Source organism: Marmota marmota, unplaced genomic scaffold, assembly GCF_001458135.2.
Source record: "Marmota marmota marmota unplaced genomic scaffold, marMar, whole genome shotgun sequence".
In the NCBI taxonomy this organism is placed as follows: domain Eukaryota; kingdom Metazoa; phylum Chordata; class Mammalia; order Rodentia; family Sciuridae; genus Marmota; species Marmota marmota.
The window spans coordinates 36,465,666-36,536,624 of NW_026000229.1; the positions used below are offsets into that span (position 1 = coordinate 36,465,666).

Genomic DNA, 70,959 nt, shown 5'->3' on the forward strand with positions numbered 1-70,959 from the left:
GGTGTATTCGATTTGTATTTTATTTGGATGTGTTGTATAACCACATTTTAGTTTTTGTCATGCATTTGATCGTTTCCACAGTCTCCCTTTTCCTCTCAACACTGAGTTGTCCAGATCCATTCATGCCAGTATGTGTACATCTAATTTGTTGCTTTGAACCACTGTGTCATACTCCAGCCTGTGTACCCGTCACCTCGTCCTCTGATGGACACACAATTTACTTTCAAATTTCTGAAATCACAGGTGATGTGGAGTAAATACTCTCATGCACACCTTTCTATGAACTTTAGGAGACTTCCCCTGGGATTTATGTACCTGAACCAGAAGCAGCCTGTGAGCATTCTTACTTTAACTAAGTGATGACAAATTGACTGTGATGTCAGCTCTTCCACAGAGGAGCATGATGGTGCCTCTGTCCCCACACCCCACCAACACTTGTCATTATCCAACTTTCTCATTATTTTCCAGTTAACAGCTATAGTGAAATCTCAGTGTTTTAATGTGTTTCCTTGGGTTTTGCCTGTGTTGGTCCTTTTTATAGCTTTTGAGGGGCACTATAAATGGAACCCAGGGGCACTTTTACCACTGAGCTACATCCTCAGCCCTTATTTTATTTTTTTTTTAATTTTGAGATAGGGTCTTGCTAAGTTACTGAGACAGGCCTTGAACTTGTGATCCTCCTGCTTCAGCTTCCCTAGTCACTGGGATTAAATGTGTGTGCCACTGCAACCTGCTAACTGATCTTTTTAAATGTCATTAAATGAAGATACTGACTTATTTTACTCCACAGAGAAAGTCCCTTTTGCCCATGCTGGCAGTTAAGCAATCTATTCTTTTCCTCTTGATTTGTAGTGCAGAGCCCCGTGATTCTGAGCATTTCCTGCAATGCCCATTAGCTTTTTAAAAATTTTTAAAAATTGGTTTTAATTAGTTATAGATGACAGTAGAATGTATTTATACACTTTGATATGTCATACATAGAAGGCATATAATTTCTCATTTTTCTAAGTGTACATGTTACAGAATAATATTGGTCATGTAGTCACAAATATACATACAGTAATAATGTCTGTTTCATTCTACTATCTTTCCTATCTCCACATCTCCTCCCCCCTCTCCCATCACTTCCCTTTACCTAATCTAAGGTAACACTATTCTTCCCTAATGCCCCCCGACCTTATTGTGAATTAGCATCCGCATATTAGAGAAAACATTCAGCCTTTGGTTTTGTGAGATTGGCTTATTTTGCTTAGCAAGATGTTCTCCACTTCAACCATTTATTGGCAAATGCCATAATTTTACTCTTCTTTAAAGCTGAGTAATATTCCATTTAGTATATATACCATTTTTATGCATCCATTCAACTATTGAGGGACCCTGAGATTGGTTTCATGGTCTAGCTATTATGAATTAAGCTGCTATAAACATTGATGTGGCTGCATCACTCTAATATGCTGATTTTAAGTCCTTTGGGTATAGATAGAGGTATGAGGTATCTGTGTCAAATGGTGGTTCCATTCCAAGTTTTCTGAGGAATCTCCATACTGCTTTCCATAGTGGTTGCACCAATTTGCAGTCCCACAGCAATGTATGAATGTGCCTTTTTCACCGCATCCTCACCAATATTTATTGTTGCCTGTATTCTTGATGATTGCCATTCTGACAGGAGTGAGATAAAATCTAGAGTAGTTTTGATTTGCATTCCTCTAATTGCTAGAGTTGTTGAACACTTTTTCATATGTTTGTTGATCAATTTTATTTCTTCTTCTATGAAGTGTCTGTTCAGTTTCTTAGCCCTTCCCTCCTGTAAATTGCAGAAACAAATCTTTGATCCATCATTTCTTGTGAATTCTCTAAGAATCCTTTGTATGCACTGAATTTTAAACCTTTCGTGGCTTGCAAATGCATTGCAAATATATTCTGTCAGTTATCTATTAACTTTACAGTGTTTCAATGGACAGAAATTCTTAATTCTTATGTAATCAAATTTAGAAATTTTTTGCCTTATGATTCATGATTTCAAAATGTTATTTAGGAAATTCTCTCAGAGCTGGAAGTGTAGCTCAGTGGCTGAATGTGTGTTTAGTACACATGAGACCCTGTATTCAATTCCCAGCACCAAACCAAACAAAGCCACATCCACCTCTATTCACAGATCATAAACATATCCTCTTACATTATTATTATCTTCTACCAACTTTTTAGTTCTAATTTTCATGTGTAAATGCCACTGATAGCCCATCTTTTTAGATGACATTAAGTGGGGATACATCATCTGTTAAACAGTTTGTTCTTTTCCCATTGATTTGTGTCAACTTTATCACATATTAAAGTTTCTTTAAATGGCAGGGTCTTTCCCAGATCCCTGAGGCCTCTTGAGGAAGAAAGGTGAGGATCATCCTCACTGGCACAGAGGGGAGTGGTGTCAGCTGTCACCCAAGGCCTAGAAGCTGCTGAAGAAAGACAACTCCCTGGTGACCCCAAGAGTGGGAGCTGGGCAACAGTCCCTGGGGACACAGTTGGAGACCATGGCCTCAGTTTAGCCCCTGCTCATCAGGGAGGAGGGGTATGGGATGGAAAAGAGCTCAAGCCCTTCATCTGTTTGCAGAGTGGCATCAGAATTTCCACATAGAAGTCACTCTGGGGAAGGGGCAGCAGGGGGACCTGACTTGGAACAGCCATTGCATACTCAGGGTACTAGGTCAGCCTCCACCTTTTGCTCATCTGGAGACATGCTGGATAGGAGCAGGGGTTTGTGCAGCCCTCACTGTCACTCTGTGTGGTGACATTCCCTCTTTTCCTGGTGCTCCTTACACATGTCCTCAAGCCACTTCCACCTTTCCCAGAGTCTTTAGCTTCCCCCTGTGCCACTGGAGTCCACGCTGGACAATCGATCATTTAATTCAGCCCCTGCCTCTCTCCTCCCTAGAGGATAACCTCCTCCTCGTTGCCTTCCAGAGCCTTCCTGAGCAGTCAGCACAGAGGTAGGCAGGCAGCGAACGCTAACTGGTAGATTGGTCCATTCAGTGAGAGGTTGCATGGGCTCCACCTCAGTTGGAGGCACCAGGAAGGGTGTGGAGGAAGAACTTTCCACCCCATCTCCCCTTAGCCTTCTATTCAATTTGATTTAATCCCCATAAAATGAGTAAATGAAACCATGCTGTTGAGATGGACAGGGAGAACATACAGGGTTGGAGACCTAGGTTTCTATGCAGTGACTAGACTGGATGGGGTGGGATTGATGGCTTTGCCTGGGCTCCTTCCATGAGAAGAGGAAAGTTTTAGAGTTTAGGGCTTGGCCTGGACCTGACTAGAGGAAAGGTTGGAGGAGTGGAGTGAATGGGGGGCCAGTGGGACCCCATCATTTGCAGGACAGTGTAGTGCTGTGGGTCAGGCTGCCAAACAATTCCAGGGTTCATCTCCTATTGTTCTGGCCTCCATCTCCCACTTCATTTCCTAGCCTCCCACCCTATTTCCCCTACATGGTTGCCACCTCACCTCCTAACTGAGCCCCTGTCTCAACATCAATCAGCCTTTTCTTCTTAAAATTGAGCTTTGATCATAACACTCTCCTGCTCAGAAACCATCAGTGACTCTCCATGGCCTAGAGAATAGGTTCAAATTTAAAGCATGGCCTTGGAGAGTTGTGACTAGATAGATTATTCTATCTTTCCAGATTTATTCCTTCACAAACCCTGCTTTCTCTCTGCCCAACTTCCACTACTCCATGTCTCACTCTCTACCCCACATATCTCCTCCCACACAACTCACTACTCAGACACTGGGTCATTTGCATATCCTGCTTTCTGGCCTCCTTGCCCTTGCTCATGCTATTCCTTCCTCCTGGGATGCCTTTCCCCCCTATCATTAGTTGAAATCATACCCATCCTCTAGGGCCCAGTTCAGATGTCACCTCCTTTAGGAAAGCTTCTTGGATTCACTCTTTCCCTCCCCAACTGGAATCCATTTTCTATCTTCTGTGCTCTCCAGACAGTGAGAGAATTCTGTAAACTACAAATCTTTACAGATTCTGTAAACTACAATGAAGAAATTATATTGATCCTCCTATAATACCTCCTATTATCACAGGGAGCCCAAGACCTCAGACCCTCTGAGGGATTGGATGCATCTCACTCCTCAGCTGGACCTCAGCAACTTGAAGGCTGAGTTTTCCTCTCTTAGTAGCACATATGCAGTAAGTGCTCATTATGTGCACAAATGAGGGTGAATTTGTGGAATCTGCTGAGGAACGTGCGTGCTGTACTTGTGTACTTGGCAGTGAGTAAATGGCAGGACAGGAGGGAAGCTTCCAGGTCAGCAGGCCCAAGGCCCCATCCTCTCTCTGGAGGGCCAGGCACATGAAAAGTCTTCCAGATACCACTGACTGGGTCCCATCCTGGCATTTGGACCCATTCTTCCCTGTGTTCAGATCTCACCCTGAGTTCCTTAAAATCATTCCTATCTGTGGGCCAGAAAAGCCGGTTGTGGGACCTCAGGCAAGAGTTCGGACAGAAACTCCCATTTACACAGCCAGCAGTTGAGCAGGTGAAGCCGCCCTTGTCAGGCCAGAGTGAGCCAATCACCAGGCCAGAGATAAGAATCATCCGGGTGGGGCAGGTGCATCCTCCAAGTTGCCTGAGACCAACAGGGGCTGGGCACGCCCTCTGCACCTGACCCCCCAGGAGGTAGGGAAGGGGCACTGCCTCTGATCCTCTATTCAACAAGTCTTCAGGCAACTATCTTCTTTCTTTACCCTCTAATCTAGGGACCCTGATCTGGTCCCTGCCTTTCATGAGGTCCCTGCCCACAGTTCCTGGGGCACCAAGCTCTGGAACTGAAGTGGAGTTAGAAGGGAGGATGCCATTCCCCCAGAGGGGTATTTTTGAGCCAAGACCACCATGAGCTGGAGAGATAAGGATTGCCCAAGTCATGGCTGGACCAATCCTAAAGTCAAGAGGGTCCAGCCACCTCCTTTTTGCATTGCCTGTACCTTAGACAGACTGGTCATTCTAAGTAGCTTTGGCTGCCAACAGCTGAGCCCAACATCCAAAACCCCTGATGGTCCCTAAATTTCTGAGATCTAAAAACTGTGGTTTCTTTAGCACTGAGGGACCCAGGACCAGGCAGGCACCCTATCTGTCTATCCCCACCCCCCACCACCCTGCCTCTTAACCACTCCTCAGCCAATCCTAGCCACTGCCAAGAGGCATCTGGTGGGGTGGAGCTCTGAGTCAGAATATAAGTTCCTGATCATGCCATCCAGCTGGAGAGCCATCGAGATGCCACAGAGGCAGGTACCTGCCTGGGTCTCCCACTCTCTGCCAGACCCGTGCCAAGCAGAAGATGACAGGCACTTGGCCCCCTGTGCCTTAAAGGTGAGGGTGCAGTGCTAAGGGGCTGGGGCTGGAGGCTGAGGGCCAGGGAGGCATGGCCATGGAATGAGGGGCTGGGGCTGGGGGCTGAGAAGAGGAGACAGGCCCCAGGGAGGAGTAGGGGCCATTATACTCTTTAGAGACCTTGACTTAGAGCCTCTCTCTAGCCCCTGAAGGAAAAGGTTTGGCCCAGTTGGGCTTCTAGATGGATGGCCCAGGCAAGAGTATCCACAAGCCCTACAAGGCTACATGCAGTGGCTCGGGGCCATCCTCAGGGGCCAGGTCAGCACCAGGGTAGACAGTATTGCCAGGTAGAATCCACATTTGGCCTGTCCTGGTAGCAAGTGGATATTAACCCAGTGGACATCCTAAACTTTGCAGTGTGTGTGTGTGGTGTGGTGTCATTGTGGTAAGAGTTTGTGGCATCACCAGTCTGTTGCCGTCAGTCATAAAGTTGCCCGCCTGGTTTACAGTCAGGGCTTCTGAGTCCAGCCAAATCCACAGTCTCCCAGAAAGACCTCTGGGCAAATGGATCAGGTTGCTAGCACCTGAGACCAACTCTGTACTGGATTTCCTGTCTAGGCAACAAGGAGATGACTTCAGTTTTCCAAGGTTACCACAGGCACCCCATGGGCAGGATTATTAGCTAACTCCTCAAAGCAGCAGCAGCTTCTTCACTCTCCCAAAGCCCCTCGCCCTGCCCACACTGAATCATTGAAGATGAATGATGCTCTGAAAAGGTTTTTGTTCCTTTGGGGTGGGAGATGGAGACTCTGTTCAGTCTCCAAGGAGCCCGAGGAGGGGAGCTCCATGCTGCATGGTGACTGGAGCTACTGCCCTGACCAGGATGGACATTCCCTCCAGGGGTGTGCCCAGAGTTCCCCAGAGGAGACATTTTCCCCAGAGGGGGCAAAACAGCCATCTGGCTTCTCTGGGGTGACCTCTAGTCTAAAATGTTGCTCAGACTGTCTACAATCTGTTCTGAGGTCCCAAAGGTACCCATCCTATTGGGGAGGGCCCATGTATCCTAGAAATTATCCCCAGGTTGGGCTGAGCTCTGGCCCAGTGTTACAGGGAAACAATGGCTACACCCAGCTGTCCAGGGAGGAGGAGGTGGCATCATCTGCCAAGCCTGCCCTGAGACATCCTAGGGAGAGTAGCTGTCTTCCCTTCTCCAGGCACCCAGACTGTATAGGATGGTCTGTGAGGAGATGCCTTGCCTGATGGGCCTCACACCCACCACATCTGAAACCTGGTGATCAGACCCTCCCTCATCCTCACCTCTACCTAGAAGACCATCTGTAACTAAATATTCTTTTGACTGATTTGTGGTAACAGCTGGACCCTTGGGTATAGAGAGAGCTCCAATTTAAGGCTGAGGTTTTATTCCAGCCTCTGCCAATCACTAGCCCAATATATGACCTGGCACAGGTTCTTGGCCAGTGTTGCTCATGCATCGTGAGACCCAACCTCCAGGTAAATGGAAAGTGTACCAGAAAGGCAGATAGACGTGCACTTGGGTTCTGGGTCCTGGCTCTACCACCTGTAGACAGTGTGAGTCTGTGTGAGATATAATCTCTCTAACCTCAGGCTTTTCCCTCCATGAAACAGGGATAATAACACCATCTTAGGAGGCTAGCTAGAGGGTTGGGCCTCCAGGGGAGGGTAGTACATTTTGTTCTCCACCCCCACCAAAAGTCATATCTATAAAATTAGGGCGGGAAGGGGCTGTGTTGGAATGTAATAACCAATCCTGAGATTCAGCTCCTTTCCGTATGAGCTAGCAAGGTCCCCCGTCCTGACTAGGTCTCAAGGGGAAGTAGAGTCCTGGCAAGATCAACCCTAGAGGTCAAGACCAGGAATAAGGCTGGGGTTGGATGTATCTATAGTCTGAGAAGTGGGGTTCTCTCTCCCATGTGGCCTCCAGAAACTAAGGCCTGTCTTTCCTGGCACAGTGTACCAGTTCAAGTGGCTGAATACAACCTCTCTGCTGCTTGCTAAATAGTCCCTGCCTTGACCTACAAGCCCCTGGTGTTCCCTGATCCTCATCCCAGGGTCTTTCCCATGCCCCGTGTACTGAGGATTTTGTCCATCCCTAACCCAAAGCTGCAGCTCAGTAGCCTGGTGCCTGACCATGCTTATTATTAAAAAGTTTTACTTTCACCTTGATACCCAATTCTCTTTCTGGGATGGACTTATCCAAATCCCTAAAGTTTTACTACACCACAAATGACTCCATAACCTTGTTTTCCACTGGTTTCTGGTTTCCATCTGCATATTCGTAGACACCAGGCTGTATTCTTTTGCATCTTACTACTATAGATCAATTACTTCTGGGGCCATGAATTTTTGGTCACCTCAAACACCAATCCTGTTGAGTTGTTTTATCAGGAACAAACTATGTACATTCTTTTCAATCCAAGGTCATTTTACATAGGCCCAGTTCCTGGAATTCACTTGGACCCAGACTCAAGTCCCATAGTCCTTGCATACATACTACCATGGTCCCTCTGCAGTGTTTCTCAAACTCCTTGTAGGCTCTATCTGTAGCTGGCGAAAAGTAAGGGCACTTTTTGGAGTATTTTAAAATTGGGTCTCTCCTGAAAATTCCTGAACTAGAAGGTGTGATCCGAGGGACAAGGAGACCACTGAGGAGTCCTCTGTACCTACTAAAAAATGGTAACTTCTCTAAGGACTCTGATAGTTGTGATGTGCTTTAGATGTTCACCAAAAGGGAATGTTCATGGAACACGTCAATAGAAATGTTAGTTAAAACACAGCCAGTGGATGGACTTCCAAGTTTGGGGGTTATTTGGGGGCTTTGGGGAGGATTCATGGTAAATAGTAGTCTGTTAGAAAAATTGGTTCTGAGAGAAGAAGACCAAGGAGAGGAGATGAACACAAGCAGCATCTGCTTTATGATCACCAAGGACCACTTTCAGTAAGGTGAGAGTATAGCAGTGGTCCTGAATACAGCCTTGAGGGTTGGAGTTGTATTCGAAGTCGAAGTTCCTCTGATTCTAGCTCTATGTCAAAGGGCTTAGTCCCAGATTCTCCATCTGTAAAGTGAGGCTAGTCAGAACTGCTCCACAGGGTGATTGTAAGGATTAGGCAAGATTGTCTATACAGAATAAGTGCACGGCATGTGGCATGTGGTAGACCCTCAACAGATGGCCACTCACATCGCTATTATTGTTGCAGAGTTAGAGTAGGACGAAATGGTTGACTTCATTGGCAGATAATAGGCAAGAATGTTTCCTAGAAGGCAGGAGACTTTGGGTGAGGTCCCTAGAGAAGCGGTAGATTCTCTTTCTCCCCTAGAACAGGCAAGGAGCCAGGTTGGGCCACCAGCAGCCCCTCCTGGCAGCAGGAGAAGGGCTGTTATGGTTGAAAGGGCTGTGGGCCTTGTGTTCAGAGTCCTGCAATGTCAAGGACTGACCCTGCTGGGGTGAGACCTTCGCAGCTTCCCACCGGGACTCCAGGTGCCCTCTGAAAAAGCAGCCGATGGGACCAGACTTGCCAGGACCACACTCCTGCTGCAAGTCAACTCCTGCCTCCTCACCAAGCCAGACCAGGACCCACTCTGCCCAGGAGGGAGTGAGAAATGAGGAGCCCACAGTACTCAGAGAGCTCATGTGTTTCCAGAACAAGAAGAGAGGCAGTGTGATTGAGTTTTGGCTCAAGTCAGGATGCTCATAACAGAAAGCTGATAGAGCAGGTTATTCTTCATGAATAGACAATATTTCAGAGTTAATTCACAAGAGGAATCCTTGGACTTATGTGTGACTGTCAATTTGACTTTTTGTTTTGAAGCAGCTGTTGGGGAGAGGCGAGGAGAGGAAGAGACCCTGAAATTACATGTCTACGTCAGGATCTAAATAACTTGGCTTTCCCAGAATCATCATTCTCTTGTTGCTGGTTAGAATTAAGCACCAGAGGTCTGGGGATGTGGCGCAGAGCAGAGCACTTGCTTAGCATGTGTAAGGCCCTGGGTTCAATCTCCAGCACTGAAACCTAAGAATTAAGTCCCAGAAAAGTTTGGAAGGACAGACAGCAAAGTAATACTGCTGATGGAAGGACAGACAGCAAAGTAATACTGCTGATTGTCTCTGAGTGGTATGACTATGGGAACTCTGCATGTGTGCGTATCGAGGAGTACTGGGGACTGACCCATGGGCACTTTACCACTGAGCTACATCCCTAGCCCCTTTTATTTTTTTATTTAAGTCAGGGTCTCAGTAATTTGCCTAGGTTGGACTTGAATTTGCAATCCTCCTGCAAGTGGCCTCCTGAGTAGCTGGGATTATAGGTGTGCACTACCATACCTGGCTGGGAACACTTGTTTTCTTCAAACTTTGTTTTTCCCACAAACCTCAATACTATTTAAGGAGAGAGAATTGCATCCTCTAAAACAGGCACAATGTGGTTCTAGCTGCACAGAAGAGTATATGCTGGGCGATAAGCCCTGGGTTCTATTACAGGGCCCTCTACAAGCAGACATTGGTAGGCTGGAGGAGTCAGGATTCAGGGGTGTTTGCTGTGGGCTCTGAAGTGGGGAGTAGGAGACACTGGTCTTAGCCTGGATAAAACTCTCAGGAAAATTCAAGTCTGAGGTTCAAGCAGGAAATGCATGAACTGCAAAGAACTGGGACCTGAGGGAACAAGCAGGAAGCTTCCTTGGTATGCTGGTTCAGAGCCGGGTGAGGAAGAAAACATCTCGCCTTAGCAGCCTCAGGCCTTGGGAGACCAGAAGAGTCTTCCCAAGTCCAGGAACGTGATGGACTGTGGGGAGGCTTCTGGAACCAAGAAGATCACAAGCCTTGGCAGCAGGAGCCTATGGCCAGCTTGACCTGCTCAAGCACCTGCTGTCCTTGCCCTTCACTCTCAGCCTCTCAGCCTCTAACGCAGGGCCTGACCCACAGTGGGTACTCAAAAATAATACCTGGAAGTCAAAGATTGAGAAAATGATTCGTTCTTGCAGAGAAACAATTGGAGGGGACACCCCAAGTGCAACAGAGGCAGGGAATTGTGTCAGTGAGAGCATGTGGCCCTGAGATCTGGAAGCTCCCCATTACAGAAGCTTAATAAACACGGCTTTGAAACCTGGGGCAGGGAGTCATAGGCAGAGGAGGACTGAAGGGAGAGGACAACTGTGGTTTTGTAGGCAGAAAAAATGATTCAAGGACACTTTGCAGTTACAGGATAAAGAGAAACTAGTGAAGCTGGCAGAGGTGGTTTCAGGGCATCTAAGAAGCAGAAAGTAACAGAGCCTGAGGACAAAAGTGGACCTGGGGCTGTTGTGTCATTCACAGAGGGCAAAGACAGCTGGGGATGGAGGTGGGCAGGACTAGGGAGCCACACCCTTTGCCACCATTACTGGCTTATGGCTTGAGATGATGGCAGAACTCCCTGAAAATGATCAGGAAAAGAGAAGTGGAATAGGAGACACATCAACTCCAAATGAGCAGGGCTCAGGGTGTGTCTACACTCCCAGCCATTGGTCTGAAGCAGGCCCCTGGGGTTAGTGATACCTACAGAGGCATCTGGCAGACATCTGTCATCAAATCAAGGATTACTTGAACTTTTGCCATATCAAAGACAGTTTTGCCATAACAAAATCAGCCAAAACACAAGTGTTAATGGTAAGACACGGCAAAGAAGAAAGAGACAGTTATTTACTGGGAGGAAGAGATACAATGACCAGAAAGATTTGTGGGAAGATGCTCTGAGTGGTGGTGGGGGGCTGAGGGGAAAGGGAGATGCAAATACTCTGGACTAGAGTGAAGCATCAGGATGGTGGTGGGCACCTAGCCTGGGGATTCCCAGGAGGTGTCTGGAAGTGGCCAGTCTATCATCCCTCCCAGTTACACCGTGCATCCTCCTAACTAAGCTTTGTCCTAAGCAAGGGAAATTTTTCTCTGTGTGGGGTGGGAATAAGAAGTTATTCAATGAAGGAGCATGGAAACACATCAGGACTTCCTTGCTATACTGTTCCTTGTGTGTTTGGGGCCAGAATATTCGTTCATTCATTCACCCATCTAACAAACATTTATTGAGCACCTTCGATATATCAACATATTGCAAGTACTGGAGCCACAAAGATGAAAACCCAGACAGGGTTCTAGGATCTAGGAGCTTTCAGAACCTGAGAAAAGACAGATACTAATCAAACATCGACAAAACAGCATGGAGGCTATTGTAATGCAAGTGGGCTGGGGGACAGGAAGGCATGGTGGGAAAGTCACCCAGGGGCACTGGACATTGGGTGACGCTTGAATAATGAGGCCACTGTCCTCTCAATCTGTAGGACGGGCTGTCTCCATGCCACCTGTTGACAGTGAGGGTCATCCGGATGAAAAATGTCCGGCGGGCTGATTTGGGTGAGTATCCTTCTCTCCCCCACTACTTCTCTGCTTGTGGGACTGTTCTGGATATGATCTAACTTACCAGGGATGGTAGTGTTTCCTGGAAGCTTCACTTCCCCTTCATCCTGGTTCTTACTGCATCCCAGGCCATGAGCTCCCAGGGAGTCCTCTGTCTCAGGAAGATACAAAGGCATCTGAGAGGGCAGGATACTTCCTGCACCCATTTTGGGGGGGGGGGGGCTTTTCAGGAGACCAGCCCCTTCCCATGTTGCTCTCACCTTGTCTCATCCAGAGAGGAAGCTTGCCCCACTCACTCACCCTAGGAGAGAAAGCTCTGAGACTGGAAGCGTCATGAAAGGGCCTAGATGTAAGCATCCAGAGACGTAGGAGCCTGGCAGGTGGAGAGGCTGCCCTGAGGGAGGGTCCTGTTTCCTGAGCATCTGCCAGGATGCCCATACACCATTTGATCCTCCCAACAACCTGAGTAGTAGTCCTGGGATGCCATTTTGCCAGTGAGAATTAATGATAGCTTAAGGTAGAAATGGCATTTGATCCTAGGGCTGGAGAGCTGGGGAGGAAATGAGAGGGAGGCTGGAGGCCCAGAAGCCAGGCAGAAGATGTGATGAGGTGCCTGAGTTTTGCAGAAGAGATTGCATGACTCCCTGAGAGATCATATGCAGATGATGCTGGAGTACAGGTAGGAGAGGTTGAGAACCTGAAATGCAGGGATGTGGGTGGAGGAGGGAGGAGGGAGACACCTGCAGCCCCAGAGATAGCAAAGAGGATTCAGACTAAGCCTCTGGAGGGTGCAGTGTCAGCAGGAGCAGTTCCAGCTAGGCTCAAGCGTAGGCCCGAGTCTGCCAAGTGGCCTGCCAGAAGGCCAGGGACCTCTCCTAGGGCTTCTTGGGGCTTTCCCAGCCCACCAGTGGGTAATCTATGGAGCCAGAAAGTGTCCCCTGGCCCATGCCATTAAAGTGGATCGTTCACTTACTTTACTCCTTCTTGGGCAGAGGTCACCCTCCCTCAGGGATAGCCCCATTTCCACATACCCACAGCAGTGACTTGCCTTCCTGTGGCTTCTCCTGAGGTGTGTCTGTCCCAGCCCCTCCAGTCACCCTGGCTGCACAGTCTCATTCTGCATGCCTGCATCTGTGTGCTAGACCTTCCCATTCCCAGGGCCCTATTTTCTGTCTTATCCCAGTGGGGCAGGCTGTGGTTCGGTTCTGCCAGCCTCCTCTTCCCCTTTTTCACACACCCCTCTGGCACACAGGCTGCCTTTGGAGGTCTTCTTTGGGATCCCCTTTGTTGTTTATATTATCCTAAGGAACTGGAGGGCATATGTGGCATCTGAGTACCCAGCCTAGGCTTGTCAGGTCTGTATTCTATGGTTGTTATGACTGAACCATGTCACTACCTTTCTCTGGTTAGGTTGGAGACTATCCCAATGACTTTCAAGTCCTAAGTCACTCTTGCTTGAAATTGTTCCCTTCTAGCTTTCATCAAAAATGAACAGCTCTCTGATTTAGGCCTCTAACCATGTTTGCCATGTTTCCCAAGATTCCAGAAAGGGTAATGGCTGGGAATACACACAGCTTCAGAGACCTGGAAGAGCACTGGGACTGGGAGACAGCCAGGCCTAGAAACTTCCCCGCCATCAGGAGTTTTTATTCCTCTTGGGAAAGCAAATTAAAACCCAAATCAGCACTCCAAGGGCCATCGGGTAGATGTCTCCAAAGGTCCTGGGGAGACAATGTTCTGAACGTCTGTGAAGATAACTGAGTCATCTCTGCCACCCACAAGCCAGGAAAGGAGACAAGTCATTCATATGACCAAGCCCTCTATCACCCCACCTGAAGCAAGAATTGGAATCTGCCTTTGCCTGGGAAGTCCCCTGAAGTCCCTGAAATTCTCAGATTGCATCACCACTGCTTTACCATTCCTTTTGGCCAACACAATTGCCACTGTCCTTAGAGTCAGCTAATGGTGCCTGCTCAATTGTCACCCGCGCCCAGCTGATCTTCCCCTCCATCACCCTCTCTCCAGGATTACCTTATCCTCACACTGTACTCTCTTTATTTCCAACCATTGGTATATTTGGCAGGAGAAAAAACTTTCTGCAAAAGAACCAAAAACCAAATTAATGTTTAAAGGGTGGATATCTGATCAATCTATTCTCTTCAAGGAGTATTTTTGTCTTAACTAGAGATTTAAGCCTTAGGCCAAAATACTGAGATTTTATTTAATGGATTTAAGGGGATAATTTTAGGCATGGACTCAACTGTAGGCATAAGAAGGAAGCAACTGTAGAGGGAGGAAGGCCCTCAAGTCATGAATGCTCAGCAGACCAGGTACAGCACTGGTCAGTCACTGCCTGCTGGCTCCCACCATACAGGAAGCAGACCTGAAGATTATTTCCAGGCCCAAGAGGAAGGGCCAATGTCTAGGAAAAGCCAGAGGGGCCCAAGAGGGCCAAGCAGGTCCCTGGTGAGTCTCCCTATGGGCAGAGCAATTAGACATGTTGACCTGCTTACCTGGATCTGCAGTGACTCAGCACAGAATTTCTCAGATACTGATACAACAGGAAGTTGAGCTGTTTCATTCATTCATTTATTCTAGCCTTATTCCAAAGGGTGGAGACACACAACCTCCCAGCCCTCATGGAACTCACAATGTGATGGAGACAAATGAGTGGATCTGCTGTCACAGCACCGTGTCGCGATGCTCTGCCAGAAGAGGAACAGACTTGGATGCTCAGGGAAGGTTTCCAGAGGAGGTTCCTTCTGAAACCTGAAGCAGCTAGCAAGGAGAAGGCTGGGTGAAAGTAGAAGAGAAGGGTGTTCCAGGAAGAAGCAAGGTCATTTGCAAAGGCTGGAAGATGGCACAGAACCATACATTTAGATACTTAAAAGTGATTGAGTTTGGCTGAAGCCTAGAGTATGAAAGTGCGTGTGTGCACAGACAGGTCTGGGATGTTAGGGTGGAAACATGAGGCCGAGGCTGGGGAAATGAACAAGGAAGTGGAGCTTCTTCCTGAGGACAAATAGGAGCCATTAAAAAAACTTAACTGGGGAGTGGCTTGGTCATGTTTAAGAAGCTTCTTCTGACTTCTCTTGGAAGAAAATATTAGCATAGGATATGTCTGGAAATAGGGAGCCCAGTTGGAAAGTGGCCCCAGAAACAATGGTGGCCTGCACCAAGACAGTGGCAGTGCAGATGAGGGGAAGGGTAGAGCTTGATAGATGTGAAGAGTTAAATGGATTTAGCGTGAGAGTTGAGGAGCACACTTGGTTTCTGGCTGGGGTACCTGAGTTGATGATGAGAGGAACAGGTTGGCCATGGGGTGACTGGAATGATGAGGTCACCATTTTCTTCTGATTCTGTTGGGGGTTTGGTCATTCTTTCTGCCTGAATTAAAGGATTATGATGACATCTAGAGGAGAGTATCATCTCACCTTTATTCAATTGAAGGATGGCTGTGAATTCCTATTCACTGACCAGTGAGCTCTCAAGATGAACCAGACATCAGGAGTAAATCAGAAGCCAGGAATGCTTGTGATGCAAAATGTGGCTACTGACACTGATAAAGCTTTCAAATATAGTGATAATGTGGGACCAAATCAGCCCCGAGAGACAGCACCGATCCTGCTCTCATTAGCAATTAATAACAATATCGTGGGGCTGGGGATGTGGCTCAAGCGGTAGCACGCTCGCCTGGCATGTGTGCCGTCCAGGTTCAATCCTCAACACCACATACAAACAAAGATGTTGTGTCTGCCGAAAACTAAAAAATAAATATTAATTAAAAATATATATATATTAAAAAAAATAACAATATCGTGAACTAGTTTGGATTAGTTCTACCACATAGGACTCCCATAGTAACCAGCTTTACCATCCAGAGGCCTCCTGACACTGGAAACTGATTGGCTTTCACCATTTTCTATGTATCTGGTGTGTTCCCTGAGACTTGTCAGGTGAATGACAAAAGCAATCACAACACTCTTCCTCCCTTCTCCCAGACAAATGGAGCAAGGGAAGCAGGCTAGGCTGCTATTCTTTGATCTATCCCTTCTACTACTCCAACCAGAAGATATAGAAGGCCTTCTTCCATTTTGAAGGCCTATTGGAGCGAGTCAAAGCCTTTTTCTCTTCTCCAGGGCTATCTAGAGAATTAAAAAAAAAAAAAATAGAGACTGAGAAGAAAAAAAAAATACTTGTCCATAAATAAGAAGGCTTTTTGGGTCATAAACCTTATGCTGGGAGACTAGGTTAAGTATGAAGAGCCTGACTAGGTGCAGTTGAGGTATTAAGCCATATGGAAATGGTGGTCCTGGCTCCAAAATCCTGCTGAATAGCTCATTCTGACCAAGTCCACCAGGGCTCCTATTGGCCAACTTCTCATCCTACCTTTTCTCCCCAGGTCAGAGAAAAGCTCAGCTCTACTTTGGTTTTCCTTGTGCTAAGGCAAAAAGGAAACCAGACATTTGGGGGATTGATCTTCCAGATTTTTCCCTGACAGAGGGAAAATTGTGCAGCCATAACTTGTCTCAAACCAACAAACATTTGCTCAGAGACTAGGTGCTTCTGCCTCAGGCCATCTGTGTCCATGTGAATGGTCAATGGGACCTGGCCTCCTCTGTAAGACCTATAGCCTGCAGTCTATGACCTTCTTTGGGTTCTAGGACAACTGTCTCTGGAGAGTTAGACCCTGAGTCAGGAGAGAACCTGAAGCTGAGAGGAGACCTTGCTCCAAAAGAGACTTGACTCCACAATCTCACCTCTCTGAACTTGGGTTGGTTTCTCTCCCTTCTCTCCCACCCTTGTTTTTGTTGGACAGTGAGCCAGACAGACTGCTTTGTAAGCCTCTGGCTGCCTACCGCCTCTCAGGAAAAGCTGAGGACGAGGACCATATCCAACTGCCCAAACCCAGAGTGGAATGAAACCTTCAACTTCCAGATCCAGACCCAAGTGAAGGTGAGATATGGAGGACTGACTGTACCTTCTGCCCTGCCTGCATTTTTGTCCTATCTGTCCTCCTCTTTTCTTACATGTCCTTCTTAAGCATTTTTATTTCTACCTATTCTTGTCCTTCTCCACTCACCCACTAACTACTTCCTTCTGCCTACCTCACATTTCCCTCTCTCTTAGTCTATTTATCCTTCTACATTTTTCTGGTTTCTCTTGTCCTTCTATCTAAATATTGCTGATACTAAGTGTCTCTCGCTCCGAAACAGATTGCCTTTCCAAGACCTTCCAGAACGTGCTGGAAGCAGGAGAATTCACAGAAGGAAAGAGACATTCTATTAAATAGGTCAAGGCTAATCCAGTCAAAGCATTTTTCTCTCTCTTAAATCCTTTTCTGATTGCTTTACTATTTCTATTTCCTTTGGTAGGTATTCCTTTATTTGTTGAGTTTTTTTTTTTCATAGTGGTGGTCTTCAGATATGTGGTGACTGTAAGTCAAGTTCACATCTCCTGTAGAATCCTCCCTTGAGCTCTCCAAGTTGTGACAGCCTTAACAGAGAGTTCTAAAGACAAATTTGACCTCATCATAGAGGCATCAGCCCCAGTCTTGAGGTAGCTCCAGATTATTACTTGCATTTTTCAAAGATGCTTCTCCATTTCTAGTTCACAAGGAGTTCTTTTGATTTTCAGGAAGATCTTTTTAAAAAAATTTTTTTTTAGTTGTAGGTGGACACAGTATCTTTATTTATTTCTATGTGGTGCTGAGGATCAAACTCAGTGCCTCACACATGCGAGGCAAGTACTCTATCACTGAGCTACAACTCCAGCCCTTCAGGAAGTTCTTTATAGTCATTATTTTGAAAATATTTTTCTATCATATATATTATTATGGTGAGGGAAGAGGATTTCCACGTGGGCTTAGTTTGCATCTTAAAATCAGAAGTTAGGCTTCCTTTGATTTAAGGAGTATGGGGCTGGGGTTGGTTCTGAATATGCTTATTTTTCTAGTAATTGCAAGGTCAACATATCTCATCTAGTTGAGAATCCCCAGAATCAACTTATGTCTACCAGATAGGAACATAAACTCAGTCCACATCTCACAGGATGCTAGGAACAAGATCCTAGTCACTCAGAGACTAGTTAGGTCCCCTGAGACCATTAAGTTCAGTTGCTTGACAGGGTAGCTGCTTGACTCTTAACCTGCTGCTTTGGGACCATCCATGGGCTGATGTGCCAAAGAATGGAGTTCATGAATCTCATTCCAACTCTGCCAATCATCAGAACCCCTATAATTCTTGTTCCACCACTCCTCTAAGTGTTAAAATGTTACTTTCCTAGTATGACTTTTCTAGCACAGAAGGGGCTGGCTATCTTTGCTCCCAGGGCTCAATGCTTGGGAGCATTCTCTATCTTGGCAGAGATCTTGCTTGCTCTGCTCCCTCCACCCTTCCTAGCTTTCTGCTAAGCTTGTACAAGGGCAAAATTATCAAGGAGTCAGAGCGGAAAAGTAGCAAGGCTTCAGAGTTGGAAAGCAGTTAATAGATATTTTCCTTCCTTAATTCATTTTCTTCCAATGTCTCTCACACCTGAAAAGGGACCTGTGTGTGTCCTCCTTCCCTCAGACCTACTTCCATGCTAGGAATGAGGTCAGGCTTCTTGTCCTGGGAGTGGGTCAATGCAAACAGGGTGACCAGACTTGCACCCTCTCTTTTCTAGAATGTGCTAGAGCTGAGCGTCTGTGATGAAGATACAGTGACACCAGATGACCATCTCTTGACAGTTCTCTATGACCTTGCCAAGCTCTGCTTCCGCAAGAAAACCCATGTGAAGTTCCCACTCAACCCGGAGGTGGGTACATGGGCCAAGGCCCTCAGCTCCTGCCTGGGGAAGCTATTTATTCCCATGATGCCATTGCATTGGCTCCACAGCCAAGTCAGGAGAAGAGGGCACTTTGGTTCAAATCTCAGCACTATCACTTACTAGTCATGTGGTTGTGTGAAAATCGGTTAACTCTTCTGTGTTTCTATTTCCTCATGTATAAAATTATTGTGCAGGGTTGTTGTAAGACTTCAACAAAAAAACATAATCAAGACACCCAGCAGTCAGTGTTTATGTTACAAAATGAAGATATAAGTGTTTGTTTCCCTCTACCTTTTTCTTGCATTAGAAACCTCTTTCTGGAATGTCAAAGGGACAAGAGTACAGGTGAGGGAGAGTAAAGGAGGACAAATCTGAAAATCAGAGAAGGTCAGAGCTGGAGAGAACCAGGTTGTTCTAGATTCAGTTACTCAGCAAATGCCTCAGTGCCTACTGAGGGCCAAGCTCTGTGCCAGTCCCTGGGTACGCATCAGGGAGCACGCATCCGTGTCCCCAGCCTGTGTGCATTCCAGTGGGGGAAACTGAGGTCCAATGAGGTCATGACTTGCCTCAAGTTACACAAGAAGCATGAAGGAATAGGTGAGGGAAGGGCCTCCCTGTCAGAGTTGGGCTTTCCAGAGGTGCTATTTCAGGGTTCCCTCACCCCAGCCCCAAGCCTCCCTGTGAAGGCTGGAGAGCAGTGGGAGCTGGGGGTAGAGATGAAAAGGAGATGTTCTGCGGCATGAGGGTCCATTCCATACCCTGAGCCTCTCATGGGTTGTCATTCAAAGACTTGGTGTCAGAGAAAGTTAGAAGGGTCAACAAGAGCTGGGAGCAGCTGCCCTCCCTCCATGGTGGCAGGGCAGTGTGTGGGGAGAACAGGGCAGGTCTGCAGGGGCCAGCAGAGGGTCCTAGCCAGCAGAGATGTGCAGACACAGTTCACAGCTGCCTTCCTCCCTCCCCCACCAGGGCATGGAAGAGCTGGAGGTGGAGTTCCTGCTGGCAGAGAGGTGAGTAGACCCCTGTCCCCCATCCCAACCCACAGAATCAACCAAGGTCCTGAACTTCAAGTGTTTTTCAGAGCTGGGTCTGCCTTTTTGCCACCTTCCCTCTTCCAGTCTCACTCCTGGCCCTCACCTGGGTCTCCTCAGTAAGCCTCAGGTCCCTTGGTGCAGGTGCCTGGGCCCTGGCCCTCCTCCAGTGTCACTGATGTCCGAATTGCCTGAAAGAGTCTCCGCCTCAATCCCCCACATTCCTGAGGGTGCCTTCTAGGAAGAATTCCTGGATTCTTCCTGGACTTCAAGGACCATATATGAGGTCCTGAGAAAGTGGTCAGGACCAAGGGGTCTCCTCCTTGACCCAGACTATTAGAACAAACACCCCCAAACCCTGGCCTTAAAGTTAAGGCTGTCCCCCTCAGAGCCAACCTTGGAACCAAGTCAGGCAGGAGGCTCAGGTCTGACATGTAGGATTATGTCTAGTCATTTTCAATTAGGGAAATGATCCAGGACCCTGGAGGTATGTCCATGCTGGGGCCATATAGGGCTGGAGTTTAGGAAGGAGAAGAGGACAAAGGAAAAGAGGAAGGCAGAGAGCAGGGGCCATAGCCCAGAGAGGACAAAGCCCCAACCCAGGAGAACAGTGTTCCTTGTGTTGGTGTAACCCACTCCTACCCTCTCCTGACCCTAGATGGCCTGATCCTTTATTCTTGTGATCAGCCTGAGGACAAAAAGAGGATGAGAGAGATGAGATGGGATAAGAGGGCTTGTCAAGTCCCCCTCTCAAAGAATCCTCTGCCTTGGAACTGAGGGACTTTATTTCCCATCGACAGATGACTGCCAAACTAAAATCAGCTTTATTTCACACTGAAGAAAATCTAATCTTTCTCCTCCAGTTCTTGGTGTGACAGCACTTTTGGGGGTAGGAATCTTCGGCTGAACTGAAAGGTGACTTTCAAAATGAAATATGTTAAACAGAGTTGGACTGAAGACACAGTCATCTGGTTCTGCCCACATCTTGCGTGGCGAGTGAGTGGGTAACTGTTGAAAATGTGGGCTGGCTGCAAAATAAAAGCTAGAAAACTAATGTATTAAAAAATAAAGTCAGGGGCTGGGATTGTAGCTCAGTGGTAGAGTGCTTGCCTAGCATGCATGAGGCACTAGGTTCGGTCCCCAGCACCACAGAAACAAATAAGCAAAATAAAGGTATTATGTCCATCTACAACTAAAAAAAAAAATTTTTTTTTAAAAGACAAAAGGCAAGATATGTGTGTGTATGTGTGTGTGTGTGTATGTATTTTTTTCTCCAAAGCAGAGGTGTGATGGATTGAGCAGACTAGATGGGTCTGACTCTAACAAAGAAAAAAATCATGCTTGCTTTATTTATAGAAGTACAGACCAAAAGGGGATGAATAGAGAGTTCCTTCAGGGGGAACAGGATAAGAGTGGGGATAAACAGGTTGTTTGTGCTTGGCAGGTTACACCCTCTGGACAGCAAGCATGATCTGGGCTTTCTCAAACCAGGGGATTTCACCCAGGAGTTCTCAGAAAAGCAGCTTCCCTGCCTTAATGGCTCAAACAATTTGTTGGCTTCATATATGGCTTCCAAAAATTTGGGGCTTAATTTTGCCAAGGGAGGCTGTGGACTCCAATAGGCTAAATGCGGCCTTGGAAGCTTATATTATCAACTTCATAAAACAAGGACATTTTAATATTCACTAAGCTTCTGGCTGGCTGGGTCAGCCCCTGTCTGTTAAATGCCTACATTAAAGCACAAAATGGAGAATAATTTTTGTTACCAAAATTGTTTCCATCTTCTCTAGTTGGTAGCTGCAACCATATCTTGCAAACTATAAATCCTATAGCTCCACGCAGTCACATCTGGTTGGACATAAAGAACAGTTCTACTCTTTCTAACCTATAAATCTGTATTTTTTCCTGGACAGTCTATGTAAAATATCTGCCAGTTTCCTCCCTGACATCCCATAGATCTAAGGTTTCTTAAATCAATATTTGGAATGAGAATCAAGGAGGCTCTGCTATTGATCCTACTTATATTCTCGTCAGCTTCATGAGAAATCAGGAAGGAAGGAAATGACCAGGCGTTCTCATTTTGTTTTTCAGCCTTTCTCCACCTGAGACCCTCATCACCAATGGCGTGCTAGTGGTAATTGTCCTTCAGAGTTCCTATAGCTCTAGAGACCATATCTGGCTACTGCTCTCCGGGTAGAGGACTGAGGCCAGCTTTGGTCTTTGTCCCATCCTGAGCCCTGGAGGGGTCAGACTAAATGAGCCAGCCAAATGGGGTACAGGGAGGGGTGGGATTTGTTTGGGCTCCTGCATCCAGAGAGGAGTAGATGGGGTATCACCTTGGCCCTTCATCTTACATCTCAAAGAGAAAACCCTAATTGGGATCTCCCCCAAAAGAGAGCCCAGTAAAGGCAGCCTCCTTCCAGATTCAGTCCTGTCCTTTCCCCCACCATCCCCAAACCTCTGCAAGTATAATCTCAATATCAATTTTTTTTCATAATTTGGCTGCTTGTACAAATATTTTAATTAAATGTATCCAATACCCCCAGGGTTCAAGAAGACTTCTCCCTCAAAAAAGAGAGTCTTTGGGAATTTTTAGTAAAAAGAATTCAGTCTGACTCTACTTCTTACAAAAGCTGATTCATTTGAAGTTCTCACTTTCAAAGCCCGGAGCTAAACATTGCCTCAGATGAGACACTGACCTGCCCTCAGAACATGGCCCCTAGTAAACTGTGACCAAGTATCCTAGAGTTTTAGGACAACTTCATTTCAAATATCTTCAGTGAGAAGGCTTGACTTGACTGGTTCAAAAATGTGGGTAGCATCTGGTTGCAGTGGTTCATGCCTGTGATTGTAGCAACTCAGGTGTCTGAGACAGGAGGATGGCAAGTTCCAGTCCAGCCTCAGCAACTAAGCAAGATTCTATCTCAAAATAAAAAATACAGATTGATGGGGATATGGCTCAGGACCACTAAAAAAAAAAAAAAAAATGTGGTCAGCACACCCAGCATTCCCAGTGAGAGCCTGAGGTCAACCAATACAACTTTTATCCTCTTGGTCTTTATCTCCTTCTTTCTACCTGAGAGAGCCAGGAGGTGGCTTATGCTCAGAGTCCCAGTGACTTTCTTTGCTTTGTTTCAGTGTCGGCAAGTCTCCTGCCTGGAGGTTCATGCAGAATCTAGGAGGAGGAGGAAGAGTAAGAAAAGTGAGTGTTTCAGCTGCCCTGCCTGCTGGGGGGAGAAGGAGGGCTGCTTTTAAGCCTGGTCAACGACAACTGGCCTGGTTTAGGGTTCCCCTGAGTTTGAGCCAGTTTGGCCAACACACCTCAGAATCATTTCAACCTCACCCTCAAAGCCATGAACCTCTACCTTCCGCAGCCTGCTCTATAAAGGGTGCCCCCATCATCCTGGGAGTCCCCAGACCTGCCAAATGTCCTGGGCCTGAGTCACAGTGCTGCCTTCTGTGTCTAGGTCTGTACAGTGACCAGCACCTGGGGTGGGCAGCCATTGACAACTCTGAGGGTTCCTCTAGCTATACCGCCTCTTTTAGCCAAGTCATAGTTCACAGCATTTTATAGCTGCAAGGGATCTGAGGGATCCACCAGTATGGTTCTCCATCCCACCCCCATCCTGCCCTTGCAAGTCTTCCATCCTGTCCCAGAAGACAGCAGCCCACAGATGGAGAGAGAGAGAGAGAGAGAGAGAGAGAGAGAGAGAGAAAGAGAGAGAGAGAGAGAGAAAGAGAGAGAGATATGCATGGGGGGTGGGGGTAGTGGTAGTGAGCCTCTGCACCCAAGTGACAATGTGGTGAGGGCCTGCATTCTCAGCAGTGGGCTGGTGTCACTGGGAGATCTTCTGGCAAAGCAGAAACAAAGCGTACTAGTCCTAAGGACTCTCTCCGCACCTCGAAGGGTTTTCTGGAGGCCACATTAGTCATCATCACTCAAGAGCCTTTCTAAAATGCAATTCCAGCTCCTGCTCCACCGACAGAATGGAGCATTCCAGATAATGCCCCAGAGGCATTATAACCAGTTTCCTGGGTATCTCTATAGGCTTTTGGATGGGTCAAGAGGAGGGTGATAGGAAGCTTCCCTCATAAGGGTCTCACCTCTATGCTCTCTCCTGGTGAAAGGCCTCCTGGTGAAGGTGACGGAATCCTTCGAGAACACCCAGCGCATTTCGTCCTGCCAGGAGCCTAACTGCCCAAACCCTGCCTGCTTTCACTACCCCAAGTATTTCCAGCCCCAGTTGCACGTGGAGGTGCCCAAGAGTCACTGGAATTGTGGGGTATAAGGCAGCCCCAATGGGGGTGAGGGAGGAGCCTGGGGCAGGTGGGGGCTGCCAGAGGAGCCCCTGCCCACTTCACAGAGCCTGTCTATCCTTCCAGCTTTGCTGCTGCTGCACACACAAGAATGGTCCTGTCTGCCAGCCCCTTGATTGCTTTTCCGATGGCCAAGCGGTGACCCTGCCTTTGGTGAGGGCTTAGATCTGGGAAGGAGCCCCTGGATGGCTCAGCCTGGAGCTCCTGTGGCAGGGAAATGGAGAGATCCTAGGGCACAGTGGGGGAAGGTGGCGTGTGGGGTCTCAGAGGAGTCTTATGGAGTGTTGATAAGCTACAGTGGGAGCCAGAGAACGTGTTAAGTTGGTGGGGAGGCTCATGTCCAAAAGAGGGGAGTGGGGACAGAATGCACATACACATGAATGCACATACACACTGTGTGTACCTGTGTATATGTGCATTCATGTCACATGCATGCAGGCTGAGTCAAACCAAGGGATGGGCAATGTGAGGCTCCTTCTCTTTGGCCGGGATCACTGGGCTCCGCATCATCTTCACTGACAAGCTTTTCATCTTTTGCTCCTCAGGGCGAGAACTGTGAATTACACATGAAGTCCACACCTTGGTAGAGTACCCTCTTTCTGTTCTTCCCTCTAACTTATTCATAATAGTAGGTATAGGATGCTATTTCATTTGCATTTCCCTGAAAGCTAATAATATTGAACATCTTTTATGGGTTTATTATCTCTTCTTTGGAGACCCATCTATTCTAATCTTTTATCCACTTTTTAGGGGGACTATTTGTCTTGTTATTGTTAAGTTGTGAAAGTTCTTTGAATATTCTGTGGGTTATCTTTTCACATTCTTTTTTTCTTTTGTGGTAATGAAGATTGAACCCAGGGCTTTGTATATGCTAGGTAAGCACTCCACTACTATATCCCTATATAGTATATGAGCTATATCCCTAGCCACCACCCTCCCCGCCCGCCCCCCCCCCATACCTTTTAATTTTTATTTTGAGAAGGAGTCTCACTGAGTTGCCAAGGATAACCTTGAACTTGTAATCCTCCTGTCTCAGCCTCCTGAGTAACTGGGATTACAGGCATACACCATCATGCCTAACTCTTTTCACAATCTTGATGATGTCTTTGAAAAACAATGTTGTTAATTTTTTTAAGCATAGATTTTTTAAAACCTTTATTTTATTTATTATTTTTTATGTGGTACTGAGGATCAAACCCAGTGCCTCATGCATGCTAGGCAAGCACCTCTGAGCCACAACCCCAGCCCAATGTTGTGAATTTTGATGAAGTCATTTATTTTCTCTTTTGTTTCTTGTGTCTTTGATGTCATATATAAGAATTGTTACCTAATCAAGGTCACAAGGATTTACTTCTGTTTTCTTTTAAGACTTTTAAGACTTTCATAGTTTTAGTTCTCATATCTAGGTCTATGCTCTATTTTTAGTTAATTTTTGAATATAGAGTAAGGGAGTCCAATTCCATTCTTTTGTATGCAAGTATCCAGTTGTCCCAGAACCATTTGTTGAAAATATTATCTTTCCCCCACTGAATTGCCTTGTCAACCTTGTTGAAAATCAAGTGACCAGCTGGTCACAGTAGTTCATGCCTATAATCCCAGCTACTCAGGAGGTTGAAACAAAAGTGTCACAAGTTCAAGGCCAGGCTGGGCAACTTAGCAAGATCCTGTCTCAAAAATAAAAATAAAAGGGGGCTAGGGGTATAGCTCAGCAGTAGAGCACTTACCTAGTGTAAGCAAAGCCCTGATTTTAAACCCTAGCACTGCAAGAAAATAAAAATTAAAAAAGCAACTGACCATAATTTTTATCTATAGTTTGATTAGCTATTTGTTCTTGCACAGGTTATTTGACCTCCCTAAGTTTTCTTCACCTGTAAATCTGACCACTTTGTGTATCCCATGAAGTAGGACATGTGAAGTATTCTGTAATCTATCTGCTGAGTGGGATGCTAGAAAATATCAACCAATGTTATTGTTGCTATTATCATCATTAGATTATCAGTATTCCTTGTGAGCCCAGTGAAAGAGTTATTTTCTTGAAGCTGTGTCTGCAGGCCTATGCTAGGAGATGTGATCAGAGAGTTCTCAAGCCCTGGCTTCAAGGAGATGTGGCTTTGTTAGAGAAAGAACCTTATTTGTTCTGGATTGTAAACTGCCAAAGTCCATTCACCTTGAGTCCCTGGGACATTAGTCCTCAGGGGGTGAAGGTGGGCAAAGGGAGGATGCTTCTGGTGAGGGTGAAGGCCTAGAAGTTAGACTGTTTGAGCCTCTGAGAGCCTGATGGGCCCTTTCCAGCAGGGAGCTTAAGTTGAGCTTGGACAGGTCAGGTTGGGTCTTGGATGCCAGAAAAAGGGCCTGGACTTGTTCTGGGCAGGGATGTCACTGACACAGAGGGCAAGTGTTGAGCATGTCATGGCAGCTCCTCCCCACCTGCCTGGAGGACCTGTGGGAAAGACCTGCTGAGGTCAGGGATGTGAAGAGTTTTTGTCAGCTACACAAAGGCACAGGAAATGTCAGTGAGCAGGAAAGGCTTAGTGAAGAATGTGAGCTCTGTAGGAAGAGGGAGCTTGTTTATGGAGCTCAGACTCCACACTAGAGAGCCTTGTCCAGGGGTATTTGCCAAAAGGATCTCAGGGCCCCCTGTCACCCATGTATGGTCTTTGACTATAGAAGGCACCTGAAAGAAGCCTTTCTGAACTTTCCAGACCCTGCTGATGAGGCAGAGCGTTCAGAGTTCCTAATACAAGTACCAACATTTATCTTTTGTCAAGTATCAGCTCAAAGCATGCCAGCGTTACATTTGTTAGCTCATTAAATGCTAAAGGCAGTGCTGGGAGTTAAGGCCCATTTTATAGGTTGTGGGGGCAAGATCACAAAAGTGGTAGATGACAGGCTGGGCTTCAAGCCTGAGTCCACTGACCCTAAAGTCCCTTGAAGATAAGGCTACAGGCCCACTCAGCCAGGATCCTCTCTCCCTCAGCCCTGACACACTGGATGTGCGGCTGGGCTTCAACCTGTGCCAGGAAGAGTTGGAGTTTCTGCAAAAGCGGAAGGTGGTTGTGGCCAAGGCACTGAAGCAGGTGCTGCAGCTAGAGGAGGACCTGCTGGAGGACGAGGTGGGTAAGCAGAGGCTGCTGGCCTGGGCTCAGGGCCACTCCAGGCTAAGCCGGTCCTTCCAACCTCATATCCCACCAGCCATCTCAGCTCTTCCCTGCTCCAGGATGGCTAAGACACTGCTTTCCCTTCACCATTGTCCTCGTGGCTGAGGTCTGGTGCCCAGGGAGTGCATGCTGGATGTTCGCCAGTTGTGTGTTCACTTGGGGAGGGGAGGGCAGACTAGAGAGAGAAGGAAAGGGCTCCAGCGGCTCTGCTCCTCCCATGCACTGGATCCTGAGGTGGCAGAAGTGTGCCTTACTAACTCAACCACAAAATGACTTCCTTGCCCCAGCCAGAAAACATTTAAAGCTCCACCACCTTATGCATGCCATGTCCCCCACCCAAAAGGCCGTGGGTGCTTGTCCTTCAGTTCTCTCTCTTCTCAAATGTGCACACGTAGACACCTCCCAGAAATAATAGCTGTAGCAAGCTGGAAACAAGCAATGTTACTCCCAGGGCCAGTCGATTCCTTCCATGGAGGCAGACAGTAGTGCCTTTGTCAGAGTCCTCTGTCACCTCCCCTGTGTGGTCTGGGGCTCACACTGTCCTGGGCAGCTGGTTAGTACTCCAAAATGCCTGACTTCTGAGTCTGACCATGGTGTACATGGAGACCACATGGGGCCCAGGGAGGGCTTGTGTTTGGGCTTCAGGTGACTGAAGGGTTTTTTTAGTCCCCACCCAAATGAAAACAGAGATTGGGTTCAGAGCCCCTTCTTCATCCCACCCTTAGGGAAAACACACCAAAGGCATCTCAAAGCCAGGTCAAACCACAGGTGGCCACCCTGCTGCTTCTGACATTAGAAATGTATTCTTCTTGCTCTTATAAACACTGTATAGACTGAACATGTGCCATGTACCAAGCCAGGGCCTGCTGCCCTAAGATCATATCCACCTTCCAAAGATCTCAATTTGTCACCATTAAGGAATCATATCACCACCCTGGACCCCAGTTTTATCATCTGTTAACTGAAGGCTGGATTAAGAGTGCTAAGGCCTCTTCCAGACGCGGCTTTCTACGATTTAGGTTTCAGAGCCTTTACTGGCATCACTGGGTTTGGAACTAAGTTCTAATTCTAGACCTACTGCGTGGCCCACCTGGGAAAGGCAGTTTTCAGGCTTCTCACTGCTGTCCCAGCCCTGCTCTGGCTTTCTGCCCCCAGACCCCTCCTCCACCATTCTTTCAAGCTGCCATCTGTCATTCCAACTCCTCTCCCACCAGCTTTGTCCCTGGAGCCCTCCCCAGCTGTCTGCCTCTATGCCCCCAGGTACCAGTGATAGCCATCATGGCCACTGGGGGTGGAGCCAGATCCATGACCTCCATGTATGGCCACCTGCTGGGACTGCAGAAGTTGAACCTCCTGAACTGTGCCAGTTACATCACCGGCCTGTCTGGGGCCACCTGGTAAGATGCTGGGAGCCACTGTCTAGTGGACCCCAGAGCAAGCAGCAAACAGGCTGGCCTGGGATTTCTGGTGAAGTTCTACCCGGTCCCAACCCAAGTAAAAGTGACTCAAGACACCAGGGACTCTCTGCCTCCTGCAGTTGTGTGACTTTGGGCATGCAGATTAACTCCTCAGAGGCTCAATTTCTGTATCTGTAAAGTGGGGATAACAATAGCACTGACCTCATGGCTGTGACGAGAGGCTCTCCCAGTACTAAGTACACAGAGCCACTGTACATGTTGGCCATTACTGGCAGTTCTATTTTCTGGGGGCTGTGGCAGGAGCCCAGGAACATAGGAACCAAGGATGAGTTAATCCCTGGTACCACTCTTTTCCTGATGGGAGACTGTGCCAAGTCTCCTAGGGTGAGTGGAGATGGCCCCGCTGCTATGGCTTCCTACCCTCTAGGCCCTCTCAGCCCACCCCAGTCCATTCCTCTGCCCTGCTTAGAGGGCAGGACAGGGCCCTGCCACAGACTCCCACCTCCCCATCTCTGCTGGAGAGTAAGGTGACTGAGCACTGGGCTCCCCAGTAGGAGGCAGGTCAGGCTGACTAACTTAGATACACTGTGCCTGGGGCATACAGAACTGTCAGGAACCCACAACAATATGTTGTTATTATTATTTTTTTAATAAGAAGGAAAATATGAGCTTCTAGGTTAAATAAAATGTTTTGGTAAATAACATTAATATATTTGTCTTTAAACAACACAGTCATAACATTTGCTTTTTAAATATTTTTTTATAGTGGGCCCACCAAAGTCATTGTGTGGCCCTGGCTCAGGATGGCCCTGGTTCAGGGGACTGTGACTACCCAAGGCTTCTCCGCCAGGGCTGCATCTTATTTTGTGGGTGACCGGGGAACTTGGGAACCCACGAGATCCCTTTCTGTGCCTTTTATCCTGGAGGAGCTCCAGGTAACTCTCATGTGAGCAAGTGGATGTGAACTGGCCCTGAAAAAAAATCAAGGACTCTCCTGGCATTGGATCCTCTCATCAGGGGCTCAAGGCTTCAACCCAGTTGGAATAAGAAGCATAGCTAATAGTTATTGATATTGGCTTATGTTCCAAGCACAGTAGTCCCTCAGTATCCCAGAAGGATTGGTTCCAGGACCCATCTCTCTAGAATTCCTCTACAGATTCCAGGAAGAACTGATGTTCAATTCCCTTATATAAAATGGCATAGTATTTGCATATAAACTACACAATCCTCTCTGTATTTTAAAAACAATCTCTAGATTGTTTATAAAGTACCTAATTCAGTATAAATAGTTGTTATCTTATTTAGGGAATAATGACAATGGGGGGAAAGTCCATATAGGTTCAGTACAGAGGCATTTTCCCCCAAATATTTTTGATCCACAGTTTGTTAAGTCTGCAGATGAGGAACCTATGGATAAGGAGGACCAACCATAATTTTTCCAGCATTATTTTACAGCATAAGAAACAAAGCAATTTGCCTGAGGTCACTTGGCTAATAAATTGTAGACCTAGAATTTGAACCCCATCCAGGGCCCACATTCTTAATCCCCATGTTAAACAGCTGCTCCTGGCTAGTGAGCTAAAAAGATAACTTGCTTCCAGTAGGGTTAAGGGACACCTGTATGACCCTGGACTATTGTGGGACAGGCTGGTAATGGGGAAAACCTCAGACCCAGCCAGGGTGAGGGTGGGAGGGTAGAAAATGTCCCGAATGTGGGGAAACATGAGAAATATTCTTTTAAAAATGACCATTGGCAATGGCTTTCAGAAGCTTTTTGAAAGTATAAAAGTAACAAAGCAAACTTTACAGAGAGCAGAGTGATTTTTATCATTCTGGCCAACGTGGCCAACTTCCACGCCCCCTGTAACAAGTTCTGTGAGGGAAGAGGACACAATTCCCATATCCATGCAGCCACAGACAAGGTCCACCTCAAGCAGGAAAGTTCTCAGGTGCAGAATAAGCAGGGGCCCTTTCCTGTCCTGACATAGAAACACTGAATCAAGGCCAAGAGGGGCAGACAGGGCCAGACCCAGACTACATTAGTTTTGTTGCCCCCTAGGAACCACATATAGATTAAGAAGAAGGGGAACTACTTTAGCCAGAATCATCATTGTGGAAATGAATGCAGCAGGGAAGAAAGAACCTGGGATCTGGAATCGGCCAAACCTGCGTTCAAATGTTATTCCCAGCGCTTGCTTTGTGTCAGCCACTGTTCCAGTTTACACTGTTAGCTCATACAATCTTCCCAAGAACTCTATGAGCTGGATACAGCTATCACAATTCTCCCCATTCCACAACTAGGGGAACTGAGGTGGAAAGTGGTTAAGTAGCTTGTCTAAGATCACACAGCAAACGAATGGCAGAGCCTGGTTTTGAACCCAGGAAGATCTGGGTCCAAATCCTCATCTCAACCAATATGCTATACCCAGCACACAGTAGGCATGGGGAGATAGGAGTAACAGTGATTATGAGTAATGATTGTTACCCTCCCTCCCTCGCGCCCTCCATCCACCAGGCCCCGACTCACACCTTTCCTCCAGGCTCCTCTCCTGGCAGGTTTGGGATTCTCAGTGGCCTGCCCATTTCCCCTCCTGCCTGCATCCAGGGTTGATCAGACCAGGGCCAGGTCAACTCTCTCAGCCATTCCTGTCTCTCTCCAGGACAATGGCTACTTTGTACCGTGACGCTGAGTGGTCCTCCAAAAATCTGGAGCCTGCTGTCTTCGAAGCCCGGAGACATGCAGTCAAAGACAAGATGCCTTCCCTGTTCCCAGACCAGCTCTGCAGATTCCAGGAGGAACTCCGGCAGCGCAGCCAGGAAGGCTACAGGGTCACTTTTACAGACTTCTGGGGCCTGCTGATTGAGGCCTGTCTTGGGGACGAGGTAGGCATTCAGCTTTCACTACGCCCCACCCTGCCCTGGCTAATGTGCGGTTCTCTTTCTTCATCAGGGGGTCTGGACTTTCACCTCTGCTCTGGTTAGGTCAGACCTGAAGGTTTGTTCCTAGAACATAAGAACCACCAAGTGCTGAAAAGCATGATGGAAGGTGGTGGGATCATCATCCCACATCCCCTTTAGAGAATGATTGAGACCCTTGTGTTGGGAACAGGTCAGGTGCACCCTACATGGAAGCAATATGAACTTTGAAAGCCACACCAAGATACCTGTGGCAGAAAATGGGGAGGGAGCTGGGCAGGACTAGAGAGATGCCAACCATTATGGAAGTTTGACCCTAAGTGGAGGAGAGAGGGGGAAAGGTCAAATGGAAGCTTCCCAGACTACCAGGTGGTCTAGAAATGTTCAGCAAATCCCATAGAAGACCTTTTAGTCAAAGTTGGCTGTGTGTGGTATCCTGTGTTTCTGAGAATGGGCCTGCCTCAATATCCCTACTGCATTTGGTCAGAGAAAGCATGGTCTCAGCACAGACTCTGCCTTGGCTTTCCAGGCACAGCAACTGGAGCCATTCACCAATAACACTGTCAGCAGTTGGAAGTTTGCAGGTCTCATTTTCATGGCCACCACATAGGGAAGACCTAACCAGATTGCTTTCTGCTCTGGGATACAATGATCTGAGCAATACATACTCAACAATAGAACCAGCTTGGGATGCAACTGCTGCAAGAATCATGTGAGAAATGGTAGAGCAGGCAGATCCCCAGGGGATGTTGTGATCCTGGCCTTCAGGGTGAGCTCCACTCATACTTGGACGCTTCATGCTGCACTGACCACAGGGAGGAACCACCTTTGGTCTGTTGATTGGACCTAAGGCAGAGCTTCCCACTTAACCTCTGTCCAGGACCTCAGCTCTTAATTCCACCTTAAATAAGAATTCAATTATTAATAAATCTGAATTTTCCAGAGGGAGGAAAAGCAGCAAATAATTTTATAATAGGTCCCCTCTGCTAGAAAATTAACTGAGGATGACTTGATTTAACCAACTGAGGATGACTTGACATTCATCCTCAATATTTATTCATTCCTTCATTCATTCTTTCAACTAAATCATTACCTCTTGCATGCCAGGAACTAGGTTGGCCCCTAGGGATTCAGAAAGGAATCAGACATGGCTTTCAACTCATGGTTTTTGATGGATCCCACCCTGGCTCCTTTGAAAACTCCTCATTTAACTTGACCTCTTGATGGAACAGGCAGGCAGAAACTAAGGGCATTGACTTTCAGATTCAGGCAAGTTGGGGTTGCATGTGACCCTGCTCTGCACCATTCCTTACAGAGGATTACATCACTAACTGATTAATATTTTAACACAGTGTTTTAAGTTAATAACCTGTGAGATGAGGAGGAGAGCACCAAAGTTTTCAAGGCCAGAAATCTAAGCATTTTGAGGGATCAGTATAGATCCCTTTCCTCCAGAAAGCAAGGCTAGAATCGCTGTTAGGGAGCCTCTGTTCTTCTACTCTGGCCAAGACAAGAGCCCCTTTCCCTCCAGCCCTTTTGACAATGAGAGTAGACTAGGATCTTCCAGGAGTCTGCAGGACAGTCAGCTCTGTGACACCCAGATCTATGTACCCAGTTGTGACAGGTACTCTGTTTTCCTTCAAAGGAGGCCCAAGAGTCATTGGGCCTCCCATGCATTTGCTATCCTAGGGATGGTCATGAAGCAGGCTGCTGCTTGGCTTGGGGTCAGAGCCTGGGCCTCTAGGACCTCAACTCTGCCTCGTCTGCACTGATTGATTCACTCTGGGAGATGGCCGATGGCCAGGGCTGATCTGCAGGACTTGCCACTCTGATTAACACAGCAGAACACTCTGCGGACTTTAACACGCTTTGACCATCACGTAGTGCCCAGATTTCCAAGATTTCGGTTTAGGGGCAAAAATCAAAGAAAAGAAACTTTTTTTTATCCCAAATTTTATGAGGGAGCCCAACATGCCAAGCTGACTAAACAAAGACCCTGGAGGTTTTCATGTTCTAGGGAGGCAGAAGATAGTAGGAATGAAAAGGGACAGTGGTGGCCTCTCTCACCCTTGCTTCATTATGCTCTGGCCCCTGAGACTACAGGAGGACCCTGAGGCTCTGAGGGTCCTAAACTGCAGATTTGGCTCCTCCCCTGTCTGCAGTCTGGGCTGGTGGATAGCCCAAGGAGGTGAGATACATTCCCAGGTAGATTTGAGCCAAGTTTGAGCCAGTGATGTGTTGCAGGCCTGTAATCCCAGCAATTTGGGAGGCTGAGGCAGGAGGATCACAAGTTTGAGACCAGCCTCACAACTTAGAGAGACCCTAACTCAAAATAAAAAATAAAAAGATCAGGGATGTAGCTCAGTGGTAAAGCATGCCTGAATTCAATCCCCAGGACAAACAAACACACAAAACAAACAGGTTTGACTGGGGTCAGTTGCAGTTTACACAGCAGCCTGATGGACTTGGGATCCAGGAAAGGACTGCTGAGTGATTTCTCATCCAGGGGCAAGTGGGGTGGGGGTTGCATGTCTGCTGCTTCTCCTTAACTATTTCATTTCCCCATAGAGAAATGAATGCAAACTGTCAGAGCAGCGTGCTGCTTTGTGCCAGGGCCAGAATCCCCTGCCTATCTACCTCACCATCAATGTCAAGGATGATGTAAGCAACCAGGATTTCAGAGGTAACACTGGTGGCTAGTGATCTAGGAGAGGGTAACTTCTTGATTGGCAAAGGCACCCAGAACCCCCAAGGTCCACCCCCTAACCCCACACATGCTTTGCCAACCCACATCAAAAAATTGTGCCCACAGTTGAAGAAATCAACTTAGTTCCCCCATTCTGCCCTGCCCCTTGAGTGGGACTGGTGGGCAGAGTCCCTTAGCTTACTGGGTGCATTTGATGGGCCAGAGGAAAATATAAGTAAGGAGAAGGGAAGGAGTCCTAGACATTTCTTAAGCTTCCTAGAGGGAAGGGCCATGGAGACCTACTCTGCAGTAGGGTCACTTTGGGTCCTCTTTTATCTGTCTTTGAGCAACAATAGAGAGCCAGGTGTGGTGGTATCTGCCTTTATTCCCAGCTACTCTGGAGGCTGAAGCAGGAGGATCATAAAGTGAAGTCCAGTCTGGATAACTTAATTATAGACTGTCTCAAAACAAAATTTTTAAAAGGGCTAGGGATGTGGCTGAGTGGTAGAATGCTCCTGGGTTCAATCCCCATTACAGGAGTTGGGGGTCGGGGGAGCAAAAGAACCAGTTTGCAAAGCAGTTTGCAAAGCTTTGACTAGTCTGCATAGGCCGGTCGCGGGCGTCCCCGTGTGCTCCATAGGTGAACTGCAGCCTCCCAGTTGGAGGAACCCAAGGGCCGGGAAGCCAAGGCTGGTTGGCATGTGGGAGGGCTGGGCTGAGTGGGCGTGGCTCCGTGATCTGAAACTGACACTTTCCCCTGCCGCTTCCTGTGCAGAATGGTTCGAGTTCTCTCCCTACGAGGTAGGCCTGCAGAAGTACGGGGCCTTCATCCCCACCGAGCTCTTCGGCTCAGAGTTCTTTATGGGGCGGCTGATGAAGAGGATCCCTGAGTCGCGGATGTGCTACATGCTAGGTGACTCCTGGCTGGGGGACTCCCCTGAGCACGCACTCCTAGCTGGGCAGGCCCTGGTTTTGAACAGAGGAATGACAGAAAGGATCTTGCCCCAGATCTGGCCTGGGTAGTCCTTGGTTAGCCCTTGAGCACGTGGCCTTCCTGGCATTTGCTGACATTGCCTTATCCCAGGAGGGGTTTCTGAACCTACCCCCACACCAACCTCTCAGACTGCTTTGATCTCTCCGCAGCCCTTTAAGCCCAGAAGGACTGACAGCGGTTCAACTCAAGTCCCATCTCTTTTATGAAGCCCATCCCAAAGACCCCAGTCCACAGTGGCCTCTTCTTCCCCTAAATATCTATGTTATGGGTTATGTGGTTCAAAAACCTGTAGTTAAAACCCTTAGAACTGAACTCAGATATTTATTTATTGACTGTGTGAAGTGGGCTAAATTACCTAACCTCTCTGAACCTCAGTTTTCTTATCTGTGAATTGGTTTAAGAGTAAAACCTATCTAGCCAGGCATGGTGGCTGTTGCCTAGAATCTTAGCTACCTGGGAGGCTGAGGCAGGAAGCTTTCAAGGTAGAGGCCAGTCTCGGCAGCTTTTTGAAACCCAATTTCAAAATAAAATAAAAAGGGTCAGGATATAGCTTAGTGGTAGAGTGCTTGCCTAGCATTTGCAAGGCCCTGGGTTCAATCTTTAGTACTTAAAAAATAAAAAATAAAAATTCAAAGTAAAACCTACTTTGTAGAAGATCCCAATGGATCAATACATATGAGAAATTTAAAATAAGTTTTATTAATATTACATCTGTTAAATAATAAGAAATAGCATTACATATGTCAAGTGCTCATCATATCCTAAATGCTTTAGCTGTGTGAACTGATCCAAGAGGGCGATCTGGACTTGAAGCTGCACTTGTCACTGTCTAGCCCCTGCTGGGGATGTGCCCTGTACACCTTCCCACATGCTACCTACACTGAAGGGAGGGAAAAGAGCTGAGGGCTGGCACCATCAGTCACCAGGGCAGAAGGAAATCAAAGTCTGTCCCACCCACTGAGCAGTCTGGCCCGAGGAGGAATCAAGGCCAAGGCAGAACCATCAGGTCTATGAGGACTCCTGGAGAGAGCTATTCACGGCTGCTCTGCTTCCCTAGGTTTGTGGAGCAGCATCTTCTCCCTGAACCTGCTCGATGCCTGGAATCTGTCCCACACCTCGGAGGAGTTTTTCCACAGGTGGACGAGGAAGAAGGTGCATGACATTGGTGGGTGACCCACTGGCTTCCCCTTATGATTAGGTGTGTGGGGGTGGGATATGGACCATGAATGGAAGACCCTGTGCTTGCCACATGTTCCCACATTGTATCTATGGCCCAGAGAAGGTAGCTGAGTTGGAATGTCACCCTCCAGGCAGGGTGATTATAGGTGGCACCTCTACCAAGGCCCAGGAGGACACCTCCAGTGCCCAGGAGAGCTGATGAGAGTAGGGATCTGTGCACAGTTAAAGGTCGCTCTTCTGGACTCTGTCCTCTCTGGTACCACCTTATTGAAGGCCCACCCTCCCCTCTCCACTACCTGTCCCTGTTCCATGCCACTCAGCTGGGTCCTTCTGGTTGTGGGGCCAGAGTCTTGAGAGCTGGGCAAGGAAGGTCTCACCCCAGGCCCAGGTGACGCTTCACCTGGGCAATCCTGGGACCCAAACTCTTGTGACCTGCCTTCCATCCCTCTCCCCTGCAGAAGATGAGCCGATCCTGCCTGAAATCCCCAAATGTGATGCTGACATCCTGGAGACCACAGTAGCAATTCCTGGGTCTTGGCTATCCAATACTTTCCGAGACATCCTTACCCATCGGCCCTTCGTGTCTGAGTTCCACAACTTCATGTTTGGGTTGCAGCTACACACTGACTACCTCCAGAACAGTCAGTTCTCCATGTGGAAAGGTACTCCCGCCTGGGTGCTTCTCCAGGGCTGGGTTTGTTGGGAGGAGGGATAAGAGGATATTGAGGCTGCCATGGAGAAAGAATAAGACTCCTCTGGCCACCATCATCGGATAGAATCCAGGTGACCCTGCCATGGGAAGTCCACCATTGGCAGTATCACCCAGCATGGAGTATTTGTGTGCCAGCAGGGGGTGGTGTGGTATTTAATTAATTGACTGTATAACTGTACAGAATCTGCTCAACAATCCCAGCAGCAGAAATTGGACCCATTGTACAGATGGGGAAACATGGGCCCTTACTTTCTGCAGTTGTGCTCTGGGGTGAGTGGTGCCCCATTGGAGTTGGGCAAGAATGGCCCAACTCAGAAACCCCAAGGGGTGAGCAAGACCTTAACCTATGCTCTGGTGCCTTTGACTCAGCACCTCCTTCCCCTAGAAGGTTCCAAGGTTGACTTTCTACTTTCTTTGGTATTTTATTTGACCAGAGTGCAATGGCTGCTTGAGTCTGGCCTATTAGTCCTTGTTCTCAGTGTCTAGGGCAGAAGAGACAGCAGGCCTGGGCCCAAGGTTAACCTTAACTTATAGGATGTTCTTAAGCCCCTGCGACCCTTAAGACCTGCTGTGACTGGATCATAGTGGGTTTTCTATGCATAACCAAGATTTGCTAAACCCCCATTTTATTAGCCTAAACAGAGGAGCCATGGGACTCAATGGCAACCTGGTCAAAAGGGTGAAGGCTGGAGGCCCAGGCTGAGGGTAAGGAGGCTCCAGGCAGGGTACTCTGTCCACACCAGAAGTCCCACCCTTGGCTGACACCAGGGCACTAATCATATTGGTAACCAGAAGGCTTGGCTTTCAGACACGGTGCTGGACCACTTCCCAAACCAGCTGACAGAGTTTGCAAAACACTTGTGCCTGCTAGACACCGCTTTCTTTGTCAACTCCAGCTACCCGCCTCTTCTCAGGCCAGAGAGGAAAGCCGACCTCATCATCCACCTCAACTACTGTGCAGGGTCCCAGACGAAGGCAAGTGCAGCCAGCTGGGCTCCACCTGAGCCCTGGGGCCTGGGAAGCAGTGCCACACCTCAGAGGTCTCCATACTTTGTAAATAAATGACAGTGTCCTTACACCTGGTCCTTACACAGCTCTTTGAGGTAGACAGCACAGCAGCTATTATCCCAGTGTTACAGATGAGAAAACTGAGCCGTAGGGAGGGTAAGTGACTTGCTCAATGTCACACAGAAAATGAGCTATTTAACAGGTGTGGAACTAAGTCCAGTACTCTTTCTGTTACATCACATTTCTTTAAAAATATTTTTAGTTGTAGATGGACACAATATTTTATTGATTTATTTTCATGTGATGCTGAGGATGGAACCCCATGCCTCACACGTGCTAGGCAAGTGCTCTACCACTGAGTTACAGCCCCAGCCCACAACACATTTTTAAAGGCACATTTCAAAGTCCAGCCCTGTGATACTTGTCAGTTCCAAAATCCATGCATATCCACATGAGCCTGGCCTGCCACACCTGTACATGGCCAGCTCCAGTCACTGTCACACCCACAGCCTGCCCGGGTCTGTGTTGGGTGAAACATCATCAACATCCTTCCTGGGGAAGGAGCTCAAAGCTGCAGGTGTACCAACCTACTGCCTCAGGTTTTTTGTCCTGACCCGCTTTTTTCTAAATGTATCCAAACTGGGCAATCAGTTGGGGACTGGAATTGTTAGCTAGAGATATCAGGAAGCTGGATCCATGGATTCTGTGTGTCTTGTCCATCCCCAGCCCTCCAATCTCAAATACATCCTCTGGTGATATTCTAGCCCCTGAAACAAACCTGCGAGTACTGCACCACGCAGAACATCCCCTTCCCCGGCTATGAGCTCCAGGATGAGGACGGCAGTCTCAAGGAGTGCTACCTGCTGGAACATCCCCAGGACCCTGATGCCCCCATCGTGGCTTTCTTCCCACTCATCAATGACACCTTCCAGAAGTACAAGGCACCGGGTGAGCCGCCTCTGTCTGACTCTGTCCCCAGCACCTGCTGGCTCTTGTCTTTAGACTGTGGAAGTGTCCTGATAGCACTAACCCGTCAGGCTGGCTGAGCCAACCTTAGCTTTGGCAAGGAAGAAAACAGCCCCTCCTGTCCCACCCCGCACTTGGACGGCTGGCAATGTCATCTCCAACTCTTTTAGTCCTTCAACACTCATTGACATCCAACTATGTGCCTGGCACTGTTTGGTGCCAGGAGAGTCCTAAGATGGACCCCGAGGAGCTTAGAGGGTGCGGGTGAGCATGTGAGTGTGCGTGCTGTGCGTGTTTTCATGCAGATATGTCTGTTAGCGCATGCAGGGTAGGCCGGGGGAAGGCGGTGGAAACAAATCCTTACAACCTGACATAGTAAGAGTCTACAGTGAGTTCCTCTGCTGCCCCCAGGTGTGGAGAGGAGCCCTGAGGAGATGGAGCTGGGCCAGGTGGATATTTATGGCCCCCACTCCCCCTATGCCACCAAGGAACTGACCTATACGGAGGCTGCCTTTGACAAACTGGTGAAACTCTCTGAGTACAACATCCTGAATAACAAAGACAGGCTCCTTCAGTCTCTGAGGCTGGCGGTGGAAAGGAAGAAACGTTTCAAGAACCAATGTCCTTCCTAAGCCCCTGGCAGCCCGTCCATCCTGTGTCTGCTTCTCCTGTCAGTGGCCCAGACTCTGTGGCCCATGCAGGTAGCCCAGCTCTCTGGCCAGCGGTGCAGGCAGGCTGGCCTGGGCTTCCTATAAAAAAGTAACATTTTAAAAAAGGGAGAGAAACAAAGGAACATAATCAGGAGCCATATTGGGGTTTTATACTTCTAGGAATTTATTTTACCACTTTCCTGCAGGGAAGGCCACAAGCTCCCACGCATACCTCGAGTGTGGAGAGCAGAAACTGGCTGGTTCCCAAGAAATTTCAGACTCAGAACAGGAAGTGGAGGTTGTCCAACAGCCCTACCCTCTCTAACTCCTCTTCCTCCTCCCATGGCAGGCCTAGGGGAATGCACAGGAAGACTGAAAAGTACTCTGGGTTTCTCTGGAAAAATAGTTTTTAAAATTTAAGATAATAATTGCATTCTTATTATTTTTATAATCAATAACATTTTGTGATTTTTTTTTACTTTTATGAATCAAGGTATTAGTAGGAAGCCTGAAGCTAGAAGCTAGGCCAGGTGTCTCTAGATGGAGAGCTAGAGAGATAGAGTCATAGACAGACTACCACCATAAAGCCAAAGAGGTGACCCACGTTAGTGTAACCTGTCCAGCCACCCTGGGCTGGTGATACACATGATCCACACCAGGCAAATTATCCACCTCCATGAAATGCCAAGCAAAGCCAATTCTGCAGCTCAGGCTCACAGACAAGGATCTGGGATGCAATTCAGGGAGGTCTGGGCAGGCCACAGGTAAATCGCTCCAGGTGGGCCATGCTGGCCAGCATGGCTGATGCTCACTGTTGAACTTGCCCCAGCAGCACCTCTCAGCTCTTACCACCGTAACACTCTGGCTTCCAGAAGAGATTATTTCTTTCTAAGTGTGATTCCTCTTATTTATCATGTAAACACCCCAATCAGGACATCTTAGTTTTTGGCGATTGACTCAGAACCAAACTATCAAGGATGAGCTCAGAAAGGTGAGGAGAGAGAACTCATCCTGAGAGATGGCTTCTCACCAAGTTGCTGAGAAACCCCTAGGACACAGAGAAGCTCAATCAACATAATCAAAAAAATAACCTCTGCAGGCTGGGGACTTCACTGAAGAAAGGTGCAAGCTGAGCCACTAGGATGCCTTCACCAGATAGAAGGTGAAGCCAAAAGGCCTAAAGACATGTGGTCCAAGTGAAGCCCAGCAAGCTTGGAAGGCACCACTCTCTTTCTGGACATCCATGCTCCTTAAACAGTCCTCTGGTTGTTGGGAAAGTGGTGACAGGTACCCAAAATTTAGAAAAAAATGGGCTCCCATTTACTTCCTCATACTCAGTGTGATGTGGTGTTGGTTAGAAATGCAGACTCACAGGTCCCACCCAACCATGAGGAATGGAAACTGCATTGCAAGGAGACTCAGCCCCATCCCCACCCTGCCCAGATGATTCTTTGTGTGTTAAAATTTGGAGCATGGATTTATGCCACTTTCTCCCATAACCTTGGAAAGCATGAATCCATTGACTCTCTTGAGCCACTGATAAACAGGGCTTCTAGACCTGCAAAACTGGTCCCCACCCAGGTGAGGCTAACCTGAAATGTTGCCCTTTCCTCCACCAGAGCAGGCAGCTATAGGGAACAGGCTCCCCAGCAATCAGAACATACCAAGCTACGGACTTGGTTGTTGTAAGGTGAAGTTAGCCATGCATTGAATTCATCAGAACATGCAAATGAAGTTAATAAAATCATTGTATTATTTGAACACAGAATAAATGGTCATGTCGCTAAAGGTTGTCAGTTCATCTGCGTTCATTATCTGAGGATGCAAAACGGGATTAGCTCCTGCCCTCATCCTGGGTCTGGCTCCCATAATGTTTTTCTCCCTCCAGGACCCCTCCTCACCACTGCTGGAGGCAGGACCAGGCCGTCTCCACCCCATGCCAACTCAGATGGCTTTATTTCCTACCCCTGGGTCCCACTTCTTGTGGTGAGGTCTCCTCTGTTTACATGAAGTCAGCTGCTTCAAGCCCAGATGTTTTTCAGGAAATTGATTGAGGGGAAGAAAAGGCAGTTGGCAACAACAGAGCACCTACTTTGTGCCAGCAGCCTATAAACAGTCTCTGTTCTGGAACTTGGGTTTTAGTTGGGGCAGAGGGGAGACATGGAGAGATTTTAATACATGAGAAATTAAACAATGACTTAGAAAATAAAATGACGGATTTGTCATCAACTCTGATAGGAGAAAGCATAATGACCTGCAGAGGTCCGGGAGGCTTTCTCTCAGGTCCCCAGCACTCTGCCTAGAAGCACAATTAACTAGAAAATATAAAAACAATCCCTCCAACCCATCCTGTCTCCCCATCTCCTTCCTGGCTGAGGCCCATTCAGTATGTTTTTTGCCTCTACGTCCCCAGGAAAACACTTCTCCCCAAGGTCACCAATGTCCTCCATGGAGCCAAATGCCACCGGCCCTTGGCCCTTCGAAGGTCTTATCTTACTCAATTGTTTTCAGCACTTGGCACTGCAGACCACTCCCTCCTCCCTGAGACCCTCCCTTCCCATGACTTCCTTGCCAATGGCAATGGCTGTTCCATTCCGTTTAGCTTGCAGACAAGTATTGCCTGACAGTTACTGTTGCAGGTACTGGGACAATAAAAAGGAGTCAAAAGTGACTTGAAACGGGGCTGGGGATGTGGCTCAAGTGGTAGCGTGCTCGCCTGGCATGCGTGCGGCCCGGGTTCGATCCTCAGCACCACATACAAACAAAGATGTTGTGTCCACTGAAAACTAAAAAACAAATATTAACAACAAAAAAAAAGGCAGAAGTGGTAAAGTTTAAAAAAAAAAAAAAGTGACTTGAAACTTCAAGGAGTGTCCTTCTGGTCCTGTGTGGGAGGCCTGCATGTGAGTTATGTACAAAAGGGCACACAGCAGGGCTCTCACCCCAACCACCTCCACAAGGAAGGGCCAGGTTACTTGGACACCTGCCAACTTCAGTCCTGGATTTCTGCCCACTGCAAGGTAGGAGCCCTTCCTCCAGCTGCTCCTCCCCTACTTCTCTTTAACTGCTGATATTCCACGGGTTCCTTAGCTCTCCCAACTTCTCACTCTATATTCTCCTTAGCATTCTCAGCTATACCCAGGACTTCAATTACTATTTCGAAAACTTTCAATCTTCTAGCCCAGCCAAGCCAATCTTTGTTATTCTAAACACACACACACACACACACACACACACACACACACACACATTTCAGTCTTCCTGTGCATTCCCCTATGTGTGTGTGTGTATGTGTGTGTGTGTGTGTATTCTGTACCCATTAACATTAGTTTCACTATATAACCTGAAGATCTAAAATTCCAGTGGCTTAAGCAAAATAAACATTTATTTCTCTATTTCATATCAGAGACCCAGGCTTCATTAAGTTCTCTTTTGCCATCCTCAAGATTGCCAAGATTGTCAAACATCACAGCTGGAGCTCCACCCATTAGGTTTGCAGTCCAGGCAACAGAGAGGATAAAGAGGTCTTGGTTTTTGCAGACTATGACATCACTAAATCAGACATGGACTGCTTATTTCTGGATTTCTTTTATGTGAAAAAGAACTAAACTTTTATCTGAAGATGATAAGAATTACCAGTGGCTCCTGCTATCTATTCCTAAGCAACAAACCCCCTCAAATCAAAAGGGCATAAAATAATTGCTTTTTTATTATGCTCACAGATTTCTGTGGTTTAGGAATCTGGAAAGGTTACTTTCTGGTCTCCGCTCCATGTTTGGGGCCTCTTCTGGAATGACTTGGTGGCTGGGTGTGGAGAAACTGGGGCTAACAGATTCACTTCCAGGATGACTCCCTTGCTCGTATGCTGGGGCTTGGGCTGGGAAATTCAGGATGGATGAAGGATGGGTTCAGCTAGGACTGTCAATGAGAGCACCTTCATGTGGCATCCCCAGCACGGTCAGCCTTCTCAAATGGCACTCAGGGTTAAAAAAAAAAAAAAACCCACAAAATTTATGATTGCAACCATTTTTAAGCGCACAGTTCAGTAATGCAGCAGACCTCCATAACTTTTACGATTTGCAAAACTGAAACTCTATACCCATTAAATAACTCCGCATTTCTCCTCCTCCCAACCCCTAATAGCCGTTACTCTACTGTTTCTATGAATTTGACAACTTTAGAAATCTTATGTGAATGGAATCACACAATATTCATCTTTTGTATTTCTTTTCCATTTGATGCTGGGGATTACCCAGGTCTTTGAACACACTAAGTACATGCTCAGTCACTGAGCTACATCCTCAACTCCATATTTGTCTTTTAAAACCTAGTTTATTTCACTTACTGTAAGGTCCTAAATTTTCACCCATGTTGTGGCATGTGTAAAAATTTCCTCCCTTTTCAAAGCTTTTACATATATATCAGTTATTTCTACAACTGATACATATATCAGTCATATAGAGATATAGATAAACCTCAGCTGATAAATGTATACTTTTTATAAATATAACATATATGTAACATTTTGTTTAGCCATTCATCATTTGATGGACATTTGGGTTGTTTCTGACTTTTGGCTATCGTGAATAATGCTGCTGTAAACGGGAGGGCACAAACACCTCCTTGAGACCCTGCTTTCCACTCTTTGGGATATACATCTAGAAGTGGAATTGCTTGATCATATGATAATTTTATTTGAATTTTTTGAGGCACCACCATACTGTTTTCCATTGCATTTGCATATACATTGTAAGCTAGCCTTTCTTTACTTCAAAATATACTCCAAACATTTTTGCAGATCATTAATAATCTTCTCATATGACATATGACACAATTTTCAATGACTGAATAGGATTTCTTTATTTGCTTAACTAATCCTTCATGGAAGACAACTAGTTACAGCTTTTTGTTATTATAAATGATATGCTGATAAACAGCCTCTTGGATAAAGCTTTACATTTCCTATTTCTCAAGATAAATTTCTTCAGGGTAAGTTTCCAAGTCAAAATTATAAGTATTTTTAACAACTAATAAAGGTCTAATTGACATAAAATCAACTTCATATACCTAAAGTACATAATCTGGTGAATTTTGACATATGTATACAACTGTGAAATCATCACCATAATCAAGGTAATGAATAAAACCTTCACCAGAAAAGCTTTCTCATGTCCTTTGAGATCCTTCTTTAGCTCTGTCCTGCTGGGTCAAGTGGTATGTGTGTGTTTAACTTTTTAAGAAACTGCTAAACTATTGTACCATTTCCTTCCTTTTCAAAATACACACACACACACACACACACACACACACACTTACTTTGCATTTTCCCAATGACTAGTGATGTTAAACATTTTTTCATGAGCTTCTTTGCCCACTATATATCTTCTTTTGTGAAGTATCTCTTGAAATCTTTTTCCCATTTAAAAAAATGGATTGTTTGCTTTCTTATTAAATTTTAAAATGTCTTTATATATTCTGGGTACAAATTATTAATCAGATATGTGATTTATAAATATATTCTATAAGTCTTCACCTTGTCTTTTCATTAATAGTCCTTTCAAAGGTCAGAATTAATTTTGATGAAGTACAATTTATCAAATTTTTTCTTTGTATGAATTATGCTTTCAGTGTTATCTAGAAATTTATGTGTGTGCGTGAATGCATGTGTGTTGCTGGGGACTGAATCCAGGGTTTTGAGCATATGAGGCAAGTGCTGTACCAACTGAACTACATCCCCAGTCCCCTAAAAAGTCCTTCCTTAACTCAAAGTCACACAAATTTTCTCCTATGTCTTCTTCAAAAATTTTTTTATGATTTTAAACTTTACATTTAAGCCTAGTGTTCATTTTGAGTTAATTTTTGCACATAGTGTGAGGTATGGATAAAAACTTGAATTTTTGTATACAGATATCCTATTGTTCTAGTGATATTTTTGTTTTGTTTTGGTGTTGGGAATGGAATACAGGCTCTTAAATGCTAAGCATATGCTCTACCACTGAGATATACCCTGAGCTCTTCAATTCAAACTAAGATGGCTATGCTGTCACTATATGATATAATCTTATGAGAGCACTGTTGTGATACGTGGCCTGTTGTTGACCAAAACATCATTAGTGATGCATGACATATTAGATTATCTTTCTATCAGTTACTGCATTATCTTGATTTCTGTATCTTGATTAGTCTTGAGATAGTATAAGCCCTTCAATTATGTTATTTTTTTATTTTCAAAATTGTTTTGGATGTTGTAAGTCCTTAGCATCTACATATGAAATTTAAAATCATTTTGTCAATTTCTACTAAATTAAAAATTGCTAGGATTTTTATTGCACTGAATCTATACATCAATTTGGTTAAAACTAACATCTTAACAATATTGAATCTTCAATACAATGTATTTAGGCCTTTTTATTTCTCTTAAGAATGTTTTGTGGTTCTCTATACATAGGTATACCTGTTTTTATTAGGCTTATTACTAAGTATTTCACAGTTTTGTTGTTTTGGCAAGTGATATTAATTTTTCATTTCAATGTCCAATTGTTTCTAATATATAAAAATATAGATGGTTTTTGTACTTTTTTTTTTATACTGGGACTTGAACCCAGGGACACTTAACCACTGAGCCAGATCTCCAGCTCTTTTCTATATTTTATTTAGAGACAGGGTCGTGTTGAGTTACTTAGGGCCCTGCTAAGTTGTTGAGGCTGGCTTGGAACTCGAGATCCTCCTGCCTCAGCCTCCCAAACCATTGGGATTACAGACATGCAGCATTGTGCCCCGCTGTATGTGTATCTTGAATCCAGAAATCTTGCTAAATTTTCTTAATATCCCTAATAGTTTTCTGTCTAGATATATAACAATTTATTTATCCATACTCCTATTGAAGTATATCTTGTTGCTTCCAAATTTTGGCAATTATTAATAAAGCTATTATAAATGTTTATGTGCAGCACTGGCAAAATCTGGGAGCTTGTTAGAGATGCAGTCTTAGGCCCTACCCCATACCTACTGAATCTGCATTTCTATCAAGTTCAAGAAGTAATGTAGGGGGCTGGGGTTATGGCTCAGAGGTAGAGTGCTCGCCTAGCATGTGTGAGGCACTGGGTTTGATCCTCAGCACCACATAAAGCAAAAAATAAAGACATCGTGTCCACCTATAACTGAAAAAAAAAAAAAGTAATATAGGAGCTGAGAGTGTAGCTCAGTGGTAGAGTGCTTGCCTAGCATGCCTAAGGTCCTGGGTTGATCCTCACCATGGGAGTGGGGGGTAAGTAATGCAGAACATCATATTTTCCCAAATTTAGAGTATATCAGAATAGTCTGGGCACTTGTTGAACTCCCTCTCTCCTCAATATTTTAACTCAGTAGGTCTGGACTGTGGACTGTGAATCTGCATTTTAACAAGCATCTCGGGTTATTCTTATATAGATGACCCTGTTGATTACACTTAAGAAATCATCTAAAACAACTGAGAAATATTCTTAAACCATAACCTAGGATATTAAAGGTGATACTGATTATTTTTCTCAATCCCTATTTAGGTAAGTGTCCTTTTAATCTAGAAAAGAGACAGCTAGGAAGGGACAAAAGTGTCTTGTATGTCAGTATGTTGAAATTAGATTGTAATAATGAGGATACTGTAATAATGAGGGTGATGTCTGAACCTTCGATTTTACAGAAAAAATTTACTGAATCTTCGGTTTTATAGAAAACTAAAGGAAAATGGCCATCGATTGACAATTAACAATTAACGGAGGCAGAGTGGCGAAGTAGAAGAAATATCTACCCAAATAGATCGAAGTCCACTTTCCCTCCTTCAATTTTTGTCAATTATGTCAATTATCTTCACCAGTGAAACAGGGTTAGAGTAACCTGCCGGCGGCAAGTAAAAACCCTGCTCATCAGCTTTCTGAATTTTTCGTCCTCAGTATCAACATCCAAAGGCTTGGAAAGAGTAACGTCTCAGGAGACAGAGCTGTCTCCAGAGGCAAGTCCTTGCCAGTTCAGATTTGCCCGGAAGCCTACGCCACCTGGCCAGAGGTGGGGCCCCGGTGACAGAGTAGGCCCTTCGGAGGACGCGTCTCAGCCCAGGCTGCATCCTCTCCCCGCCCAGCCCTCAAGAAGGACTTGGTCATCAATAATTCATTAAGAGCCTCCTCCCCATTGGCTAATGCCTCCACCCTCGCTGGCAGAGACCCAATGAGGAAGGACCTGAGAGAGTTCTTCTGAATAATGAACGTACGCCCGTGACGTATCGCCCGGAGATTGGCTGTAGCGGGGCGAGGCGGGGCCAGGCCGGGGCTGCGGCGAGTGCGGCTGTGGCGGCTCAGTGCGAACCGAGGGTCTAACCCCAAGCTGGTTGTGAGCGTGGAACGTTAACGAGCTACAGGATGTTCAGCTGGATGGGGCGGCAAGCCGGTGGGCGCGAGCGCTCGGGCGGCACGGACGCTGTGCAGACAGTGACCGGAGGCCTGCGCTCGCTCTACCTGCGCAAGGTGTTGCCCCTGGAGGAGGCGTACCGTTTCCACGAGTTCCACTCGCCTGCGCTGGAGGACGCAGATTTCGAAAACAAGCCCATGATCCTGCTGGTGGGCCAGTACAGCACTGGCAAGACCACCTTCATCAGGTAATCCTCCTCGCCCCTGCCAGAGCCCCTTCCCCCACCACCTGGGCGGGTCCTTCCCACGTGCGCCTGTGGTCACCAGCTTCCCATCGCCCTCCCGCAACCTGTGGTGCCTCTTCCTCCCTCGCCACTTCTTCCCCCTTCGGTATCGATCTGACCTCAGTACCCCTCGGAGCACGGTGCTCTCAGCTCCATCTCCGGGCGAGGTCGCCTAAAGTCCGAGCTTGCTCTCCTCACAAGGCCTGGGGCCCTGGAACCCATCTCCTGCGTGCTCGAGTCCATCTTCCTTGCTGTTGAAAAGGCGTTCCTCTGGATGGCTGAATTCTGTCACCCTTGCCTGGGGGCCCAGGAAAGGGAAGGATTGCGACGATATAATAAGCATCTTCTTGATAAGGGAGTGATGCCTAGGGCTGGAAATGGGGACAGAGGTGTGGGATTCAGAATGGGCCATGGAGTCAGATTTGGACAGGTAAGTTCCTAGCACGGGACTGGCTCATAGCTTTAATGAATGAATGAACACAACATTAGAGGGTATTGCCCAAGCCCCGGTCCCCTGAAGCCCTTATATGTTCCACCCTCGCGGAGTCCAGCCTTCGTTCAGCTTTTGCACAGCCTCTTTACCCGACGGTAGGAAGTTAGCTGTGTGTAGCAGCCTCACCAGTCTGTGTAACTAAGGGGGAGTGTCAAGTTACTATTTGCTAGTTTCCATTTCTTAGGTGGATCATTCCCTTCCCGCTCACCCTTGACAACTGAAAATATTTGTTCTGCTTACTGTGTCTCCGGAAGCTATTGCTGTGCTTGCCCTGTGGTTCAAATCTTATAGCTTCCTCTGAGTGACTTGATGAGAAATAATTTACATTGAAGCTGATTGCTTTTAAAATCATTTTATTTCTAAAGCAGCCAGCTTATTAAAGCTTCTTCTTTTTTTTTTTTTTTTGGTAAGACTTGTTTTTCTGGGTCAAACTCCATATCAATTGAAACAAAGTGACTGATCATTTAAGCTTTGCATCCAGGGTTTTGGAAATTTTAACAGTCTCTTCATCATTTGATGATCAACAGGTGTTTAGAAAATTGCATCTATATTTGGACACATGCCATTTCTGTTAAGTAGTGACCTCTTTTTCTCCACTCCAGTGACCTACATAGTTTCTACAAATAAAGTAGTTGTCACTATAGGAAATATGTTAAATCTAGGCCTGCAAATACATTGTGAATGAACTCACAAATCAAGTACACAGTGTACTGGAATTTAATTTTAGACAGTAAATTGACTATGAAGGAAGACTGAAGAAAATAAGGTTAAAATTATTTTATTTGGTGTTTATTAGTAAAGTGAACATATTATTAAATATGTTATCCCAGATACTCAGAAATGAACTATCAATATATTACAGTAACTGGCTCTTCCAAAGATGACAAACAGATGGTACATTTGAGGTCTTAGTAATACCAGTTTATAAAGTGCTGGGATAATAAAGTATTACAACCAAGTTGTACAAGAGTGGGAGGAGGATTTTTTTTTTTGAGCATACATTGAATAAGAGCATAACACTGATATAATTTAGTAGTGGCATGTCCACAGCACCCCAGGCACTTCTTCCTGTTTGTCTGCTGTTGTGCTTGTGTGTAATTAGGGAGTCCCAACCTGGAAGCAATGCAGCCCTCTCTCCACTCCCACAGCCTGATTAATAAGCAGACCTGATGTAGGGGAACACAACTCAATTCATGGGAACAAGGATCAGTTTTTCCCCCAAAATTACTATTTCATTATATTCTTATAAGAGTTTCATTATCTAGGGGAAACTTTGTGGAATAGCTAAGTATAGTTTTAAGAAGGGTTCTGAGATTCAACTCCTAGCAACCACATCCAAATTGACTACTTCTGGGGCTGGGGATGTGGCTCAAGCGGTAGCGTGCTCGCCTGGCATGCGTGCGGCCTGGGTTCGATCCTCAACACCACATACAAACAAAGATGTTGTGTCCGCCGATAACTGAAAAATAAATATTAAAAAAAAAAAATGACTACTTCTCAGTAGGTACTGGAGCCCTATGCAGGCCATAGATGAGGGAAGAATCACCTGAAAAGAAGCCAGTGTGCTTGAAACCTTCCCTGAGTTAAGTGGCTTTGTCCTTAGGCAATGGATGTAAGGTGGACCTGAGAGGTTCAGAAAATCAGTGTGGACAGGAAGCATGGTGAGGCCACAGGATACATGAATTTGATTCAGATGGGGGACTGAAGAGGTACCTCAGGGGTGATAATCCCAAAGGAAAATGAAAGCAATTCCATTTACATAGCAACCAAGACTTCTACGTTGAAAACTATGTAATGTTATTGGAAGAGATTAAGGAAGACCTAAATAAATGGAAAAACATCCTGTATCATTGGATTAGAAGACATGTTGTTAAGATGGCAATACTCCCCAAAATTTATTCATAGTCTCAACACATTTTCTATTAAGAATGTAATTCACTTTTTTTGTTATTGTTTTTTGATCAGAAATTGTCAGGCTGATTCTATAATTCTTATGTACCCAGGATAGCCAAAACTGTAAAACAGTCTTGAAAAAACAAAGTTTGGAGAACTCATACTTTCTGATTCAAAACTTACTGTATAGCCATGCAAACAATACATTCAACACTGGCAGAAGGGTAGACAGCTAGACCAATAGTATGCAATTGAGTGTCTAAGACCAAACCTTCACGTTTATGGTCAGTTGGTTTTTGACAAGGGGAAACTTGTCAAAAACAATTTGACAATTCAGTAGGGGAAGGAATAGTCTTTTCAACAAGTGGTGCTGGGACAATTGAATATCCAGCTTACAAAAGGAATGAAGGAAGACTATTACTGGGCTTCTTCTTAAAGTGATGAAAATGTTCTGAAATTGGATAATGTGTTAGTTGTACAACTTGAGGGGGTTTTGTTTTGTTTTGTTTTATGGTGCTGGGGATGGAACCCAGGACCTCATCCATGCTAGGCAAGTGCTCTGTCTCTGAGCTATATACCCAGCCCAAGACTATAGCATTTTAAGGGTGCATTTTTTGGTATATGAATTGTATTTCTATAAAATTAAAAAAGAAAGAAACAATTCACTCTTCCAACACCAAATGGCCTCTGATTTTTTAAATTTCCATAATTCTGTAATTAGTCCCAGTGCAATAATTTAAAAAGAAAAATGGATGCTAAAAAGAAAACAAAGTAGAAATAAGCTAAAGGAACACAAGGGCAAAAACAACTATAGTAAACATGAGAGAGGGAGAACAAGTAGCCACCATGAATCCCTCTGTGTTTTTCCCCCTGTGTATGCTGGTCAGTGTACAAACCTGTTCATTATTCATAGCACTCAGGTTAGTAATCTCAAGCTATGATCAATATTTTCTTATACAAATGCTTGATAATATAGTTGTGTTTTAAAACTTTAAATATTATCACTTAAATATAGTGTTTAATAGGGGAAAAGGACAGGGGCTCACATGCAACGTAGAAACAAGTTTTATGGATAGTACAAAGGGTCAAAAACTGGAGTGGGCTTGGGACAATAAACGAGAATTTTTAGGTATGATTAGAACAAAACAAAGAATCAGGAAGTGATAGGCCCACTGCTTGGGGCTGTTGCTGCAACATTAATAGAAAGAAGAACTACTCTGCTATTATTTTGCTTCCTTCTTTTCTCTTAAAGAAAATATTCTATTATTATTATTATAACCCCACCCTGTTTGAGAAGGGATTAAAACCCAAAGGAGATCTGGGTGCTCTAGTACATACCTATAATCCCAGCTACTGGGGAAGCTAAGGCAGGAGGATCCAAATTTGAGGTCTGCCTGGACTATTTAGCCAAACCTTATCTCAAAATAAAAAGGGCTGAGGATTTAATGCCTGCCTGCTATATAGGAGGTCCTGGGTTCAATTTACCCCCATCCCCCACCCCCCCAAAAAAACTTAGGAAGAGCAATCTGATGTCCCCATCCCCAGAGCCCAGGTCCTGCAAAAGTTCAGCAAAGATCTGGAAAGACACTTCTCAGAAGATGTTATACAATCAATCAACAAATATATGAAAAAATGTTCATTATCCCTAGCAATTGGAGAAATGCAAATCAAAACCACTCTAAGATTTCATCTCACTCCAATCAGAATGGCAGCTATTATGAAGACAAACAACAATAAGTGTTGGCCAGGATGTGGGGGGAAAGGTACACTCATACACTGCTGGTGGAATTGCAAATTGGTGCAACCAATATGGAAAGCAGTATGGAGATTTCTTGGAAAATTGGGAATGGAACCATCATTTGACCCAGCTATCCCTCTCCTTGGTCTATACCCAAAGGACTTAAAAAACAGCATACTATAGGGACACAGCCACATTAATGTTTATAGCAGCACAATTCACAATAGCTAAATGTGGAACCAACCTGGATGCCCTTCAATAGATAAATGGATAAAAAAAATGTGGCATATATACACAATGGAATGTTTCTCAGCAATAAAAGAGAATAAAATCATGGCATTTGCAGGTAAATGGATGGAGTTGGAGAAGACAATGCTAAGTGAAGTAGCTAATCCCCCCCAAAAAAATGCCGAATGTTTTCTTTGATATAAGGAGGCTGATTCATAGTAGAATACGGAGAGGGAGTATGGGAGGAATAGACAAACTCTAGATAGGGCAGAGGGGTTGGAGGGAAGGGAGGGGGCATGGAGTTATTAATGATGGTGGAGCGTGATGATCATTATCCAAAGTACAGGTATGAAGACACGAATTGGTGTGAATATACTTTGTATACAACTGGAGATATGAAAAATTGTGCTCTGTATGTGTAATAAGAATTGCAATGCATTCCACTGTCATATATAAATAAAAAAATATGCACAAAAAAGAAAGAATTTGCAATTATGCTCAAAGAATTTGGTGATTTTGAAGAGATGATGAAGAATATGCAAAGTATCAGAAAATTAAAAGCAGAAAAATGTCTTAATTTTCCCCAAAAACAGGGGAAATGGATTCAGTGTAGGAAAAAAGCCCGAATTTATTCCTTTGACAAGCCTCTAGACTGAGTAAAGAGAAGGAAAGTGAAGGCATTCATTAGGAGGCAGGCTGGTGGCATCCATTTATTAAAAACAAACAAAAATTCCATTAAAGAAACACTAAGTGCCTGATTTGGTTGTTCTTGCTCTTATCCAGATGAAAATTATAGTCTTCTGTGCCAAATACCATGCCCTCTACAGATCTCTCTAGAATGTTGAGATATTTAATTTTTATAAAATAATAGACTATATTTGCAGCATACAATATAAGATCACACCTACAGGTCCTGATATTCATTTTTTTCAGATAATATTGATTTTAGGGGTTGGCACAGCTATCATAGAACTCACGCTCATGGATAATGTGAAAAAGAATCAACAGGCCATTGTTGCTCTTGGTGACAAAGGCCAAGATACAAGAAACACAGTCTGTCCAGGTCACATGTAGGACATAACATGCAGGCTTAGGGGCTGGAAAAGACCTCCTTGAGAATGTAACCTAAAGCTGGACCCTGAGGAATGTTCCAAAAATAGTTGCCCAAAAAGGAAAAGGGAGTAAGGGTGGGGGAGTGTCAGCAATTAAGCCCAGGTTTCTGGGATAGCTAGTGGTGGTTGAGCCATTCACTGAGATTGGGACACAAGAAGAGGAAGGATGGGCATAATTATCCATTTACATTCAAGCCTGTTGTATTTGAGTGGACACTAAGGGAAGATGTCTGTGAGGGCTGATAGGGGCATTCCGAGCTCAGTGGAATATCTAGGCTATTATGGATTTGGGAGCATCAGTATTTGGGAGCCAGTGTCTAGGATTGTAAGGAACACTAGCATTTGAAAGTGAGAGGAGAAGGAACTTGTGGAAACCATAGGGGGAAAGTCATCAGAGCAGTGGAATAATGCCAAGGGAGAATGGTAGCTAGAGTTACCATTGGATTTTGGGGGTTACAAATGACCGAAATCTAACTGGAGATGACTGAAGTAAAAGAGAGAAAAAAATTTCGTAAGACTGATCAGACCAGGATGTGCCAGCTTCAGGCACACCCAGGACTCCAAGTGATGCCATCAGGATTCACTATCATCCCTCTGCTTTGTCTATATTGGCTCTTTCTCAGGCAGTTGCCCCTTGTGGTGTGTGCAGTTGACCATCTTGAGTTACAGACTCACGTTCTGCAGCTCAGCAACCCCAGTGGAAAGAAGAAATCTTTTCCCCAACAGTTTCAGCAAAAGTCTCAGATTTGAGTCTCACTGGTTCCATATGGCCATAAACCCAATCCCTGAACTAATCCCTAGAGCGAGAGATGGAGCTCCTGGATAGGGTGGGCAGCCTCCAAACCACATGGCCAAAGCATGAGGGAAGGCAGCTTCTTAAGAAGCATTTCCCAGGGAGTGGCCTTGTCCAGCACCTTTTTATTTCCTCGTGTGGTCGCCGCCCCGCTCCCTTCAGCCTCCGGACCGCCGTTTTTCTTGAGACCAAACACCATGCCTTCAATTAAGTTGCAGAGTTCTGATGGGGAGATATTTGAAGTTGACGTAGAAATTGCCAAACAATCTGTGACAATCAAGACCATGTTGGAAGATTTGAGAATGGATGATGAAGGAGATGATGACCCAGTTCCTCTACCAAATGTTAATGCAGCAATATTAAAAAAGGTCATTCAGTGGTGCACACACCACAAGGATGACCCCCCTCCTCCTGAGGATGATGAGAACAAAGAAAAGCGAACAGACGATATCCCTGTTTGGGACCAAGAATTCCTGAAAGTTGACCAAGGAACACTTTTTGAACTTATTCTGGCTGCAAACTACTTAGACATCAAAGGTTTGCTTGATGTTACGTGCAAGACTGTTGCCAATATGATCAAGGGGAAAACTCCTGAGGAGATTCGGAAAACCTTCAATATCAAAAATGACTTTACTGAAGAGGAGGAAGCCCNTCTTGGTGACAAAGGCCAAGATACAAGAAACACAGTCTGTCCAGGTCACATGTAGGACATAACATGCAGGCTTAGGGGCTGGAAAAGACCTCCTTGAGAATGTAACCTAAAGCTGGACCCTGAGGAATGTTCCAAAAATAGTTGCCCAAAAAGGAAAAGGGAGTAAGGGTGGGGGAGTGTCAGCAATTAAGCCCAGGTTTCTGGGATAGCTAGTGGTGGTTGAGCCATTCACTGAGATTGGGACACAAGAAGAGGAAGGATGGGCATAATTATCCATTTACATTCAAGCCTGTTGTATTTGAGTGGACACTAAGGGAAGATGTCTGTGAGGGCTGATAGGGGCATTCCGAGCTCAGTGGAATATCTAGGCTATTATGGATTTGGGAGCATCAGTATTTGGGAGCCAGTGTCTAGGATTGTAAGGAACACTTTTTGAACTTATTCTGGCTGCAAACTACTTAGACATCAAAGGTTTGCTTGATGTTACGTGCAAGACTGTTGCCAATATGATCAAGGGGAAAACTCCTGAGGAGATTCGGAAAACCTTCAATATCAAAAATGACTTTACTGAAGAGGAGGAAGCCCAGGTACGCAAAGAGAACCAGTGGTGTGAAGAGAAGTGAAATGTACCTGACACTGTAACACTATAAGGATTGTTCCAAATACTAGTTGCACTGCTCTGTTTATAATTGTTAATATTAGACAAACAGTAGACAAATGCAGCAGCAAATCAATTGTATTAGCATAATATTGTCCTTATTGCATGTGTACTTTGAGTACAGACTCCAAACCTATGGCTGAATTTCTTTTAGTGTGAGAGAAAGTTTCTTTTTTTCTTTACTCTGAATAAAACTGAACTGTGGGTTCTCTGTAGAAAGTGGCATTTTGGGCTTTCCCTCCTTTTGTAAAGCGATTTCTGCCTAGTTTATTGTCCAGTTAACTTTAGTGAGCTTTTAAAAGTTGGCGTTGTAAATAAAACAACTTGCAAAAAATTTTCTGAAATAGAATTAAAAAATATTATCTTTATTCATGAGTTGGAAACTGGAAAAAGGCTACTTGAAGTAAATGTTCTGAGTTGGGGTTGTTAGGATTTCTTCCAGCCTCCTGGAGTCGAGCAGTACCACTGGGATAGATTTGCCTGTATGTAGCAGGGTTCCCTTAATTGGACCGAAGGACTCGGGTTTTTTGTTTTTTGTTTTTTTAATCAGCTTTGAATATGTTGCCTAGAGACTCGGTTATTACCCAGTTTGTGGATTTGGAGGGGAGAAATGTAACTAGACAGTTTGATAGCTTTTCAATGAAAAAAAGACACTTCATTCAAAAAAAAAAAAAAAGAAGCATTTCCCAAAAAAGAAGTTGGTGCAAGTCAAGCAGAACAGCAAATGACCCCACAAAAGCCACGGAAAGGGAGAAGGGTGGTCAGATGCTTCTGGGAAAAGGATTGAAACAAACAAACAAACAAAAAACCCATGGGTTAGCCATCAGGAGCCAGGGTAACCTTGGCCAGAGCCTTGTCTGTAAGTGGTGGTGATTGAAGCCAGATGGCAGTGGGTTGAGGAATGAGTGGGAGGTGAGGCATCAAATATAGAAAATCCTTAGCAACTGGCACTGGAGGGGAGGAACCATGCCCTGGTCACAGGCATTATGTGGATTTGATTAAAGATGAGCATGACCTCAGAGTTAAAAGTAGATGGAAGGCAGGATGGGGAAGCATAGAGAGGGCCTGTAAGCAGCTAGTGTTCAAGAACTAAGGAGACAGGACTTCTGAGAAGGAGGGCAGGTTTGTTGTGTTGGCCACAGCAGTCAGCACAGCCAGATCCACAGGTCTGCTGCTTGTCAACTTGTTACATTATTTACCTGCAAGTAGCAGTGTATCAGGAGAGATGGGGGGCAGGGGTTAATTATAAAATTCTCTTCCTTATCTCACACCTAGAAACTTACCTCTAAAATGCATTCAATGTACTTTTCAAACCTTAGGAAATTATGAATGAGAAAGTTGGAGTTCCTGAGTCTGGCTGAAGACCAGATCACCTGGAGACCTTTAAAAAAGAAAGATATGAGGGTCTATTCTCAGACCTCTTGAGTCAGAATCTCTGTGAGGCAGGCTCTCTGAGAGTGATTCTTATACAGCCTCCTCCAGGAAACCTTTGAGAACCATTGATACATGAAAATTCAGTTAATGGAACAATGACAGTTGGGCCATTAGGCCTGAAGAAGCTTGGCTTTAACCTAGAAGAGGGAGGCTGACTTTGGTGACCTTTCCACCTGTTCCAGGATCCATCTGTTCATATTTTTAACAAAGACTTATATGAAGACATAGAAGTCATGCTCACAAAACTATATATTAAATGATGAATACAATCTAGTTAAGTGATTTTTTTCATTTAAAATACAATGAATATTTTCTTATGTCATTAAATAGTCTTCAAAAGTAACTTCAATGATTGCATCATATTCTATAGTACAACTATAGCATTTAGGTTGTTTCTAATTTTATGCAGTTATACATAATGTTGCAATGAATGTTTTTAGTCATAAATTTTTATTTCTAGGTTTTTTTTTTCTTAGAATAGTCTGAGCATAAATTACTGCATCAAAAAGATAGTTTTTAGGCTTATATATTCCTAAATATATTTACTTACATTTATTTATACTTAATATATTCTTTTCCAGAAAAGTTATTTCAAATTCAAATCCCATTTTGAAAAATCACTATTTCACCAATTTGTCAGTAAAACTAAAAAGTATTAACATAATTTGCTGTTTTTTTTTATTGAGGTTAAACTTAAAAATATATATATAATCATCTATATTTCTTTGTGAATTGTCTGTGAACTTTGCCCAACTTTCATTTCTTTTCATTGGTCTTTTCAATATAGATATATTGAATATTTTTCACAATAACAAAGATTAATCCTTTTCCATGGTTATTATAGATATTCTTCTGACTGGAAGCTTGCCTTTTAGCTTTTTGTGATGATTTTTTATATGTAGGTATACTTAAAATTTATGAACAAATATTTTTGTTTGTTCGTTTATCTTTTCAAAGAGCCAACTCTTCATATCATTGATCCTTTGTATTTTTTTATTCTCTATTTCATTGATTTCATTTCTGATAGTAATTATTCCTTTCCTGGTTTTGGATTTGATTTGCTCTTGTTTTTCCAGGACCTTGAAATGTATCATTAGGTTGTTTATTTGGGATATTTCTGATTTTCTTATGTAGGCACTCATAGCTATAAACTTTCCTCTTAGAACCACCTTCATAGTGTCATGGATGTTTGGGTATGTTGCATCATTATTCTCATTTGATTCTAAGAATTTTTAAATTTTTCCCCTGATTTCTTCTATTACCCATCCATTGTTCAAAAGTGTATTGTTTATCTGCATGTGTTTATTTAGTTTCTGTAGATTTTTTTTTTTGGTGTGGATATTTAATTTTACCACATCGTGATCAGATAAGAAATTATATCAAATTTTCTTTTTTTTTTTTGTACTTGCTGAGAACTGCTTCATGGCCTGAAATGTGGTCTGTTTTAGAGAAAGTTCCATGAGCAACTGAGAAGAAAACGTATTTGGCTGTTGTTGGATGAAATATTCTATAGATAGATGTCTATTAAGTCCATTTGATTTATAATATTTTTTAGTCTGAAGAGTCTTTACTAAGTTTATGTATGGATGATCTATCTGTTGTTGAGAATGGTGTTTTGAAACCACCCAGTATTATTGTACTGCTTTGTACAATATTAGATAGACTGCTGTCTATCCGAGTTTTTAATTCAAGTAGTGTCGGCTTTTTAAAAAAATTTTTTTAGTTTTTCGGTGGACACAATATCTTTATTTTATTTTTATGTGGTGCTGAGGATAGAACCCAGCGCCCCACGCACGCCAGGCAAGCACGCTACTGCTTGAGCCACGACCCCAGCCCAATAGTGTCAGTTTTATGTAATTAGGTACATCAACATTTGGGCATAAATGTTTACTACCATTGTGGTTTTTTTTTTTGTTGGATTGTTCCTTTTACCTCCTTTGGTCTCTTCTGATTAATTTTGGCTTGAAGTCTGTCAGATATGAGAATGGCTTACTCCTGCTTGTTTTGGGGATTCGTTTGCATGGTATATCAAATTCCCTCCTTTCACTTTCCTTATAGCTGTAAGTCTATAAGGTGAGTCTCTTGCAAACAAAATATAGTTGATTCTTGTCTTTTAATCCTTTCTGTCAGTCTAGGTCTTTTTATTTGGAGAGTTGAAACCATTTACATTCAATGTTATTACAGACAGATTTTTATTAATTCCTGCCATTTTGACTTATTTCTAATGTATAATTTGGCTCTATTTTTCATTTGCTTAGCCACTCTTAAAATGAGTTGTCCATCTAGGTATTTTCTGTAGTACCAGCTTAGAAGTCAGCTTTTAAAATTCTATCCTGATTTTGAATGTTAGGCACTTTAATTGTGTGTTGTGGAGAGGTTCTTTGTTGATCTTGTCTGTTTGGGGTCTGAATGTGTTCTATATCTAGATGTCCATCTCATTCTCAAAGTTTGGAAATTTTTCTGTTATTATTTCCCTGCAAAATGATTCATGCCTGTTTTAGCTTTTCACCACTGGGACTGAAAAACCTGACCAGAACTATTTTAGGAGGAAAGTTTATTTGGGGGCTCGCAGTTTCAGATGATCAGGAAGCAAAGAGAGAACCCACTTGCCAGGTACAAAATATATACCCCAAGGCCATGCCCCCAGGGACCCACCTTCTCCAGCCACACCCGGCCTGCCTTTAGTTACCACTCAGTTAATCCCCATCAGGGGATTAATTCAATGATCAGATTAAGGCTTTTATAATCCAATATCTCTCTAAAGCTTCTTGCATTTCTCACACATGAGCTTTTGGGAGATACCTCACATCCAACTATAACATTCCACCCCTGACCCCTAAAAGTTCATGACCATCTCACAATGCAAAATATATTTAGTCCATCTCCAAGAGTCCCCATAGTCTCGAGTTACAAGATTACCCCAAAGTTCAAGTCCAAAGTCTCCTCTGAGACTCAGGGCAAGCTTGAATAATGAGTTCCTGTAAAAATCAAAAGCTTTTAAAAACTATCCAATATGTAATGATATGGAATAAACATTTCCATTCACAAAATTAGAGACATAGAAAGAAGGAATGGGACCAAAGCAAGACTGAAATCCAGCTGGGCAAACATGTCCTGTAGCTCCACGTTCAGTATCAGGATTAAGTACATGGCTTCCTGATGTTCTCTTCAAAAGGCTTGTGTAGTTCTGCCCCTGTGGCCTTCTTGGTTGTAGCCCAAGTGGCTTTTCTGTTGGCTTGTCTCTGCTGGATCCTTGCAGGTTCCCTAGAACCATGTCCCACTTTACTGGTATTTCTTAATCTTAGGGGTCTCCACTGCAGCTTCAGCTTCCTCCTCACATCTCCATGCTTTGCCCTTCAGGGGCAGCCCCGCAGAGACTGTAACCCTGCTGCACTTTGCCTACTCTTCCAGGCCTTCCCTTGAAATCTTCCTGGAAGCCTCCATGACCCCCCAACTCCAGCATCCTGCATTCCTGCAGAACCATCACCATCTGGTTGATGCCAAGGTCTGCCGCCATCTCAGGCAGCAGCCAAGCCTCCAGGGACACTGGTAGCTGAGTATGCTGAAAAAAACTTCTTATGCCTCCTTGGCATAAGGAGGCATAAGAAGAGTGCCCCACTAGTCTCTTCTCAAGAGAATTTCTACTTTTATTCCCTTGAGCCTGAGGTGGGTATGATCTTACCAGCTCCTGAGATGCCCTCAAGCCATCATTCCTATTATCTCTAGGCAAAGTAGCATTTCTTTAGTGGTGAAAATGTTGGGGCTAAGGTTATGGCTCAGCGGCACAGCGCTCACCTGGCACATGCAAGGTCGATCCTCAGCACCACATAAAAATAAATAAATAAATAAAATAAAGTTTAAAAAAATGTTTTTAACAACTGCAACTTCCTTAGCCCCAGTTTTAGACCCACCTTTTTAAGTCCAAGTTTTTCAAATCGTGCTGTTCTGCTTTTTGCTCTTGATTATCACAATAAGTTTGGCTAAAAGTCACCAAGAATATCCATGCCACCACCTGAATGCTCTGCTATCTGGAAATTTCCTCCACCAGATTAAGAAGTCTGTTACTTTTAAAATCAGCCTTGCAGAAAGTCCCAGGACACCAGCAAAATGCAGATAGCTTCTCAGCCAGAACATGTGAATGGCCTCTAGTCCAATCACTGATAGTGTCCTCCTTTTCCTCTAAACCCTCTCAAGCCCTGTCTTCACTGTCCATGGTCCTATTGGCATTCTGGTCTTCTGAGCTCCCACCAGAATTGGCTAGTAAGCTCAGCTTACAACAATTTAAAGCATTTCCAGTGTGCACTGCTTAAGCATAATTCCTCCCACAATTTCAAAAAACTCAAAAAACTTCTGAGCCACACAATCAGGTTTGTCACAGCAACAACCCCACTTCACAGTACTAATTTTGTTTCGGTCAGTATTTTCACTGCTGTGACTAAAAGATCTGACCAGAACTATTTTAGGAGGAAAAGTTTATTGAGGGGTTCACAGTTTCAGAAGTCTCAATCCACAGACAACAGGCTCCATTCCTTAGGGCTTGAGGTAAGACTGAAAATCATATCAGAGTGTGTCACAGAGGGAAGCAACTCACATGATGATCCAGGAAGCAAAGAGAGACCCCACTTGCTAGAAACAAAATATACATCCCAAAGCCATGCCCCCAGGGACCCACCTCTTTCAACCACACCATACCTGCTTTCAGTTACCACTCAGTTAATCCTAGGGGATTAAGTCAGTGATTAAGGCTTTTATAATCCAATTGTTTTTCCTCTAAAGCTTCTTACATTGTTTCACACATGAGCTTTTGGGGGACACCTCTCAAGGTTAGAAAATTTTTCTGTTGTTATTTCCCTGAAAAATAATTCATGCCATTGAGTACATCTCACAAGCCTCTTTAATTCCAATGATTCTTAAATTTGATCTCTAAATGTTGTCCCAGAGTTCTATATATTCTGGTCATGGTTTCTCCTTATCGAATTTCTCATTCATATTCTATGCTGACTTCCTTATTTCATTTATTTGTTTTTCTGTGTTTCCTTGGTTCATTGATCATTTTTATAATCATTCTTTGAATTCTTTTTCTGATATTTCATCCATTTCAACATCTTTGAAGTCAGTTGCTGGTGAATTATGAACTTTAATAGGTGTTATGTTACCTCGGTTTTCATATTTTTTTATTCCTGTATTGGGTTTTATGCATCTATTGGGATGGATTTCTCTTCCACTTTTATGTGTGGGCCTTTTTAGGACACAGTCTTCTCTTGCCAAAGTGCCCTGGAGTGATCTACCTTGATACCCCTTGTAGGTGTGGCATCTGTAGCCTTTATGTTAATTTTGCTTTTATTGTAGGCATGACTGTCCATGAGTGGCCCCCTACCCACTCCTCCTTGTGGTCTGGTTGTTAGTTTGGAGGTTTTGTCTCTTCTATTCTTGGTATGGAAGTATCGCTGAAGTTCAAGTGTGGTTATTTTGTGTGTGGAGTAAGGTGCATTGTGTCTTGGCTGGGTTTAGTTCAGCAGCAGAATCTCTACCCTGTAAACTTGTAGTGTCCTTGTAGATTCCCAGAGCCTCACTGAGAGGGAGTACTCCCACTGCTTGAATCCTGAGCCATAGAACACCTGGAAATGCAGCCTTTCTCTAATTCACTATCTTGAATCCTTTTTGTTTGTAAATTCTCATGCCAGCACCATACTGTCTTAAGTAATGTCACTTTTAAATACTTTTTAACATATGGTCGTGTCACACCCTTCTCAGGTCATTTCCGTTTATTTTCCAAGTACTACAATTTTTTCTTATTCTTTGAGAACTTTAAAATTACTTTGTTAGTTATGTCAAAAAAAATCCTTTAGGAATCCATTTGCATTGGAACTATATTATATCTCTAAGTTATATTTTCATATTTGCTCTTCCCAAGCAGGACTTCAGCACTTCTTTGAGTCAGACCCTCTTTAATATATCCTAGAAAGGGATGATTTACTCCTACATATCCTATATAATTCTTCTTAATGTTGTCCTTAGGAATTTTATACTCAGCTGCTCTTGTGAATAAGATTTTTTTCCTTTATATTCTTGGGCTGAGTATATAAAGCAGCTATGGAGTTTTGAATTTTTATTTGTATCTGGTCATTTGACTCTAGACCCTTTTCAGTAAATTCTCCTAAGTCTTCTAGGTATCTGCTGTATTAGTTATATTCATGATTACTTTTATCATACTGAGAAGTGGGTGTACCAAGTTTCTCTGGTTAGCTTTCTTATTTCACATTAAGATATCCTCTGAAGTATTGATTTAATATTTTATAAATTAATCACATTAAGAAATTATCTCTCTTATTAATTTGAAAAATGATTTTATTTGAAAAACTAGAATGGTTAATGAGTTTTGCTGAATGCCATTTTTACCTTTTCTTTTCATCTGTGTCCTGTAGCACATAATCATGGGGATAATTAATAAGTGTTTAGAGGGCTAAAAAGGATTCCATAGTCAAGTAATTTTGGAAAATGCTGTGATATATAAGCCCTTCTACCATGAAGACCTGTGGATATTGCAGATAAGAATTTGCAACCTAAAGTCTGTTGTTAGATTCATAAATTATAAGTTATCAAAGATATGAATATTCATTGTGTGAGCAAATGAAAGACTGGGGTGATACAGGACTCTAAGAAATTGATTTGATTTCAACAGACTTCCTCTCCCTTTCCTCACCCTCCTCTGAAAGTCATGAAGGAGGGGTATAAGTAGTGGCAGCAGGTTAGATAGTAGTGTACTCCATGTAGTTCCCATTTAAATAGTTTGAATTCCAGTCAAAGCTGAGGCAAGACTGCACCCAATACAAAACTGCACCCAATAAATTGCAATGTTTTGGTTCAACAGGCTAATTTCCATTCCCTGAGAAGGCACAGCAGTTTCAAAGATAGCAGTTTGAAAGACCAGCAAGCAATCTTAAAGATAATATGTCAATGATTTAACTAAATGAAAATAAAACAGGCTTCATACTTAAGGAAGGCATGGAATTTTAAATGGAAATTTTTAAGAGTAGAAATGAAGATCTAACTTCGTTTTTCAATAATTCAAAGAAGATTAAAATTTTGAAAAAATAATTTTTTTAGTTGTCAGTGGACCTTTACTTTTTTTTACTTATTTATATGCAGTGCAGAGAATCGAACCCAGTGCTTCACATGAGCTGGGCAAGCACTCTACCACTGAATTACAAACCCAGCCCTCAAAGAAGATTAAAATTTTAAAGTATGTATTTGTTCACTGATATCTATCTCAGCCTATTTATAATAGCAAGAAAGGAAAGCTATTTGTTTTTTTTGTTTGTTTTTTTTTAAATTTTAATATTTATTTTTTAGTTATCGGCGGACACAACATCTTCGTTTTGTATGTGGTGCTGAGGATCGAACCCGGGCCGCACGCATGCCAGGCGAGCGCGCTACCGCTTGAGCCACATCCCCAGCCCCAGCTATTTGTTTTTAATGCTGAGATTGAACCCAGAGCTTCACACATGCTAAGTAGGTAGTCTACAACTAAGTTACAACCCTACTCCCAAGAAACAAAACTGTTAAATGCCTAACAGGAAATGGCAAACTACATTGATACATACTTCCCTCCGGTTTTCAGAGTTTTGTTTTGTTCTTACAATCCTGGGAAACAAACCCAGGGCCTCATGTATACAAGGCAAGTGTATTATCACTGTGCTACACTGCCAGCCTTTTTTATTTTATTTTGAGACATGGTCTCACTCAGTGAGACTGGCCTCAACTTTCGATCCTCCTGACACTGCCTCTTGAATAGCTGGGATTACAGGCATGTACCACCACAGCCAGCTTCAAATTTTTAATCCTGTGAGGAAATATTAATGTTTAAAAACTAATGCAAAGTTGTTTAGACACTTTATGACTACAGTTTTATAAAGAAAAAAATCCTATTCACAGAAAAATGACTGGAAATATATCAAAATGCTAAAAGTAGTCATTACCTTGAACTAGTGTAGTCTCATGTGAGCTACTAAGCTTGTCCTCAGCAGTTTTCTCGTCTATAAGCTAAGGATAAAGATATGTGCTCCAGGCTAGGGTTGTGGCTCAGTGGTAGAGCACTTGCCTCACATGCCTGGAGCACCGGATTCCATCCTCAGCACCACATAAATAAATAAAATAAAGGTATTGTGTCCATCTACAACTAAAATTTAAAAAAAAAAAATTAAAAATTTATCTGCTCCAGTGAAAGTGAGGATGAAATGTCAAGATGAATGTGTGCAATGTATCATAAACTATACAACACAGTTATAGAATAACGTGCTGTCTGATAGTATCTAGAAGTAGCAGTGATAGAGGTAGTACTTGTTTACCAGGGAATATTATATGCCCTGGACCATTTGATAAGATTTTTTCAGTAATCAGTGTTAGATTCTTCTCCTAGTTCTGCTGCTTGGTGTTAAACACAAGGATGGATTAAATGATGGAAAGTGCTTTAAAAACATTTTCAAGTTTAGGGCTGGAGTTGTAGCTCAGTAGTAAAGTGGTTGCCTAGCATGTGTGAGGCACTGGGTTTGAGTCACACTATATATAAATTAATAAAAGTCAACAACTAAACATATATATATAATATATATATATATTATATATATATAAAAACTTATTTTTTTAAAAAAACATTTCTAAGTTTAGAAAAAAATCAGGATGGAAGGACTAACCTTTTCTTTCCTATCTCTTTCCTGGTGGAATAGTGGAGCAAGTATTATCAATAAAAATATATTATGTGAAACTTCCCAAAATTTATCATAAATATGTTTAAACTTAGTCCTAATTTAAAAATAAAAGAATATCACTTCTCCACTGAACTCAAAGTTGTCCTTCCTGTTAAGCTTCCTTTACATCTATATGGTTTAAAACCTTAGTAATACTCAAAGGAATGAGGTGACTGTTGGTTTAGTTTCGTGCTCTTTTGAAAAATATTTCAGACATACCAATAAGTTGATCGATGCCTTTGTAGGCACAAACATATTTCCTGTTTTTCATCACGAATCATTTCTCTGGACTTTGATTTGATAATGTTAAATTAATGCTCAAACAATACCTCAAATACATATGCTGTATTATTTTTTTAGAGTACATATTGAATACCTATTTTTAAATCTTCCGTTTGTCTATTTGTTATGATTCACAAAACATGTTCCTGTAAACATTGCCATTGGAGGCTGACTCAGCCTCTCATGCTCTGATTTAATGCAGGACTAGAAAGAAATACTGCCTTTTAATAAAACACTTAACCTGTTTGAGCCTTAAGTTCCTCATTTGTAAAATGGGAGTAAAAATAATAAACTACCCATAAAGTAGTTAGGATGAGATGAGATTATTCATGTAAAGACTTTAGCACAACTTGGCAGGCACAGCAGTACATGTCTGTAATTCCAGCTACTTAGGAGGCTGAGGCAGGAGGATCAAGAGTTTGAGGCCAGTCTCACCAATTTAACAAGACTCCTGTCTCTAAGTAACTTTTTTCAGTGGCTAAGTATGTAGCTGAGTGGTGGTAGCAATTCTTGCCTAGCATGCATGAGGTCTTGAGTTCAAGCTCCTATACAAAAAAAAAAAAAAAAAAAAAAATCTAGCACATACCAATACCACGTCCTCAAATATTAGGGACATGTGTTACTAAAAATCATACTACATCTCTTTCTATTCCAAACACAAGTGTGATAGCCAAAACCCAGAGAGAATGCATGAAGAATTCCCAGGGGTAACAAAGTTCACAGCCAGAATTTTGGGTATCTATCATTGAATAATGTCACTCTCCCCCACCCCACCTCAGTTCTTGGGATTGAACTCAAGACCCTGTGCATGCTAGGTAAGTGTGCTACCACTGATCTAAATACGCCCCTCAACTTTTTTTTTTTTTTTTTTTTTTTTTTTTGAGACAGGCTCAATAAGTTGCTGAGGTTGGCTTCAAGCTTGCCACCCTCTTGACTGAGCCTCACAAAAAGCTGAGGTTACAGGTGTGCGACAACTGTGCCTGGCACAAGTGTGTGCTTCTATTTGAGCATGTTCATTGCTTGGGAAGCATTTATAGAATTCTGTTAGTTTTTTTTTTTCTTTTATTTGTCTTTCAGTATTTGTTGAAGGTTAAGCATTTCCAATTTAAGGCTACATGGAAATGGCACTTAGCTAAAATAATGTCACTCTTATGGTGCTTATTTTTTAGTCATTGTTAGGCCCACCTTCAAGAAAATGGTGCTTGGGGATGTTTTGTTGTCCTGAGAGATTTTTCTTCCCTTTGTCACAAAAGACATTCTTTCTATGAAGTTTAAGGAATTTGCTCCAGCCTAAGCAATTAAAGAGATACCACCCACGTATACGCTTGTGTCAAAGCAACTCCTTGAGTGTAGCTTTGGCAGCTCAAGTGCCCAGGAGCCACTTGGATGAGGCTGGACTGAGGACCTTGTTGGACAGGGACAAGGAGAGGTCAGGTCTCCTGTCCACCCTGCCTCTTCCGCACAGCTGCTTGGAATCCAAATGTCCGTACCTTTTTATGTTAATGGCTTGGCTCAAATACCTCAGAGTAATCACCGCTTGAGTTGGCAGGCCTCCCTGAGAACACAGGAAAGGGGAGCACAGTGGCTCCAAGGACAAGAATCAAGCCTCTAACATACAGGATGCCTGTGGAGTGGGCTGCTCGGCTCAGAGTCATGGTGGATTATTTTCTGTAGTTTTCCTGTGGCCCCTTGTTCTTTGAACTTTTGTTATTGTAGATAACCCACAGAATCCCTGGGACTCCTAGTTTGGGGAAAGTCCCTGAGGGGTTCATAAAGGGGTTTAAACAGTGGATCAGCCTGGTCCATGTGGCTGCAAGGCTAATCCTCTAGGGTCCATCATACCTTAGGATCCCCTCCGACCCTTCCCTTCCAGGTTGCTATTTTGAACTTCATCACTTCAATGTCACTTTTTCCACGTCATTATCTTGGTTGTTTTTAGTTTCCTTGCTGCTTTGACATGTGCCTGCCTGCCCAGCAGTGTGGCATGTCTGCATGTCAGTGAACACTTCAGAGCAGTCAGCTTAGAGTTATATTAACTCATGTGTCTGACAGGTCCTACTGAGGGTGCCAGTGAGCTGGGGACCTAGGAGGGTCTCAAGGTCATGGGGCTGAGCCTGACGCAAGAGCAAAAGCCTTGGGCCAGAAGGAAGGGGTTCCGGGTCCTGTGGCCACTGAGTCTGACCAACAATAAGTCACTTTCCTGCACTAATCCATACTCTCTTTCCCTGTAAAGATAAGGGGTTAGATAAAATGACTCCAAAGACTGAGGTCTAAAGTTCTGAATCTGTAGGCTGTGCCCTGCAGAAAGTGACAATCCATGGGAAAAGAGAAAATAGGCCCACAACTCACCCCCATAGTAGGTGACAGACAACAAGCTCATAAGGGCTCCCTGATGTAAATACTCCTTATCCTGCAAATTCCTTTGCAGTAAGATCATACCAACTGTTCACCAACATAGCTAAGGATGTGTATTTCATAAGACCCTCACTGGCATTCAGTATTATGTTTTTAAAAAAAAATGTTAATATTCTATGTCTTTAATTTGTATTATTTTGATAATGAAATTGAACAGTGAATTTTGACTTTTTATTACTTTTGGGAGAAAGTATCACTAAACAAATTAATAACCTAAGCAAGTTTTATAGTGCAGTGATTCCTCCTGGTTCTAGTTCTTCCTCTGTATCTGGGACCCAGAGACTGAATAATTCGCCAAGGTCACCGTTGAGGGGGCCCCTTGTACTTCGCATTGTTTCATATTTGCAGCTTGCTTTAAAAATAAGTTGACATTAAAGTTGTCTGGCAGGCTAGCTACTTAGGAAACTCTAGCTTTTATTGTCGCATAAACTTGAAAGTAGGAAACACCTGCTCTTCTTTAAATAATTTTATAATTGAGGTTTTTCCCCTGAAACTCTTGTTATTCAAAATTAATAGAATTTGCTGTGCTCTTATATAAGTGAAACTTCAGAAGATAATTCAGTAACTTCTCCACAGTGGTCATCAACTTAAATACACTTTACACATGAGTTGTCCAACTGGGGACCCACTGCTTACTACACCATGCACATGCCCTCTCATTCCTGCCCAAGGCCCATTTTTCTTTCCCGGGTCTGGAACCTGAAGGACTTCCTCCTGCCCATATCTGGGGAAGGTGCAGAGGAGGAGCCGTATGGCAGCAAGTCACTCAGGGTGAGACTCAACCCTGTGTCCTTATCCCAGAAGCTGATGGTACACCTCTTGTCTGGTTGTCTGTTTTACTGTATGTGTGATCTTTTGTAGGCTGGCTGGTCCAGCCACCTTCTGCTGTTAACACTGAGCCTATGGAACTGGGCCTATTAGGTGTCAAACCAACCCTTGGACATGACCCTTTTGTGAGTTGGGAACTGTGTGCCTCAGGGAGCTCAGCACTGGCTCCCTTCCTCAGTTTCTTCCTAGGGCCTCAGGGCCTACCCTCATCCCAGCCACAGGGCATAGAATTTAAACTGGACATTGCAGGGTATGCAATGAGATTTTGAATTCTAGCTTTACTGCCAAATGACTTCAGACTTGAGATCCCAGAATGGCTGTGAGCCTGAATTCCATATTCATCTGGGCATTTGAAATCCACATGCTCTGGAGACACTTTGAATGCTGCAGTTTCACAGACTGCGAGACATTCTCCCAGTCACTTGTACCAATGCTCCTACGATTTGTGTGTAATTTTTAAAGAATTTATCAATGAGGACATTTCTGCTCCTGAGGATATTTATTGGGATCTTAGATGCACTAAGGTTTTCATTGAAAGAGTTTTGAAAAACAGTATTAAATTTTATATGAACATGCTTTGAAACAATAGCACATTCTTAATCCAACTTCTCTCTAGAGAGGATGGGGAGAACTGACCTGCATCATCACGGAGGCCAGAGAACTGCACGGGGGGACAGTTTGGAGAGCCCTTTTCCCTTAATTAGAGAAAATAGAGGAAGCCTTATACTCAGTGGCATACCCTGGGTGAGGGTCTTGAATGTCCCTTGTGCTCATCTCTGAGCAAGCCACTCACTCAAGGCCAAGTTTAAACCCATCTGGAGAACTGGGCACAGTGGCATAAACCTGTAGTCCTACCTACTCAGGAGACCAAGTTGAGAGGATTACCTAAGACCAGGAGTTTAAGGCCAGCCTGGGCAACATAGCAAGATCCTTCTCAAAACAAAGCAAAAACAAAAAAGAGAGCTCAAATTCAGAAGTCAAACTGCCTGCATTCAATTTCCTCTCAAACATTTCTTGTGTGAACTTAGGCAAGTTACTTAGCCTCTGATGCCTCAATGTTCCCACCTTCAAAATGAGGATAGTGTTATCACCCACCTGAGAATGTTGTAAAGACTAAGTCATAGTGCAAAGAGAAGGCTTTGTGCCTTCTTAGTAAACACCAGGTGACTTTTTTCCATAATTACTCTTGATTTAGGGAACACTTTGAAATGATGTATCTATTCTAGGGCTCCACAACTTCACAGAAATGTAGATACTTTGGGCAAAGTTAAAACTAGCATCACACCAATTAAAGGTTTATTGCCTACTAAGATTGCTAATCAATTTCTATTTTCTTTACATAGAAAACAGTTTAAAGGGTAGCTTCATTTCTCATTCTTATAAAGATGGTAAAATTGTGTTTGATATTTGATATTTGGTTCTTTCCTTCT

At 44.3% G+C, this 70,959-nt stretch overlaps 3 protein-coding genes across 5 annotated transcripts in view; all 3 read left to right on the top strand.

The window, feature by feature from the left end:
* Positions 1 to 5,274: 5,274 nt before the first annotated feature.
* Positions 5,275 to 41,382, top strand: Pla2g4e (phospholipase A2 group IVE). 2 transcript variants are annotated; one of them, XM_048793058.1, is made up of 20 exons: positions 5,275 to 5,375; positions 11,680 to 11,752; positions 16,575 to 16,711; positions 18,419 to 18,550; positions 19,529 to 19,569; positions 21,682 to 21,724; positions 22,729 to 22,792; positions 23,719 to 23,873; positions 23,974 to 24,060; positions 24,453 to 24,490; positions 26,885 to 27,020; positions 28,326 to 28,462; positions 31,144 to 31,366; positions 33,968 to 34,082; positions 34,861 to 34,998; positions 36,137 to 36,244; positions 36,717 to 36,920; positions 37,779 to 37,945; positions 38,743 to 38,926; positions 39,356 to 41,382. In XM_048793058.1, exons 1-20 carry the CDS (start codon positions 5,280 to 5,282, stop codon positions 39,574 to 39,576), a joined length of 2,499 nt encoding a protein of 832 aa, XP_048649015.1. In that variant the 5' UTR covers positions 5,275 to 5,279; the 3' UTR covers positions 39,577 to 41,382. The 2 variants fall into 2 exon arrangements, with proteins under 2 accessions (XP_048649015.1, XP_048649016.1); XM_048793059.1 differs by having other exon boundaries at positions 23,719 to 23,846.
* A 6,501-nt stretch (positions 41,383 to 47,883) lies between these two features.
* Positions 47,884 to 70,959, top strand: part of Ehd4 (EH domain containing 4) — a 90,001-nt gene continuing 66,925 nt past the window's right edge. Inside the window, exon 1 of the mRNA XM_015480781.2 lies at positions 47,884 to 48,220. Coding sequence (XP_015336267.1) covers positions 47,985 to 48,220 — 236 coding nt within the window. The 5' untranslated portion in view covers positions 47,884 to 47,984. The remainder of the gene's footprint in view (positions 48,221 to 70,959) is intronic.
* On the top strand, positions 54,593 to 56,464 carry LOC107138192 (S-phase kinase-associated protein 1-like). Of its 2 annotated transcripts, none has more exons than XM_015480783.2 (2): positions 54,593 to 55,050; positions 55,637 to 56,464. In XM_015480783.2, exons 1-2 carry the CDS (start codon positions 54,711 to 54,713, stop codon positions 55,786 to 55,788), a joined length of 492 nt encoding a protein of 163 aa, XP_015336269.1. In that variant the 5' UTR covers positions 54,593 to 54,710; the 3' UTR covers positions 55,789 to 56,464. The 2 variants fall into 2 exon arrangements, with proteins under 2 accessions (XP_015336269.1, XP_048649017.1); XM_048793060.1 differs by having other exon boundaries at positions 54,594 to 55,112; positions 55,699 to 56,464.

What these genes read in the sequence shown, in the direction of transcription:
- Pla2g4e (XM_048793058.1), top strand. Translation starts at nt 5,280, where the DNA reads ATGCCACAGAGGCAGGTACCTGCCTGGGTCTCCCACTCTCTGCCAGAC. An exon ending in AAGCAACCAGGATTTCAGAG is followed by an intron (nt 34,083 to 34,860) that starts GTAACACTGGTG and finishes CTTCCTGTGCAG; the next exon opens with AATGGTTCGAGTTCTCTCCC. An exon ending in GTGCAGGGTCCCAGACGAAG is followed by an intron (nt 37,946 to 38,742) that starts GCAAGTGCAGCC and finishes GTGATATTCTAG; the next exon opens with CCCCTGAAACAAACCTGCGA.
- LOC107138192 (XM_015480783.2), top strand. Translation starts at nt 54,711, where the DNA reads ATGCCTTCAATTAAGTTGCAGAGTTCTGATGGGGAGATATTTGAAGTT. An exon ending in AAACTACTTAGACATCAAAG is followed by an intron (nt 55,051 to 55,636) that starts GTTTGCTTGATG and finishes TAGACATCAAAG; the next exon opens with GTTTGCTTGATGTTACGTGC.